The 69,859-nt window shown below is 42.4% G+C and overlaps 7 protein-coding genes across 8 annotated transcripts in view; 4 read left to right on the top strand and 3 right to left on the bottom strand.

Annotated features, from left to right (window-relative positions):
* Window positions 1-8,220, top strand: part of tbx20 (T-box transcription factor 20) — a 13,859-nt gene extending 5,639 nt beyond the window's left edge. Inside the window, exons 5-8 of one of the 2 annotated variants that reach the window (XM_020656214.3) lie at window positions 936-1,094; window positions 2,174-2,250; window positions 4,850-4,962; window positions 5,590-8,220. In XM_020656214.3, coding sequence (XP_020511870.1) covers window positions 936-1,094; window positions 2,174-2,250; window positions 4,850-4,962; window positions 5,590-5,918 — 678 coding nt within the window. In that variant the 3' untranslated portion in view covers window positions 5,919-8,220. Of the gene's footprint in view, window positions 1-935; window positions 1,095-2,173; window positions 2,251-4,846; window positions 4,963-5,589 lie in introns of both variants that reach the window. The other variant, XM_065958280.1, reaches the window with a different exon arrangement.
* Window positions 8,221-20,403: 12,183 nt separating this feature from the next.
* Window positions 20,404-29,105, bottom strand: herpud2 (HERPUD family member 2). Its single transcript, XM_065958012.1, has 9 exons — window positions 28,969-29,105; window positions 27,650-28,026; window positions 26,049-26,126; window positions 24,951-25,058; window positions 23,742-23,899; window positions 23,542-23,667; window positions 22,791-23,129; window positions 22,541-22,652; window positions 20,404-21,266 (listed from the first exon to the last, which is right to left on the bottom strand). Exons 2-9 carry the CDS (start codon window positions 27,794-27,796, stop codon window positions 21,081-21,083), a joined length of 1,254 nt encoding a protein of 417 aa, XP_065814084.1. The 5' UTR covers window positions 27,797-28,026; window positions 28,969-29,105; the 3' UTR covers window positions 20,404-21,080.
* A 743-nt stretch (window positions 29,106-29,848) lies between these two features.
* On the bottom strand, window positions 29,849-32,720 carry pkdc (protein kinase-like domain containing). Its single transcript, XM_020656213.3, has 3 exons — window positions 32,517-32,720; window positions 30,707-31,090; window positions 29,849-30,535 (listed from the first exon to the last, which is right to left on the bottom strand). The coding sequence occupies exons 2-3, from the start codon at window positions 31,075-31,077 to the stop codon at window positions 29,923-29,925; spliced, it is 984 nt and encodes a 327-aa protein (XP_020511869.2). The 5' UTR covers window positions 31,078-31,090; window positions 32,517-32,720; the 3' UTR covers window positions 29,849-29,922.
* Window positions 32,721-38,071: 5,351 nt separating this feature from the next.
* LOC114918197 (macrophage mannose receptor 1-like) lies at window positions 38,072-44,339 on the top strand. Its single transcript, XM_065957935.1, has 4 exons — window positions 38,072-38,152; window positions 39,731-40,084; window positions 40,485-41,256; window positions 42,153-44,339. The coding sequence occupies exons 1-3, from the start codon at window positions 38,119-38,121 to the stop codon at window positions 40,856-40,858; spliced, it is 762 nt and encodes a 253-aa protein (XP_065814007.1). The 5' UTR covers window positions 38,072-38,118; the 3' UTR covers window positions 40,859-41,256; window positions 42,153-44,339.
* Window positions 44,340-51,682: 7,343 nt separating this feature from the next.
* ankmy2a (ankyrin repeat and MYND domain containing 2a) lies at window positions 51,683-59,625 on the top strand. Its single transcript, XM_020657846.3, has 10 exons — window positions 51,683-51,884; window positions 52,288-52,352; window positions 54,110-54,248; window positions 54,339-54,437; window positions 55,240-55,400; window positions 55,730-55,944; window positions 57,151-57,286; window positions 57,406-57,534; window positions 57,697-57,826; window positions 58,711-59,625. The coding sequence occupies exons 1-10, from the start codon at window positions 51,809-51,811 to the stop codon at window positions 58,842-58,844; spliced, it is 1,284 nt and encodes a 427-aa protein (XP_020513502.1). The 5' UTR covers window positions 51,683-51,808; the 3' UTR covers window positions 58,845-59,625.
* Window positions 59,626-60,625: 1,000 nt separating this feature from the next.
* Window positions 60,626-63,126, bottom strand: LOC136179816 (leucine-rich repeat-containing protein 72-like). The gene is made up of 7 exons (XM_065957934.1): window positions 63,112-63,126; window positions 62,925-62,998; window positions 62,756-62,825; window positions 62,568-62,649; window positions 61,743-61,856; window positions 60,845-60,907; window positions 60,626-60,723 (listed from the first exon to the last, which is right to left on the bottom strand). The coding sequence occupies exons 1-7, from the start codon at window positions 63,124-63,126 to the stop codon at window positions 60,626-60,628; spliced, it is 516 nt and encodes a 171-aa protein (XP_065814006.1).
* Window positions 63,127-69,105: 5,979 nt separating this feature from the next.
* The window catches only part of sostdc1a (sclerostin domain containing 1a), a 5,074-nt gene continuing 4,320 nt past the window's right edge, over window positions 69,106-69,859 (top strand). The window contains exon 1 of the mRNA XM_020657848.3: window positions 69,106-69,409. Within this exon, the coding sequence (XP_020513504.1) occupies window positions 69,205-69,409 (205 nt within the window). The 5' untranslated portion in view covers window positions 69,106-69,204. The remainder of the gene's footprint in view (window positions 69,410-69,859) is intronic.

Below are 69,859 nucleotides of genomic sequence, written 5' to 3'. Positions count from 1 at the left end.
CCCTCCACTAAGAAGCACCGCCTTTTTTAATTATTACTTTGAGTTCTAAGAAGCCCTCGTCTTCTGGGGCTTTTCATTTGTGTCTTCATAAAAACGTCTTCTGTTAATTTAAAACCACAATCGGCTTTATTTGCCGGGTATGCTCACTCACATGGGGGACTGTGCTCTCTGTGTACAAAAAAGTACAACATTCAAAATCAACTATAAACACAAAGATGAATATGTCCAAGACTAACTGAGACAACCGTGCAGTGGTGAGTGGTGCAAAAGATGCTGAAATAAGCGTGATGATAGAAAATGTAATTATGTAACCGAGGGGATAATTTACACGAGGTAGAGAGTTTTTGCAGTGTGCATAGATTGATCATTAAGTATGCTGCAGCCTGTAAAAGACGATTTTAATCCTCATGAGGCTATCCTGGTTCAAAAAAACTGAAGAGAAAATTAAGAATCATACCAGTCATGAAATGTAGTGTGTTGCTGAGGGACGAATCAATTACTTTATTCAGTGATCTGCGCAGTTTAAACTGATTTAACCTGAAAGGATCATTGGAATTAATACCCACTGTGACTGAAATCTTCTATTCATCCTCCACCTTTCAAAAACAATCACCATGACAACCATATTTTTTTTAAAGCATTTTACACCCTCTAGGAGTTTGGTGTTAGATTTAAGTTGTAACTTCTGCCTTTGTTGGATCCATCTCTGCTGGTGCAACGCCTTAGATCATCAGCAGTTCGTAAACTCAGTCCTAAATTAGAAATCCTGTTCAAACTACGTTATTAATTTACTCATCGCTGGTGCCACCCGGTGCTGGACTGAAATATTTTGGTTATTGGGTTAAATTATGAAAACCGACACCAGGAGAATTCTGTAGCTTCACGGTCTGACTCTGAGAGCCGTACGTTTACCCGTGTCCTTTACCTGTCTGCAGATCATCCTGAACTCCATGCACAAGTACCAGCCGAGGGTCCACATCATCAAGAAGAAGGACCACACCGCCTCGCTGCTCAACCTCAAGTCTGAGGAGTTCCGCACCTTTGTCTTTGTGGAGACTGTCTTCACTGCCGTCACGGCCTATCAGAACCAGCTGGTGAGTGACCAACCAATGAGTGTGTACCATCATGAGCCTCTTGTACAGGTACATTTAGAGGTCAGCTAGAAAATACAAAATAAATGTTTTTTCACAACAATTATATTATTGTTTAAACAGATTTTATCTCTTTGATATTCTTTATTTCTTATTTATAATAGTTATTTTTTCCTATTTTTTTTTTTATATTCCTATTCTCCTAACTGCTATGTTGTGTATAAAACCAAAAGCAACAACCGAAAGTCCCTGAGGTTATAAATGAAGTTTCCTGATTCTAATCAGGATGAGCGTTCATTTCATCATGTCTTACATATCTTGATTATCCCGAGATGATGAGTCATGTAAGTGAAACTGGCCAATCACAATCTGTAATTTTATATTTTTGTAATTATTAATATATTTAAAAATAGTGAAAATGCACATTAATGAATATAAACATGTAAATACATTTCACCACAATGACTTCATAGTTCATTAGTTTACAGACATGTTCACACGAGCATGCGGGACGGGTTTGATACAGAGAAACGTCTTTCAATCATTTTTTAAAAAAACAACCAGGACGTCTGTGAGGTGGAGCGCTTTGTATCTGTGTTTGTGTCACCACTGATGTGGATCGTATCATTTTTCTGAATTAAAAACAAACATTAAAAGCTTTTGTTGGTAGGAAATATGTGTTTGGATTTGTTAAGACGTTCATTTACTAACGTGATGCTGTGTTTGGTAGTGGCTTCAAATCAGTTCATTCTTCTTTCTTAAATAAATAAATCAAATGAAACAGAGATTTACAGACAGATTTTTACTTGCATGCTAGATGTAAACATCGCTATAAATAAGTGTGAATCCCTTTAATGCCCGAGCTCTTTGTGTATGTGTTAACTGCAGAGAAAAGTGAGGAGCTGCCGCAAAGAGCATGTTGAGGCGAGATGACAGAGAAGAAAACAAACAGATTTAGATTATTATGAGACAGATTTAAAGTGAAACTTGAGAGACAGAAGAGGGATAAAAAGAGAGAGAGGGAAATTAGAAAAAAGAGAGGGAGAAACCCTAACCGTTTTTTTCTCTCCGTGTGTTTTCAGATCACCAAACTGAAGATCGACAGCAACCCGTTCGCTAAAGGTTTCCGGGACTCGTCGCGGCTCACAGACATGGAGAGGTACAGGGGATTCTGGGTCCTGCACTGTTTGTTTACAGCCCATAAGATGAACGACTGTGTGTGTGTGTGTGTGTGTGTGTGTGTGTGTGTGTGTGTGTGTGTGTGTGTGTGTGTGTGTGTGTGTGTGTGTGTGTGTGTGTGTGTGTGTGTGTGTGTGTGTGTGTGTGTTAGCCTGCTGCTCGCGACTAAACCACAGAAACTGCAGTGTTTGTTTCTCAGATTCATCGTGGTCGTTCTTTTTCTCTCTATCTCTACACTTCATCTTATTTCTCTTCCACATTCTCTCCTCGCTGGTTTTTTTCTTTCAGTCTTCTTCACGTCTTTTATTCTGTGCCTCTTTGTGCTCCTTCTTTGTTGTCTTTTATTTATTTTTCTTTCATTTCATTATTCTGATTTTTCATGTTCATTCACCTCTTATTTACTTGTCTTTCTTTCTTTCTCTTTGCCTTATTTTGTTCCATTTCACTTCCTCTTTCTCCAGTTTGTAATTGAAGTCTTTCCTTTTTTCTGCCCCTTTAATCCAGGCCTTTCACTATTTTTTACTTCTTTCTACCCTTCGTATATTTTAACTTCTGTCCTTCTTCTTTTTTCTCTCCCTTAATTTATTCCTTTTTAGACTCGTTCTCACAGCCTTTAATCTCTCTCCTTTTTGCGTCTTTTATATTCGATCCCTTCCTCTTAAATTCTTTCTTTTCATTTCTCTTCCTCCCTGTTTTCACTCTTGTGTTTCTAGCTCTTTATATTTTTTTAAACTCTTCTCTTTTGTTTTGTCTTCAACTCTTTTCTCTTTCGTCATTTTTTCTTCACCGCTCTTTTCTGTCATTCTTTCCTGTGTATGTTCTTCTGTTTTGATCCTTTCTTTTTCTCCTTTAACTTTTTTTTGTATCTTATTTTATCAGATAAATAACTGATATATTTATTTCTAACCTACCTTATCCTTCTCTCTGCTTTCTCTCTGCTCATTTGTTGTTTCATTTTTAGAACTTTTGTCTTTCCTTTCTGGTCTTTCTTTCCCTCATTCTCTTCTTTTCTATTTGTCTTTTTTTCTCTTTCTTTCCCTTTCCTTCCTCTCTTGCATTCATTTTGTTTTTATGATATACAGTACATCTGTTGGTGTATTTTACTCTTTGTGCACGAGGCTAATGCGTCACACAAACAAACAAACACACTTCCAGTTATAAATCCCAGTCTGAAGGATTTTTATGGACGCTGCCAAAACACACACTTCTCGTAATTCCTGATTCCGGCACTACGGCTAAAATCAGCTGACAACATCAAACCATCCGTCCATTTCCCTTCAATCAGACGTCCTAAAGCAGAGGCAGCCGAGACACAACGAGACACAGCGCCCTCCTCCTCCTCTTCTTCTCCTTCTCTATCTTTCTCTTTTTGAGGGCTGTGAATTAGACCTGATCAATTGATCTTCGGGGAGCTGCAGAAATCACATTAGTCTGGAGTCGGCCACTGCACTAAAACACACTGTAATTCAATTGGCTGCTGTGACTGATTGAAACCAGCATGTCCCGTCTCCCCTCGGCCCTGCTGTGCATTGTGGGAGTTTGCTGTGGCCTCTGTGCCGGAGGGGCCCGACGCTGATAAAAACACACACATTTGTACTCCTCCGCTGACAGATATTGCACTTTCCTAACCTAATTGGGGGGACGGGGGGCTGCAGAGGGGGGGCTGATAATGTGGACGCATGGCTCTCATGATGCAGACCACTCGCCTGTCTGACCACACACACACACACACACACACACACACACACACACACACACACACACACACACACACACACACACACACACACACACACACACACACACACACACACACACACACACACACACACAGGCGTGCACAGTACTTCCCCCAACAATTTGTGTCACTGTGTCTGAGAAGTGCGTTCTGACAAGACTCAAATGAGCTAATGCTCTTTGTGAGACAGGAAATACACACACACACACACACACACACACACACACACACACACACACACGCTAAAAATCACATGCACACTCTACACAAACATGACTCCACGTAAACTAAATTAATACATCCATGTAAAAGAATATGGAGAAAAAAAAAAGAACTTCTCAGCTCTTCAGCTTCACTGTTGTCGTGCCCAAACCAAACACTTAGTCCTTTTTTTATTTTGAGCATTCTTTAAAATTGTAAATGACTAAAAACATATTTGAGAAAAAGAAAGAAAAAGATTTCTCTGTTCAAAGACACGGGGATCACAATTTTTGTCAGCAGTTCCTAAAATATTTAACCAGAAAAGTTGATTTGTTTTTGATCTGAACTGGGTTTTTTTTTTTTTTTTTAATTTACGAGAAGTTGTGACTCGCTGTCCGTTTTTGTCTCTCAGAAATGATGTCAGTGAGGCTTCCTTTGATAAACACATAAAACTGACTGTTCACAGGCGGCGGGGTAACTCTGTTCTGTTAGAGAAAGTTATCCTGTTTAAAATGTTCGCTCGCTGCTTGTTGCAAACGCTCTTGTTTACATATTTTTGGTGTAATGTTTTTATTTGTTTGTAACTCTAACATGAAAAAAGAGATTTATTTCGGGGCTCTCTCTTCGACTTTTGCTGCAGGGAAAGTGTTGAGAATCTGATCCACAAGCACTCGTACGCCAGGTCGCCGATCCGGACCTACGCCGGCGACGAGGAAAACCTGAGCGAGGACGGACTCTCGGTACACGCCAGAGGTGAGTGAAGGTCACACCCAGAACTGAACCTGCCAGCACAAAATACAGGATATGAGAGGGATCCTACAAAATAAAATACAGGCTATGAGATGTATCCTACAAAACAAATTACAGGATATGAGAGGGATCCTACAAAATAAAATACAGGACATGAGAGGGATCCTACAAAATAAAATACAGAATATGAGAGGGATCCTACAAAACAAAATAGAGGATATCAGAGGTATCCTACAAAATAAAATACAGGATACGAGAGGGATCCTACAAAACAAAATACAGGATATGAGAGGGATCCTACAAAACAAAACAAAATATGGGCGATGAGAGGGATCCTACAAAATAAAATACAGGATCTGAGAGGGATCCTACAAAACAAAATACAGGATATGAAAGGGATCCTACAAAATAAAATACAGGATATGAGAGGGGTCCTACAAAACAAAATACAGGATCTGAGAGGGATCCTACAAAACAAAATACAGGATATGAAAGGGATCCTACAAAATAAAATACAGGATATGAGAGGTATCCTACAAAACAAAATACAGGCTATCAGAGGGATCCTATAAAACAAAATACAGGATATGAGATTACTTTAACATTGATCTCTGTTCTTGTCTTCTTCAGGCTCTGCGTTCACCGCCTCAGACAACCTTTCCTTGAGCTCCTGGGTCACCACCACCTCAGGCTTCTCGGGCTTCCAGCACCCACAGACCCTGTCGGCCATGGGCACGGGAGCCGGCTCCCTGCCCCACCCCATCCAAGGCTCCCTGCCCCCCTACAGCCGGCTGGGCATGCCGCTGACACCCACCGCTCTGGCTGGGACCATGCAGGGCAGCGGGCCCTCCTTCCCGTCCTTCCACATGCCCCGCTACCACCACTACTTCCAGCAGGGGCCCTACGCCGCCATCCAGGGACTCCGCCACTCCTCCACCGTCATGACGCCGTTTGTATGACTCAATCCATGGGGAGGAGATGGGAAATCCTCACTCTGATACTCAGACACAACCCAGTGCAACCAGTTATTCCTCCACTCTGCCTCATCACTCCTCATCCTGTTTGTGTCTTTCCCTCCGGACTTTGTAAATAGTTCATCTGCAGACAGTGACTTGAACACGATGTGGCACACTGATCCAGAAAATCCAGAAACAACGAAGAACGGTGACGCCTCAGCAGGACTTATGTACACTTTGGAGACATTGTACAAACACCTACAACCTCATTACAAACTCTAAAAACTATTATGAAACCATGAAAGGAGCATGTTTGGACTTGGCCCTTGAAGAACAGAAAGTGGATTTTCAAATCCTCTCAACATTAACAATATTTAGAAGAGCCTGTCTGCCTCTGAAGATTTAAACATCCCTACTGACTGAAAGGTCTCCACCGAGGTTTAAAAGACGGCAGGCTGCAGTGGGAATCCTCCATAAAGCAGACTAGAATAATGATTGTTGGAAAAGACTTGTTTGATGCTGCACTGTGTTGGATTTCAGCGCATAAGAAAAGCGGAGCGTCCTCTCAGCTTTGCTCTGTTTTCCATAAAGGCGGCCATATGTACAGTTCAAACATCAAAGAAATGTATAAACAGTGTACAAAAATGTAAAAGCAACATTAACTCATACGAAAATTCTCACTGTAGAGTTCAAAAACGCATGCTGACGGCAGTAGACGAACACGCTGGGTAAACTTTATATGGGATGAATAAGATGATCTGTGACTTCCTGCGTACCTGAAAGGCTCGGTCACACCAGAGTTTAAATCAGCTGCTGCTAAATATGTTAATAAGGAAGCAAATCACACGAGGAACTTGACCAAAAAAAAACGACCTGAAAGCTTCCTGAGGGCAAACAGCCGACTTCTTCACTTTTACTTTACCTGAAATCTCTCCTGTCAGCGCCTCAGCTGCTGTGAGAACGCATCAGGAAATATTCAGGTGAATTCCCTCGAGTGAGTGAGAGTGCAGTCGGCCCACAAGCATAGACTGGATGCACCACTGTCTCCAACTATGCCTGCCCCCCTCGCCTGATCAGTGTCAGCATGTCAGTCGATCACTTTCTAGCAGGAGCATGTTTTTAATCTGAGGATCCTACACTCTGCTCCAGCTACTAATCCATCTGCAATCACAAAAAAAACATCTCTTACGATGTCGAGGAAAGGGAACATAAGACCCTTTGTTCACCGCACTAGTTCTTCAAACAGCTCCTGGATCAGCGAGCTTCTAAAGCGTTCTAATTTGAGTCGACGTGCTGATGAATCTCTGTGTTACTCTCTGGTGTGACCGAGCTCTAGTTAAGAGTCATTCAACCACAACACGAGTTCAAATAATCTGTTTAGTCATATTTTAAATCATCGGGAGCCACAGGTCATAAACCTGCCTCCCACTGGTCTTTTTAGAAAGTACAACAGCAGGTTTGATTTCATGTGTTTCTTTGTAAACAGAGTTTGTCAAGTTTGTCTCTGTCGTGTTTCAGTGGCCGTCTGTTGGCTGCAGCCTTTAGCAGCAGGTGTTGGCGAGCTGATTCATGGCTGCGTCAGAGCGTGTCGACAGGCCGTCCTCACCTGGAAATAATGACTCTGTGCTGTCTCATTTAAAACGGGCAGGAAGGGAAGAAGAGGCAGGAAACTACTGCTGACTCTGAGCACCAGATACAGCAGCTCCCTGGTGGAGGAATCAGAGTAAATGATTGAAAAAGGTGAACAAATTTAAAATGACCTAATCCACCTCGATGGATATTTAAAGATTAGTTATTAATATTTACATTTTCAGTCCACTTACTCCACAGCAAAAACTCTCCATCTCAACAGGAATGCCAAAAAACACGTTCGAGCTGAAGAGAAACACGTTTGCATCGCTTAATTTATTTTTAAACGTTTTATTTAACCAAAAATAAAATCTTCTTGTTGAGATACGAGATCTCTTTCTGAGAGAGTCCTGGATAAAGACGGCAGCAGGAGAGTTTCACACGGAGAACGAAAGAATGACCATAAACAGAAACTACTGTAAAACTTCAAAAACCCCAGGCTTTTATTTCCTTCAGTCTGTGGAATGACCCGGACAGACGTCAATATGAGACCGACCTTTAACTTTATTTCAAACAAAACTTTGCACAGCATAGATGAAAGAATATTTACCTGTGCACAAAGTTAGTTTAGAATAAATCATTAAATCTCGACTTTTAAGACAGTAAGTCGATCTGCTGCAGCGTCATTTATCAAGTATTTTCTGTTTTGCAAATTTTCCTCCATATTTTAAATCCATGTGAAGATAAAAAAAAAAGAGAGAATAAAAAGGAACTGAAATAAATAAATTAAAAGGAAATAAACATTTTAGAAATAAGGGGGATTTCAGTCAGAAAACTCATGTTTGTATCCTTTAAATGATTTTTTTGTAGCAGAACTCAGTTTGTGTGTCAGTTCGGCTCCGTCCACTTCACTCCTCACAGTTTCAAATGACATGCCGAAATCTGAGGAGTGGTTATGATGCGACCCATGTAAGGAGGCAATAGTCCTCTGCGCAGTGCAAAAGGTTCAAATCCCACCTCGGCCCTTCGCTGCATGTCATACCTTACTCTCTCTGCTCCCAGCTTTTCCTGTCTCTCTTCAGCTGTCCTAAACATTAAAGGAAAAAGGCCCAAAAATGTTTTTTAAAAGAAAAAGAGCAAAGAGGGAGAGAGCGGAGATCTTAAATAGACGTAATATAGACGGCTAACTGGACGGAGGTGTTGTCAGGTGATTGTTGAGAATGATGAGTATCAGGTGTGAATTCACCGCAGCTCGCAGGCGTCGCATCTTTTTAATATAATAAAATCACTCTTGGAAAATTAGAACAAACACAGACGCATTTCCCCAAAAACGACGTTTCTGATGGACAGTTCTTTGCCGAGCGGCTGCAGCTGTTCATGCTCAGAGTTTAACTTTCAGGGTGCAGAAAAAAAAAAGTTTGATGTTCTGTTCATGGAGCTGTGAGCGACAGATGACGGCACTGTGTGAACAAAGTTCATGTATCAAAGTGATGCACGAGCAGGTCAATCAAACACTGAACGCCCCATTTTAGTGACATTTACACGACTCCTCCGTTTCAATAATGAGCAACAAGTTGATCTAATCTGTAAATGTGAGAAACCCTCTCTGAAGCGTACGCACAACTCTGACTCCCCTCTGACTCATTTTGGGTTTTTTTTTTGTCTGTATGCCGTGATCTGAATACGACACCGGACGAAATTGTGTTTTGATGATTTTTAAGTGCAATATATTTATTTTGCTCTCTGGAAATATTGTGTAATGTAACGATGCCGCATTTAAAAAAAAAAAAGTTATTTGTAAACCTTGAGAAATATATATATCACCACCCAAACCCTTCTGAGTTATTTGTTGTTTTTCACTCTGGTTGTCTGAACGTCTTCATGACATGATGGTTCAGCTTTCTGCATCACAGCAGACACTTTATTTGATTGACTGATTGATTGGTGATGATTGAACTTGAGCTTGTTTCTTTTCTCGTCTTCTGACTACTCAAAGAGCTTTTACCAGCAGGTCACACCTGCACATTCACACACTGATGGTAGAGGCTGCTGAGTAAAGAGTCCATCAGAATCAACTAATCTCATTCATACGCCGCTGAAAAAGCAGTGGGAGCAACTTAGGGGTTCAGTGTCCTGCCCAAGGACACATCGGACATGTGGCTGCAGGAGCTGGGGATCGAACCCCCGACCTTCTGTTTGAGAGACGACCGCACATATTAATCAACTGAACAGCAAATAGCATCAACCTAAACACGCCAGGATTAGCACACAAGCTAAATTTCACCTGTAGTCGTAAAGCAGGTGCTAAAACATGAAGGAGCCTGTGTCACGTTTTATTGAAAGTCAAAGTAAAGTAAGACTTTTAATTGAAAAAAAACATCTTTAATGTCTTTATTTCTGTGTGGTCATTTAAATAATAATATTTAAATTAAATAAATTAAAATATTTCTGTTGATGTCATTTCATCATAATTTAAAGTGCAGTTTAATCACAAACACATCCTACACTGCCACCTGGTGGTCAGCTGTTGTAATAGGATTTACCTCATCTGGCCAATCAAAGTGAGCAGATATTTATTGGATATACTTTAAGAACAAATCTACAAAGAGCTACAAATAAAAGATCATGAAGTATAAAGAGCAGTTATTATTTATTTATTTGCACACGTATGAGATTTAATAGAATCAGATCATATAAATATAAAAAGGTGTGTCGTGTCAGGAGAGGTCAAGATGCCAGCGGGTTCCTCACCTTTCTTAAGAGACAATAAAGATGAAGAACGTCCTTACCCACATGTCATTCCTCGCTCTCTTTCTCTCTCTCTCTCTCTCTCTCTCTCTCTCTCTCTCTCTCTCTCTGTCGTCTGTGATAAAACGAAGAGCGCTGTGATGTAAGGCATCTCAAGGCTTCAAAGACAGAAGCAGAATCTGGTTTGTACAGCGTGTCTCTATATTCCAAAACTGGGAGGATTGAAGCCAGGAAAATCTGTTTTTCTGTTTTGCACCGTTAGGCAGGACTTGTTCCAAAAAAAGAAAACCAAGTTTAGGCCTTATTTTTCTGGTTAAACATGAGATGTGCGACCTGTAAGACAAATACTGATCGAGCCAGACACCTTTGTATTTAAACTGTCGGACACACCCAATGTTTGCATTGTCTACCATGGACAATGCAGATTTAAAGGCTTCAATGTTCTGTCTTGAGAAAATCATACATTTAGTTTTTTTGGGGGTTCAGCATCAGTTTGAGATCAACAAGAGCTCGGTGGAAAGAGTTAAAATCAGCCTGTAGCAATGAAAGGGCTTGATGATTGGAGGGTGCAGAGACATATAATATTGCATCATCAGCATAAAGATCAATTTAAAATTTTCAATATTTATACAGCCACCACCATCAGACTGTGTCGTCCCCACAACCACAGCCTGATGCCCAGCATCAACTATCAACCAGGAGAAATCCTTCCTTCATATTATCCCATATGCTCTTTTGTAAAGCATCTCGAGATAACGCTTCTTGTGAATTAGCGCTTTACAAGTAATGATTGATTAACTGACAAAATGAACTGTGGATTAAATTACAACAATCAAACAAAAACATCCGTCAGAAAGCCTGAGGAGCTGTCATTGAATTATTAAAGCAAATCATAAATCATAAAGTTACTTCAAGGTTTAAAAGACTCAGAGCTCTCATACATAAACAGCATGTCCAAACGGGAGCTCGGAGATGTTTTAGGCATTTCAGGCATTTTGCCGACTCGTTCACTGCAGTGACAGAAGAGAACATAAAACACAACAGGCAGGAGGAGCACTTTGTTTCAATGTTTGAAGGGGTTGAAAAATCTCCATGAGATGCTAGAAATAAAATAAATCACTGTCAGGAATGAAATCATGTTTGAAGAATCCTCATGGCGGTCAGTGTGGCTGCTGGAAGTCTGTTGACGAGAGCAATAAAGGTACTGAGATCGTGTTAGCTACATTTCCTATCTGATAGAGCTGAAAGGCCCAAAAATTCATATAAAAAAAGAGAGGCCAAAAGCAGATAGCACCCTCTGCTGGTTAAAAAGTATTTATGTCTCATCGATTAAAATTGTCCCTTTGCAATATGTTATTACTGAAAATACAATAAAACAAGGATTTAAAGGCACGGTTGGTAATTTTCTAAAAACTAGCATGATTTTGAAAGTAGCATTCCCTCAGTGCTTTGTCTACACCCACCCCCTCCTCTCTGTGCTCCCTCTAAAGCCACGCCCCCTCACTTACATGCACAAGCGCCATTGCTCCAGAAGTGGACCTCAGCTCATCTCTTGCATTGTTAAGAAACTACGTCGTCTCATGTCTCATTCAGCGGTAAGTAAACTCTCAGTATAAACTCCGTCATCAGTGACACGCTTTGAGTTTGGACTAGAGCACGCAAGAGGTAGAGAGCGAGCAGGGAGACAGGGAGGCGTGTGATTGGTTCATCAGATTGGTACCTCGTGGCAGACATTGGTTGAAGTTTTTACAGGCTTACAACTGATACAGATGATGGATTTTCTTTGTTCTTTTTTCAGAGCACATGAGTTATTAATTTCTGTCAGGACCTAAAGACAACTTCAACCAGAAGTTTATCTTGAGGAAATTACCAACCCTGCCTTTAAATTCTGCCCTGTGACCTAGTGGCTGGTTCACATGCTCCATGTGCAGAGGATGTCGTCCTCCAAGCAGGCTTCAAGTCTGACCTGTGCCTCCTTTCCCGCATGTCATTCCCACTCTCTCACTCTCTCTCTCTCACTCCCTGATCTCTGACTCTATCTTCTGTCCTGTCTCTAAAAAAATAAATAAATAAATAAATCTTCAAATTGAAATCTGTCCTGAACATTCTGTATGATCTTGGCAAGTGTTTTTGTTGGACATGTTCACTCAAGATGGACTTAAAGAACACACCCATATCTGCACTATTGACTCTCCAGGGCACAAACTGCACACACACACACACACACACACACACACACACACACACACACACACACACACACACACACACCCGCTGTCGTCTATCACCAGAAACATCACCCGCCACCGCAGACGAACTGACGGATCGATTGGCTGGACGTTAGTCACCGTTTCACCAGGAAGAAGGCCCCTCTTCTGCCCTGATAAGAATCGCTTACATCCTTCGAAAATAAATAAATAAACAAATAAATAACATCCAGTGTGGCTGTGATTGGATTAAAGAGAGAGGGGAAGGACATGACGAGCCACCGTGAGGTATTGCCCAACAAATTGGAGCGAACAGTCGGGCCAGAGAGTCCATTTTGGGGCGTAATTTACACAGTGAGGAGCATGAGCTGAATCTAATGTCATTTCCATCAATTTTGCATTTTGGACGTTTTCTCCCCCCAGGCTTTTAGCGATCGGTTGAGTCGTCTGGCAGAGAACAGCCGGCGAGTATTACAATGTCAGAGACGACATTTAGCACAGCAGCAGAGTGAGAGGTGCTTCTTTATGGCGTGGTGATTGCGGTGTGTGTGTGCATGTTGCAGCTCCATCCTGCAAATGGCTAACAATATGCTAATAAGGGGGTAAGAGTACAGGATCGGCCCAGACAAACCGCTTTAATGGATGTTTTATCTGCAGGTCGAGAGTCTCGTCAGCCGCCAGCGCTCCTGACAAGACGTGCCAAGTCAAATTTAGCGATAAGGCTCTTTTAACAAACAGGCCACAAAGTGCTTCAGGGGGGGGGGACAAAGGACGCCGCAGAGTCAGTGGTGAAATGTGGAACCTGTTTGCAAACAATGAGAATCCGCTCAGATGAAATACGCAGTGAAAAGCGACGTTGCCAGAGGACAAACGGAGACGACAGCACTTCCTGATAGAGCTCCGACTGATTTCCTCTCCCTGCCCACAAACGCTCTGATTTCAACCCAAGATAGAAAGATTCTGAAAGTCTCAAAATGTGTACCGACACACAGATTACGTTTGATATTTGTGGGATATCTTTAAAAAGAAGAGCAAAAGTTCTCAGACATTTTGTCCATTTTCTATTCCATTTAATGCTTCCATTTTAAACCCATGATAAATTACAGCGAGCAGCTACAAACTTGCAGCTACGCTGCAGGTCTCGTCTAAAAGTCTAATGTGAACTTAAGGCTGATTTACAAATTATGATTAGTTTTAGTTTTAGTTCAGAAAGGCGACTTCTCTCCTGCAGAGCCCAGATCAGCCTCTCTTTGCAGAGTTTAGTCTTCTCCCCTCAGGCAGACGGTACAGCCTGCCTGTGGTGAAGACTAAAAGGCATCGGGTCTCATTTATACCTGCTGCTATTTGTCTGTTGAATAGCAGTTGAATTCTAATTCCTTGCTCACTTTATTTTTTATCTGGATGCTGGAGCATCTCTGCTGGGCTTCATGTTGTATGTACTTATGCACTTGATGTTTGGATGATTTATTAGTGTTGTTTTTGTATTTTTTATGTCTCCAGCTGCAAAAAAATTCCCTGTGGGGACAATAAAGAGACATTTGACCTTTGACCTTAGTTTAAATTTGAATGTGGTTCTGTTTGGAAATCAGTTGAAGTGATTACAACATATCTCATTTGTGTTTTTGTGAGTGGATGAATAACGTCGGCTAAAAGACTTGAGTAGAAGTTATATTCCTGAGATGAGATGATGAGATGAGATTCAACTTTATTGTCATTACACATATACAAGTATAGAGTAACGAAATGAGGTTTGGCATCTCACCAGAAGTGCAAATAAGCAGAAAGTGCAAGAGTCTGTGCTATGTACAGTAATTACAAAATTTACAGATGTAGACTAAAAAAAGTAAATTATTAGGTATATCTGGATGGCTGGATTAATGGGATGCTATAAATATAAATAAATACTATAAATATAAGTGTATTCTTAGGATTATAATATACAGATTAAGGTGCAGTGAGCATGCTATATTAGTTTACAGATAATATAAAGAATATGGACATAATATGAACATACTATAATACAATAATACAGATGGATGAGAGATGTGTGTGTGTGACCAGGAGGAGTGGTGGGGGGATGATGGGTGTGAGGTGATATGCAGGGGAAAGGGGGGTCAGCAGGGTGCGGAGAGAGAGAGGGAGAGAGAGAGAGAGACAGAGTTCAGAGTTCGGGGGGTAGAGTTCAGCAGAGAAACAGCTCTGGGGAAAAAGCTTTTCCTCAGTCTGCTGGTTCTGGTCCGGAGGCTTCTGAAGCGCCTGCCGGAGGGCAGGAGGGTAAACAGTCTGTGGGCAGGGTGGGAGGAGTCTTTAAGGATGCCGTGAGCTCGCCGCAGACAGCGTTTTCTTTGGACATCCTCAATGGCAGGAAGTGGACACCTTGTGATGCGCTGGGCGGTTTTTACCACCCGCTGTAGCGCCTTACGGTCTGCGACAGAGCAGTTTCCGTACCAGACTGAGACACTGCTGGTCAGGATGCTCTCGATCACACAGCGGTAGAAGTTCATCAGTACAGCTGAAGACAGGTGGTGTCTCTTCAGTGTCCTCAGGAAAAAGAGGCGTTGATGAGCCTTCTTAACCAGACTGGAGGTGTTAGTGGACCAGGAGAGGTCCTCTGTGATGTGGGTCCCCAGGAACTTGAAGCTGGAGACACGTTCAACAGCCATCCCGTTGATGTGAATGGGGTTGTGCGTGCTTCCTCTTTCTCTCCTGAAGTCCACGATGAGCTCCTTCGTCTTGCTGGTGTTGAGGAGCAGGTTGTTGTCAGCACACCAGGCGGCCAGATGCTGTACCTCCTCCCTGTAGGCCGTGTCATCGTTGTTGCTGATGAGGCCAATCACCGCTGCATCGTCCGCAAACTTGATGATGGTGTTGGATATATGTACAGGTCTGCAGTCGTGGGTGAAGAGGGAGTAGAGGAATGGGCTCAGCACACAGCCCTGTGGTACGCCTGTGTTGAGTGTGATGGTGGTGGAGCAGGTGTGTCCTGACCGACCATACTGGGGTCTGTTGGTCAGAAAGTCCATTATCCAGTGACTGAGGGAGGTGTTGAAGCCCAGGTCTCCGAGTTTAGTGTTTAACTTGGGGGGGATGACAGAGTTGAATGCTGAGCTAAAATCAACAAACAGCATTCGTGCGTATGTGTTGTTATTGTCCAGATGTGTGAGCACAGAGTGCAGCGCAGTGGAAACTGCATCCTCTGTACTCCTATTGCTGCGGTAGGCAAACTGGTATGGGTCCAGTGTGGGTGGGAGGCAGTTTTTCAGGTGTGCTAGGACCAGTCGCTCAAAGCACTTCATTATGATGGGTGTGAGTGCCACAGGGCGGTAGTCATGTGTTTCGGCACTGGGACAATGGAGGTGGCTTTGAAGCATGCTGGCACAGCTGCTTGGGCGAGGGACAGGTTGCAGATGTCCGTAAAAACCCCAGTGAGCTGCTCCGCACATGCTCTAAGCACGCGCCCGGGGGTGCCGTCTGGACCAGCAGCCTTTCGAGCGTTGATCCGGCTCAGTGCAGCGTGGACGTCTGTGGAGGTGAGTGAGAGGGGCTGGTTGTCTGCAGGAGGTCTGGTCGTGGTCTGCGTCTCCCTGTTGTCTCTATCGAAACGAGCATAAAGGTGATTTAGCTCGTTCAGGAAGGAGACATCTGTGGTTAACGGGGTGGAGTTTCTGGGTTTATAGTCACTGATGGCCTGGATGCCCTGCCACATGCGTCTGGGGTCGGAGTTGGAGAAGTGTTCCTCTACCTTCAGCTTGTAGCAGTGCTTGGCCTTGATGATGCCCCTCCTCAGGTTTGCCCTGGATACGCTGTAGGCCATTGCATCATCTGATCTGAAGGCGGTGTTGCGGGCCTTCAGCAGGAGACGCACCTCCTTGTTCATCCATGGCTTCTGATTTGGGTACGTGGTCATCTGCTTCCATGTTGTAACACTGTCGATGGTGGTGTTGATATAATCCAGCACAGAAGAAGTGTAGGTGTCAATGTCTGTGTGAGAGCCCAAGGTAGCCTGAGAAGCAAACATACTCCAGTCTGTGTGATGGAACTTGTCCTGAAGTACAGAGTCTGTCCCCACTGGCCACACTTTAATCGTTGTCACTGATGGCTTCACACGTTGGATGAGTGGGGAGTACTTGGGGATGAGGAACAAAGAAAGGTGGTCTGACTGTCCCAGGTGGGGGAGCGGGGTCGTGGTGTAGGCTCCTGCGATGTTTGTGTAAACATGGTCCAGAGTTTTGTTTCCTCTTGTATTGCAGGAAACATGCTGGTGAAATTTAGGGAGCACTGTCTTTAAGTTTGAGTGATTAAAATCACCTGCAACTATAAATGCAGCCTCCGGGTGAGCAGTCTGTTGTTTACTGATAGCGGTGTAAAGTTCCTTCATAGCAGCTTTTGCATCGGCATCAGGGGGAATGTAGGCTGCAGTTACAATAGTGGAGCTGAGCTCCCTTGGCTGATAGAAAGGTCTACATTTAACCATGAGAAACTCAATGTTAGCTGAGCAGTGTCTCCCAATAATGACAGAGTCTGTACACCAAGCTTTGTTAATATAGATGCACAGCCCTCCTCCTCTGGTCTTACCGGAGTCCTCTGCTGTTCTGTCTGCCCGGAGTGTGTGGCGACCGGCTAGCTTGATAGCATCGTCCGGTACTCCGTTGTTTAGCCATGTTTCCGTGAAGATCATGACATTACAGTCCATAAGTCTCTTGCTGTGGATGATGCAAAGTCGTAACTCGTCCATGCCACATGCCAGAGTCTGAACTGGAGTCAAACTGAATCACACTAAACTCCATTTTTCACTCCGCATATGGCACACTCAGTTATTCTTCTTCTTTGTATTTTGTCCATAAGTGTCCTCTGACTGTCCAAATACAAAAATAAAGAAAAGTTATGTGATATTCATTCAGGGTGGAAGAACCAAACCTTCAAGTTCATGTTGATGTAAACTCAAAACTCCTTTTCTGATAACCAACTTTCTGAGGATGTCTTTCACTTCATTGTTAGTTTTCAGTTTGGTGCAGCTTATGCTTCTGGATGAAGACTGTCTCTCTTCACAGCCTTCTCAGAAGTGACACACATTGACTAGTCTGCTCATCTCTCACACATTAAATACACCTGTCAGCAGACCTCTCCAGCCACTCACAGCGGAGCTCTGTAATCAGTGCCAGATTGACTGCAGGTGTAATCGATCTCTTCTCCCCCAGGAGAGAACGAGACTCGAGCGTGATTGAACAGAGGACAAAAAAAACACCAAACTTCCCTTCTCAAGTCCCAACAAATCAAAGAAATAGATCACGTAAACATTCAGTTTTCTTTAAACGTACAATATGTAGAAATTTATGAAAATGTTTACGGTTAAATATCTTAATTAATTACAAATGGACTAAAGCTTTATTATATTTTGTTGTTGAGTACTTACATTACCTCAAATATTTCCAAACGTTATTAAAGCCAGAGAAATCCGTAATTGAATAGTTGTAACGGGACGTGTCTTGAGTATGTTCTTCTTCTTCTTCTCTCTCGTCCTTGACTAAAACAGCTTTTATACACAAGGGGAGGAGCCGGCCGTCCCGTCCATGTAAACACGGCTCTGACAACAACACAGCCAGCGGGACTCGAGCTTCTCACTCATTGTAGACAGTCAGGACTCAGAGACACATTTACACAGGATAGACTGGATTTATGATTTATTTATGTGTAACATGTTGCACATTCTTCCTTAAATATGTATAATAAAAATGTGTTTTGTAATCTATGTCTACGCCTAACATCAAATCTTTTTTGGCCACGTGTCGGTGTCTCGCCCTCCTACCCTCTCCGTGGTGATCTACCTTTGTGGTAGTAAAAAAACCCAGAGTTAACCTTGAAGTGACCTCGATAACCTAGAATCCTGCTCCAAATACCGGCCCCTAATCTGGGAACACGATGGAGGAGAGACTGTGGAGATGAGTAGGTAGTTGCCCATGGGGCCCCCTTTGGGTGGGGAAAAACACTGATTTCCTGATCGAGTTTACATCAACATCAAACAATAATATCGTCCGGATGACGTCTGGTTTCATTTTAAATGTGAAGCTCTTCCTGCAGCTCTTCTGTCCGGGTGAGTTAACTGAAAGCAGGTGCTACAGCGCATCACCATCGGGTCCTTCTAAGGTGTCACACCCTCTATCTCTCCCCCCGTGTCTACCTAATAAACTCAGTGCGTCTGTGTGGCTCGTGTCCAGCCTCTCCAAAGACAACGAGGCCTTATAGCAGGGAAACGGGAGCGACCGGCTGCATAACAACGACTTATTATGATGATGAAATGTCCTACAAGACCCCAAACACCCTCTTAGAGAAATCTCTCTCCGATAAGGGGAGTCCAACCCGAGAGGGGGGGGAGGGGGGGGGTCCTAACCTGATTGGATCGGCGGCTCGGAGGGGGCGCGCGTAACGAAATCAAATGGCCGTCAAGCCGCTGTCATGCATAATTAATTGGGCCTTCTACGACCAACTACACAAAAATCCATGGTCATTTGATTAGGGGGTTTTGGAGGACTCTCTGAAGTGCATCGCTGTCTGAGCTGCCTCGCCGCTCACCTCTCGATCTGTGTGGAAGGTGGCTCAGTGACATCAGCCCGCCACATGCTCGACTCCAACAAACCGACGCAGACTCAATTCAAACTCTCGTTTCAGTCTCAAGGATAGTTTGGTGACTCCAGAATAACTGTTTAATCCAGTTGTGGAAAACGTGTGGCCCAAGTGTTCTGAAGGTATCCTCAACCTGCAGAAACAGAAACAGAGCAGATGCACGTACACGCCCATCCTCTAATGGAAGCTTCTTGTCAATTATGTAGCGAAACAATCAAAAAAGAAAGTCCTTCTGAACGACAACAAGATTGCTCATCAGTGTATTCAAAGTTTGGACATACCTCAGCAGACGTGGGATAAACCGGTCCCTCACAACAGGTCAAACATGACATAACACTATCCAGTAGCATAGTCAGACTTTCTTGACTCATGTGGCTGTACCGGGCCTTGGGAGTGTTTTCACTCTCTTTCAACCAACTCCCTCAGGGTCAGAGGTCACTAATTTATAGGTCTCTGAGATGTGATATTTCATGGAAACATGTTGAGCAAAATGAGAGAGCGTATCTCATCAGGATCCAATAAAAATGAAATAAATAAAACACAATTAAAATACACGCACACAAACACACACACCTACATCCCATTCAATTTCAATCAATCAATGATTTTTTTGTATAGCGTCAACTCATAACAAGTGTTAAAATACCTTAGTCATTGTCTGTTAACATTACAGAAGAGCAGGTAAAAAGACCTTACTCATTGTTATGTTACAAAAAGCAGGTAAAAGACCTTACTTAGTGCTATATTACAAAGACCCAGCCTATCCATCATGAGCACTTTAGCAAAGCAGTAAAAGTTACTATCATTGTACTCAAGTGTAAAATTGTCCATAGCAGCCTTATATTAGGTGCTAGTGACTATGATCCCTGAGATATAAATACATATCTCAACTACAACTATAACTAAGGACTTGGGTTGAGAATTGGAGGGTCACCGGTTCAAGTCCTGGTGCGGAACACAGTATGGAAGTTGGAGAGGTGCCAGGTCACTTCCTGAGTACTGCAGAAGTCCCCTTGAGAAAGGCAGCGGACCCCCAACTGCTCTGGTGCTCTTTCATGTGCAGCCCCTTCACTCTGACATCTCTCCATCACTGCATGTTGGTGCATGTGTACATGTCAGGCCAATGTGTGTGAGAATAACAGAGTGTAAACCAGAGTGTCCCCTCAGGGACTGATGCAGTATGTCAACAAAATATCACAAAAAAAAACCAATCAGTGTCTTTTTCTGAGTTTAAAACGAGCTCTTCATATCTACAGACGGAGCAGAGATAATCAGTGTGTGAATGCCGCCATCTGGAGGAGATAAGAGGAACTACAGCATAGAAATGACAACTCACAGACGAGTCAAATTCAGCAAGATTTTATTCCAAAAAAAGCGTATATTCAGGAATTAAAGATGCATATACTTACATGTGTAAATAGATAATGTTCAAATACACAAAGTGGGAAAACAATGTGCTTCAGTAGCTGCAATGTCTGTACGCACATCCTGTGCATACATGAGAATGTCTTTTGGGGGATGTGGCTTCTCACACAGCTCCTTTCATTTCAGGAGATTACTTTCTTTTTTTCTTTTAAACGATGAGCCCACATCCCCCTTAAAAAAAAAAAGTTTCAACATCCTTGTTTTTCTCTGCTTTATGGAAGACAGCTCCCTCCACTCTCTCATGATTCTTCACCACGTCAAATGAATTCACGACCAATGAGGACACAACAAAAAAAAAAAAAAAAAGTCCATCGCTGAAGCATTTAATCCGTTAACACAGCGCAATATTTACTTTCCTAATATTCTTTCTTCTCCTCTCCTGCAGAACTCACACTGCATCTTGCTCTCACGCGTCAGAGTAAAAAGGATCCGTCGGTTTGTTGGCAGCTTTTCAGAGGTTTTCAAACCTCCGGGGAGCACTATTTGTTTATCTGATGAAGTTTAATCGAGGTGTTGTAGACGGTTAAGATGAAGGTGGGAATATGTTGATACTTCTGTAGAGCGGTACCTGATGGCAGGACAGAGAGGGGCGGGCCTAGTTGGCTGCTTGGGGCCGTCCCTCGGGGATGAGCGAGGTGAAGAAGGTGCTGATGAAGGACCACGCGGTGGTAAGGAAGCTTGGTTCAGGTATAGCAGCAGCAGCAGCAGCTTGCTCCTCGTGTCCTCCCCCTCCCTCCTCCCCGCTGTCATCGTCCTCCAGACCCTCATCCATCAAACGTTCCTGTGACACAGAAGAGAGGACGGTGCATTCAACACAAGAAGTCAGAGAAAGGCCATCGTGCTTGGTTTGCTTTTTTAACTTGAAACCTTTAAATATCAATCAAACCGATATGCTGATACAGCCCACATCTTATTGGGTCATTTGTGTGTTCAAACAGCAGAAGAAGAAGAAGAAGAAGAAGCTCACTCACACAGTAACAAATCTTCAGATGCACGCCCGCAAAAAGACTCAAAAGAAAAACGAAAAGTCAGCACACTCCACGTCCTTTAGGGTTTTTTTTATTTGAGTAGAGCCGCAGCGTACAGATCAACAAATCAAGTGACGCTGATAAAAGGTTTTAAAGGACATTTAATGTTCTGACTTTTATGTTTTCTCAGGCCCCGTGTCCACCTGCCGCTTTTCACCGGGCAGGAAAGCGCTGGCTGTGCGCTCGGGAGCTCTTGCACGTGCGCTGAGAAGAAAAACGCTGCATGTCCGTCCTGTCTCTATGACAACAGTCTGTTGAAAACGGATGCTTGTTATTCGAGATCGTTTATTTCCCGATCAGACACGGAGCAAAGAGGGTGTGAGTACGAGACAAAACTACGGGGACTATCAAATATTTGGAAAAGAGCACCGGTGATGTCAACAGCGCCTTTCTGAAAAGTTGAAAGATTTTCAACTTGAGCGCTCGGAGCTACTTTTGCAAACGCTTTCTCCTCATTGAAAACAAATAGCAAAAAAAAACGCTATGTGGACACGGGGCCTTGTTTGTGTTTTCAGCTTTAAAAAAAACAGTTATCTGATTAAACTAATGTCCGCCCTCTGATGGAAAACGTGTTTGACAAGTCAGTGCAGTTAGAAGCTGAACTGAATCACCAGAGTCATGTCACCTTAATTATTTTGATCTTTGTGTGTGCTGCCAGGCTGGATTTGTCTTTAGCAACAACAACAGAGTTTGAGCGCTCATAGAAGCTCGAGCACCGCCAGGAGCGACGGATCATGGGACTATGTACACATTATCCTCTGCACAGCTCCTACATTGCACCTTTTGTACATTTATTTTATTTTATTTTTTTATATTTTACATTTTAAAATTCTATTTTATATATTGTAATAGCTTCTTCTACCGTATTATTTAAGTTGTTGCTAGTTCTGCTTTATTTCCCTGTTAATTGTTTAGCACCAATACACCAAGTCAAATTCCTTGTATGTGTAAATGTACTTGGCAATAAACCCTGATTCTGATTCTGATTCTGATTGTTGTGGAGCAAATGCTGTGAGGACAAACTGACCATTTCCTGTATGTCCTGGTGTCTCTCTGCCTCCTCCTGAGGAGCTCTGGCTCCATCTCCTCCTCTCAGGTTCTGCTGCTCCAGCCTGAAAGGAAACCAGCCAGCCTGATGTCTGGGGGAGAAAAAACACACAAACGTATTCTTAGAACGGAAATGACTTCATCTTAAAAATACGTTTCTTTCATTCTGATGTTTGATGAAAACGTTTGACGTTAAAAACACATTCAGAAAACTATTATATCTGACTCACAGGTAGACCAGCAGCATGGCGCCTACCACCATTACAAAGCGGCTAAAGGAAGAGTAGAAGTAAACGATGCTGAGCAGCACGCCGGCACGAGAAACCGTGTACAACCAGTCCAACCAATCGCGGTTCAGCTCGTCGTCGTTCAGCACCGCCCCACCCTGCGCGTTCATCTGGATGTTGGGGTTCGCCGGCTGGTTCTCTGGTAGAGGGTTGGGGTCCGGGTTGGGTCCCAGCGGCGGCTGCACGGCCTCGTTGGGCTGGGCGGGTTGAAGGGGCAAGGAGGGGGAGGGAGAGGAAGGAGGGGGGGAGGCGGGAGGCTGAGAGGCGGCTACTGCTGCTTGACTGAAGAGAGAAGAGAGAAGATACATTTAAAAATAAAACAGAACACAGCGACTGAGCTGAAGCAGAGAAGAAGTAACCGGTGGAACTAAACAATGAAACGTGAATAACTGTTCGACCTATAGGAGGAGACTTGACTGGAACAACGACGACCCTCTACATAAATATCTAATATCGATTAATATCTTGTGAACTAGTTACTATGACAACCACGTTTCCAAAGAAGCTCAGACATTAAAATCTGAATAAAAACAGGATGTGATTATTTGAAAAACTCTGAAACCATGTTTGTAAATTGAGATAATTTATTTCCCGATCAGACAAGGAGCGAGGAGGATGTGGGTACAAGACACGATCAGTAGTCGGCAAAACTACAGGATGTAGTTTTAAAATACAGACATGCATCCGTACTTACTATTGCATGTAGTAATGGCGTGCATACATCTGCTGCCACCACAGCATCTGCATGGGCATGTACATTGGGTGGGGGGGCATGTTGGCCGGGAGGCCGCCTTGAAGAGGGACCTGGGTTCCATCGGGCCTGCGGAGGAATTTCATGTGAGTTAATCCACTAAGCATAATAGAAAAACACAGCGGCGTCAGAAGAACTCTTACCACTGAGGGACAGCAGGGGGGCCGTGAGGGTTGTACTGGGGGAGGCCACCGCGATACCTCAGACCATCATAACTTCCTGGGACAGAAGAGGAAGAGGCCGGCTGGCTGTCCTGATTCGTAGTGTTGGCAGGCGAGGAAGAGCCAGTGTTGTCTGAACTCTGAATAAAAAGATGTGGACACAAATCAGAACTTGAATATTGCTAGAATAATAAAACTGCATGTTCATGAGTTTGTCTCGATGGAACCCAGAGAAAGTGACAGTAAGATAGTGTGTAAGGCGGACCATTCAACTGTATGCCCCAGGTAATCAGGGTATCAGGAAATGCACAGGACAGCAACACTGGGAGGGAGGGGGTTATTGAGTTGCGTTTCTGATTTTATATTGATTTTGTCCAAATTTTCTTCCTCTCCCTGTTTATTTGGGGCGGCAGTAGTTCAGTCTGTAGGGACTTGGGTTGGGAACCAGGAGGGTTGCCGGCCCAAGTTCCAGTTCGGACAAAGTCTGGAAGTTGGTGCGGTTGCTGGAGAGGTGCCAGTTCACCTCCTGAGCACTGCAGGCTGTCCTCACCCCGAGCTCAAGAGTGCTCGCCGTGGCAGCCTCCTCAACAAAAAGGTGTAAAATTAGATTTCCCTTCACTAGAACAATGGAGTTAATCTTCTTCTTCTTTCAGGCTGCTGAATTTTTTTTTTTTTTTTTTTTAAATCAGCAGTTCTGGAGACTACTCGCTGGGAAGCTCCCCCCCAAAAGACTGTTCATGTTTGTGTTCATATTGCCCGTATGAAACAAAAAGATGGAGAGAAGACAGCGGTGAAAACTGTTTGTTGTGTGTCCTGGGTCTCTTAATACACCTAAAACGTCTCCTTCTGAAAGGAACTGTTGTTTAAACTTGACTGTTAGTCGATTTGTCTGTCGCTACGTTTACATGCACAGTTAACAACAACAACAATCAAACAACATCCTGACTCTACAGAATGTCAACATTAAGATGTAATCTGAGTACATTTGCTTTTAGCACAAACTATACAGTAGAGCTTGAAGTGGGAGTCCACATGGTTCGGCAGCTCTCTCATGAATGTCTGACTGAGCATAATTTGACTGAGTTTTTTCCACCCTGTGTTTCCTGGAATGAGCCTGAATAAAGCTATCGTTCACACAACGTTTGAGCTGTACAGGAGGAGGTCGTCAGAGCGGTAACTCTGTGTACTCACGCTGGAGTCAGAGGCAGAAGAGCTGGCCGTGGAGGGGCTCCGAGGCATGGGCGAGGCTGGCGGGCTGTGAGAGGCACACACTAGATGCATCATGTGGTATTCATCCTGCTGCGGGTCGACGAGGTCATGAGGAAGAGGAGGAGGAGGAGGAGGTGAAGGCAGCGGAGAGATGAAACAAAAAAAAAGAGAGAGAGAGTGAAAGAGAGAGAGAGAGAAAGAGAAAGGATTAATGTGGAAACGTCCAGAAGACAAACACAAAGCTCAGCCTTTGTTGCTCAATCACGTCACATCAGCTTTTGTTCCCCGCACAGCCCGTTTCAGTTCCCCGACAGAGAAAAGTAAACAAACTGTGTGGGCTCAAACAGACAACGACTGAACAACTTCAACAATGTCCACACAGAATGCAGAACCGACTTCCAACCAAATGTTTCTTAAAAAAAGGATTTGACACTTGTGGCTGAAGACTTTGTCCTGAAATGTTCTTACTGCGGTCCAACAGATAGTCAGCTGAGAGGAAGTTAATTTGCAACTTTTTTTAGTCTTTAAGAACTAAAGTACCAAAAAGCTTCCTAATGGTAGCTCCTCAGACTGGACAGGTGCGACAGGTGCTATCTCTGTGCACATAATTAAATGTTTACATTATCTTTTCCATCAACCATTACCTTCTTCTCTGCTCTTTTGTTGTTATGGTGAATATGTCAATTTTACTGAAACATGAAAATGTTTTTATCTACAAGATCTTCACCAGGCCCTAAGATCTAACTGTGTGGACCTTTTATCCTTTCTTCTGCAGTTTGTACATTTCTTGTCCTGCACCTGTATGCATTTTGCCTGGACGTGCGCACACAAGTTTTCTCAAAAAGGCTTTTGTTTCAGATTTGATAAAGTTGAGGGACAGCGCTGAGAGCTGACTGCAGAAAAAGTCTACCCATTAACTGCACAAACATGTCTCCACAAAAAGAAGAAAAATAGGAGAATATATGAATTTGGAGTCTTATTGGAAGAGAAGAATCTGCTTGGGTAGGTCTCCAATCTCAATTATACCCATGCAAAACATTAACCTGCATACACACACAGATAAAACTCGACTCCTCTTACCTTTCTGAGCACATCTCCGAGCTGCAGGTGATCCTGAAGGAGTCTCCCAGAGTACACCAGCCGCTGGTCTTTAGACAGCTACAACACAAACAGGGTACAGACAGCATGAAATCTAACAGGTTATAGACAGCACATTTGTTGATGCTTCAGTTACCAACTGCCAGAAAGGTGACAAGGACCTAATATATAGACTGTACGTGGATTTAGGTTATATGTTTGGGTTAAACCTCAGGATTTTTTGTGACTTTTTGAGGGGGAACTATTGACACCTACACACCTGGGAGACTTTTTTCTGTCTGCATTCGCACTGCCACGTTTTCTTTCAAATGATTTTAAGAGCTTTTACCAACTGGTGTTTGCTGAAGTTTACCGTGGAATTCAAAAATGGTGGTTGGTGGTACTGGATTGGCTCCTGTGTTCAACCAGTCTTTGTGCACTTAAAGTCCCTGGTGTGCTGGGAGAGTACCTACTCTGAACCAGGAGCTAAAAGGGTTCTAGGAACTAAAGTAGTTCATACTTCCTGCAGTGTGGAATCAATAAAAGAGGGGACGGGTTCAAAAAGTTCCTAGGACTATGAAGAAGTTCCTGCGGTCCGAAAACACATCTTGTTGTAATGGGAAGTTTCACAACATAGGATGTGGAATCCTCGATGTGTGTAGTGACTAGGCTTTTTATTTCATTCTAATGAAATTTGTTTTCTGGGTTTAACAAGAGTACAAATCTTACACAAAGCAAAACCAGTTAGATAAATCTTATTCTCTGTGCGTCACATGGCTTTGAATTCTTCTCAGTAAAGCTCTTCATTTTTTTTTTTAAAGACACTGGACCCTGAAAGAGGAGGCAGGTTAAGAACAAACATTCCCCACCAGACAAGTTCAAACTTGCAACAGTTTGCAATGCACTGGTCCACAACGTTTTGAAACACATGAATGTTCTGCTGTCTGCCTGTGTCAACTGAAGGTCTATGCGTCTGTTTGAAGAAGCTACACAAACACAGTTTAGCTAATTAAATGTCATTCCTGCTAAGATTTCTTCAGACTGTGTTTCCGCAAAAGCACCATAACTAGGCTCAGCCGTCATTACTTCTTTGTACATTACTTTCCATTCCACAACCAATGCGACCTCCAACTCCTCCAAGAGAAAGGCACAAAATACTGTATTGATGGAATATACAGTACGTAATTTATGTGCACTTGTTTTATCTCACCAGAGCTTGAACGTCTTTTACGCGTTTTACTCTGAACTTCGCTAACCGTTCCCTCACTTGGTAGGCAGGTGTGAGCCGGATGGCAATAGCCGTGTTGACTATTTAATAGCAAGACACCATGGCACTACGCTAATGAATATGTTATCACTGTCGCACAGGAAGTGACAATTCTTTTGACCAGTCAACGGACCATAGTGTGTCTAGATCCAGCCTTTTGGTTCGGATCGGTACTCTTGACACCACAACAGAAGGGTAGTAAAAACATTGGACGGTACGGATCGGTAAATTTGGTACCATTACCAACTTTTGACGGTGGAAACGCCCGTACAGAACTGAACCGGACTGCTTGGTGGAAACCGAGCTAAAGACAGCCATCAACTTGTGAGATACTCACCGGTTTGCTTGGGTACACTTTGGAGATGTGACTCTTCAGCCTCTCCACAGTCCAGTTGAGGAAGCAGTTGATGGTCTGGTCTTCATACTTTTGGTTGGGGGCCTTAATAACCAGCGTTACAGGATTATCAAGTTCTCCAGGATCCATGGCTCATATCATTCACAGGGTGGGCTCTGATGAATCTGAGCTCAGCTGAGCTTCGCGTCACAACTCAGGACTCTCCTGAGGACTAAGTTCCCTCAAATTCTCTCCATCCTGCACTCAGAGACCCACCTCAAACAGTCCCTGCTGTGGGTGGGGGGCTGCGGTTCCCCCTCTACAAAATATGTTTCATCTGTGGGGTCAGTCAGTGGATACCCACTATATCAATGGAGTTACTGTAGAAAAGAGCGGAGAAGAGTGAGTGTTTTTACCTGGAAAGAAGATTTTAAAACAACGCGATCAAATTTTCAAACACATAATACGTTTTTACATTTTGTCTTAAGATGAATCAATTTTTGGACCCTAGTTTTAGAAAAAAAATCAGACCTTATTTTTAGTTGAATATTTTGGCTGAATGTTTATTTTTTAGTTGCCAGTTAATTTATTATTTTTTTAATTACATGAATGAAAACGTACCAAAAAAACAACTATATTTTTTGCCAATCACTCAATAATACTTAAGTTTATTAGTTTAGTTTATTTGCACATTTTTTTTGAAAGAAGAATCAAACAGAAAATAAAAAAATAAATAAAAAAACTTAAACACATGTGCAGGTGAGGTAGAAACCCAAACCCTCACCTGAAGAGATTAAACAAAGTTAAAATAAAATACACTTATAACACCTTCTTTGACAGAAAACATAGTGGCGTTATTCCTGTTTTATAGTCATATACACATATAAATATATATTTAACATTCCAGCGTCGAAACATAAAGTTAATCTAAAGCGTGGTGGTCGTGAGTTTCAGGTGACACTTCCTGACACCTGCTGTGTTGCGTCATCTTTACGTGAAACTGTCACAACAACTAACAAGCTATAAATCAGCTACAAGTCAGTGGGCTCGTCGTTAATGGTTGGCTCATTGCGCTGTTACAAGTGTTATTATTTAACTCACTAATACACACAGATCATAGTGCAGGTCACCCCGAGCAGCTCTGCTTGTTTATTTTGACCCTGATAATGAAGTCAGCAAACAGGGTTAGCTTCTTAGCTAACGGTAGCTAGCGTCGCTAACCCTCGCTTGGCAAACCGTCCCCGCTGTGACAACACGTTAAACCATCCACCTAGGTTTAACCTGAAGGCGGGTTATCTCTACAGAGAGTTGTGTTTTTCTACCTTTTTTTTTTTTTCCTCCCTTGGTGCTGTCGTCCCCCTCGTCCAAGCTCGGCTCGGCTCGGCTAGCCTGCTCTGTTGTTGTAATGTCGGGTGTGAGACCGGAAACACGTCATCATCCAAACCACAGCTGATCGGAAAAAAAAAAATCAGCCAAGAAAGTGTAAAATAATTATAAAAAAAAAAAGATCACACGGAAGATACGAATAAATAACTATATATTTACAGTGTTTTATTTCACACATGTCTGATTTGTTTTTTTTCTATGTTAATCTGAATTTTTTTGTATTTTATTTTAAATCAGCCGAGAGGACGTACAAATACTTTGAGCAGCCACAGAGAAGTATTAGTTTATAAAAGACAACATAAAAACTTGTTTACCCCTTTAAAATTAAATGAGCTGCGCCGCTGGTTTTCTTCCTAGTTAGTAATTTAGCAGATTGTCATTTTTTACAGTCTATGGTTAGTAACTGTTGCTAGCGCCGTGGTTGCTAGGAGACGGCTCAAAGCTATTTAGTGAGTGTGATGATTCCCTGACACTTAATAATGATCAAAATTGGTCTCACCTGTCTGTAATTCAATTATTTTTCTTAATATCAATGAACATTTTTAAGTTCTTCTGTATTTATCATTTTGTTGTTCAGTAATAACAACTTCTGATTCCTTCAGTATGTTAAATACTCACATATAACTTTACTGTTATTGAATTTTGTCCCACTTTTTGTATTAAATGGTCATGCTATGTTTTTGTAGTATTTACTAGTGGGCTGAAAAAAGGGTTTAGGGTCCAGAAATCCTCCTTGATCATGTATATTAGACAAATTCCTTCAGTTTTAGTTTATTGATATGCTTCAAGGCACACAGATGAAGAAAAGGACTTGAGTTAGGGTTTTTGAGTGATTTATTCTTCAGTATACAGGTCACCAGGTTCACATTAAACACGTTCCTGTCTAACATTTAGTGTTCTGATGTTTTCTGATCATGTTTCAGTTTGTGCAGAACCTCCTTGGTCAACTGTTTGCTGTAGCGGTTGATCTTCCAGTGTCCGGGCATCCATCCGAGCAGGAAACGATGAAAATCTGTCCAGGCGAACGCAAACATGTCCCTCCACTCTTTCTCCAAAGCAGAAAAGTCCACGTCTGTTTTTACACATTTTTTTAATTCCGCAAAATAGTAGTCCAGTAACCCCGGTACCCTCTTTTCACACTCCCTCTCCTCCATGCAGCTTCCTAAAAAGTACACGACGTCTTTCATCCCACAGCCCCCTCCCACATACTGAAAGTCCACTGCTGCTACATCACCTGCACTCCGGGAAAAACAGAAGTTTGCTAATTTGGCGTCTCCATGGACGATGGTTTTAAAGCTACATTTGTTCAGTATCATGTCAATTTCACCGGCTGCTGCTTTGAGCTGAGCGTCGTCCATGGCCTCCAACTCGTCCGGCCGCGTCTGCAGGTGCCAGTAGGTCCCGACAGGCCAGAGACCCTCGGGTTCCACGCCCAGGAAGAGAGCGTGGAAGTTGGCTAGCCAGCTGAGACAAGACTTTATTTCTCTGTCCTTCACACTGGTCCTATAACGAGAAAAAAACAAACCATAGTCATGTGGCATAAAATGTAAATACCTTCTCATAATGAGATGTAACGATAGCGGAGATTGTAGGATAATCGTAGACTGTGAGGTCGAAATAAAGTGCAATAGAATAATGCACTGCAGAGAGACACAATATGTTCTGAAGTCACACCTTCTCTGATCATATCCAGCCACATCCAGATCCTCCAGCACGATCAGCATCTCGTCTCCATGGGAACAGGCAGCCAGGCAGGCGGGGATCCGAGAGCTCTGACTGGTGGAATAGTTCTGGTACCAGTGCGTCTCCACCTGGTACGACCTCACTTTACGTGCGTGTGAGCGATCTGTGCTCCAACCTCTCGGGTGCTCGGCCTCCTCCGGAAACTTGACGTGCTTGACGACCACAGAAGGCCGGTCGCAGCCCTCAAGGTGAAGGCGAACGATCTGCCCGTAGCCGCTCCACAGAGTCTGGATGTTTGCACCGACTCGTAGGGATGACGCTCCAGTCGCCTGCAGGATGAGATCCTGGTACTCCTGTTTCATCTCTGAGAGAGAGCTGCAGAATAAAACATACAGAGCACAAAGTCTGTTTCAGTATCTTTAGATCACTCGCTCATCGCTGTTTGATGGACGAGCGCGTTGGACTGACTTCTTTGTCCACACGCCGACTTAAACACTGGCGTAGTCTTTATCTACAAGTCTATCTTCCGTCTGTTTCCTTCATATCTTCTGACCTACATCAGTCAGACGAGTACATTTTTAATAATAAACCGTATTTACATAGTACGACGGAGGATTAGGGCCACGTAAAAAAAAAAAAAAAGAAGAAATGTGAGATTAAACTCGAACATTTCCGAGTTTAATCTTGTAAATTAACGAGTTCGAGACCAGCCTGCGCGAAACTGATGAAAGTAAAACTCTTAAAAGAAAGAAGTAAGACTTAGTAGAAAGTCTTTAAAGAATGAAAGAATAAAGTTGTTATTTTAGTCTATATCAGAAGAGCAGCAACATCCTGTTCTCAAATGACAAACATGGAGCATCTTGTCCTAAAGGTTTCACCAATAAGGAAATAGGTTACTTCCTTGTGTAGTCGGTAAAAACAGTTCAAGAGAAGTTTTCACTTCAACTTGCAAGAACTTGTTTATCTGTAAAATGATGAACAGGACACAAACTGTCTCTGCACATGAGACTCTTTAACAAGGCAGACCGATAACAGACACAAACAGTTGTGTTGGGGCTTTACTTATGCAGATATAAAACTACACATGCTTTTGGCACATCATCAGCTTCACAGCTTCATATCAGCACCCTGAAAAGATACTGCAAGAAACTGAAGAAAGAACCACACTGACTGGGAGGAAGTCTGCAGAGGAAAATACTTTTAAGAGTTCTACTTTCATCATTTTGCGCAGGCTGGTCTCGAACTCGTAAATTTACGACTTTATTCTCGTAATAGTTCCTGATTTTAATTTTGGGTAGCATCACACACACCGAAAGATTTTTAAAATCTTAAAAGAATATGAAAATGTGAGAAAACCTCACACATGACGACAAATCATGACGGATTATCCAAAGATGGTTTGTTAATTCAAAGACACATTTGATTTATTCAAGTACCGCATGTCGACTATTTGCTGCAATATAACTTGTAAAAGAGACATTCACACGTCCTCTTCTGGTTGTTGCTATGGTTACAACATTCAGACTCTCTGAACTGACATCACGTGAACGGAACGCACTGAAGACGGAAGAACGACTTCCTAACTCGGAAACTGGAACATCCGAGGAGCCTCTGAACGCAGCATCTTACTGTGAATTACCTGTAGGCTACTTGTTTTTTATTTTTAATAGCTGATGATAATTTTTTTTCTACTTTTCATTTTTGAGCAGCAGTCACACGATTCTTCCAAACACACATCAGCCACAAACAGCATGTTTACCATCCTGTGATCATCATGTTTACAGTATAAAGCGTCACTTACCTTTTCGATCCAGACTAAATCAGACTTCACTTCTCCCTGTTTCTCTCACATAGATCATCGTACCAGGACATGTACAAGTTAAACTAAAACTAGTAAGAGGCATATGTGATTATATCTGTCTTAAAACATTCAGCTTCATGTCAAATCCGTCTCAATGTACACAGGAAGTTTTTCTCCGCAGCCTTCTGTGTCCCGTTTAAAGCTACAGGCATGACATAATGCAAGACAAATGAACTCCGCTGCCCCCTGCTGGACTGGAGAGCAACAACATGTTAGGTCTGTGAGATGTATTTGGTAGGCTACATAATGCACTACTCAAACCTAAAGGCAGGGTTGGTAATTTTCTCCAGATCCACTTTTTAAGATTTTGGTTATCAGGCTACGGAATAAACAAATAGAAAAGAAGACACAGAGACAGAGAGAGAGAGAGAAAGCACAGGCCAGGCGACTAATTAGAGACAATAAGGTGAGTATGTTTCTTGCTCTTATATCTTACAACAAAAACATAATTTAAAGGCTTTATATGTGATTTTTCACACTTAAATGTAATAGAAATCAAGTATATCCTCTGAAAATAACTCTGTGAGTCATGACTGTGTACAATGAGTGTAACACCCGAGTCCCACTGTCTGTGATGCTTTCCGAGTTTTCCGAGTCCTATCTTCAGTTTGTTTACATCGCCCGGACGGCCGGCCGGCTCCTCCCCTCGTGTATAAAACATGTTTAATTGAGGGACTAGAGAAAAGAAGAATAACATACTGTACTCACTGCTTAACTGTGTTTCAAGATCACGATCATTTCGGGTAAATTTACATGCAGTGTGAAGATACGAGCATAATAAAGATCGCTAGCATTAGCATGCTAACACAACAATGCAGCGCAAGTTGTTTTGGTTTCATGCTGGTGCTCAAGGGCGACATCTGCTGGATCAAAAAATCACATAAAGTCTTTAATGTTGGGTTTTCTGAAAAGTTGGAACAGTTTATGGAGTGGGGGGGGGGGCACTGATCCTGTTGTTTGGTTAATGGTTTACTCGTTTAGTTTATTCCTTGTGTTGTTGCTAGTTGTCTTATTTAGTAATCGTCCATCCTGGCGTTGCTTGTTTCCTTTGTGTGTTTCTCTATCTGAATGTTTCCTAGTTTATTTTGTCATTTCTTATCCTTGTGTGTGTCTATGTTCTAGTATGTATTGTTACATCCTTGAGTTCTCTGTGTGTCTTCAGTGTTTCCTGTTTTATTTTGTAGTTCTCTTGTCTTTATTCCTGCCTCTGTGGCTGAATCTCCATGTCCTCTCTAAACTCTGAGCCAGGGAAGTTTTTGAGTGCACTCGGCTGCAAGGGCTCCAAAAGGTTAAATACGAATGTGACAGCACTTTGTGACTTCTCTGTAACCATGACAGCATGATGTCATGTAGCATTATGTGTTTTAATTTTTACGTTTTTTACTTAAATCACTCACAGCCATGGCGCTTATAAAAAGTTTTTACTTAATATATAGGCTATAAATGTCTTGGATAAATAAAGGTTTATCTAATCTTAAATAACGGGACTAATATTCTCTCTGTCTCTCTTGTTTTTGTTTAAAAACTTGAAGCAGAGTTCTGAATTAGCTGTAGTTGTCATGATTTGGTTTCTTATTTTCAGAGTTTAGGTTTTCTTGTTGTTTTCAGTTCTCATTCTTGTCTGATGGTGTTGTTTCCTTTGTGCGTTTTCTAGGTTAGTGTTTCACGTGTTATTTTTGTAACTTCATATTCTAGTGTTTCTTTACGTTCTAGTGTGTTTTGTTTCATTCTTGAGTTCTGTGTGTCTTCAGTGTTTCATGTATATTATTTTGTAGTTGTGTCCATTCCTTCCTCTGTGTGTTTCCCTTCAGTGTGATTGCCCTGATTGTCCTCACCTGTGTCATTAGTCTCACCTGCGTCTGATTACCCCTGTGTCTATTTAGTCTCTGTGTTTCTTTCCTACTGTGTCAGTTCGTTGTGTGTTGTATGTATGTCAGTTTTGCTCGTGCTGCTCTGTGGCTCCCTGTTTTTGATCCCTGTGTTTTTTGTTGAACTTTTGAAATAAAGTTTTGTTGCCTTTGGCCTTTTTGTTTAATTAAATATTTCTGGTTTCTACACTTGGGTCCACCTCCCTTGTTTTCCAACCGTACGTAACATTAGTTTCCAAATAAACTTTTTTGGTTGACTGTAAATAGTGTGGTTTCACCTTCCTGCTTATCTATAGTCTCCCAACAAATATAATGTATAACACATATTTATTGGTAGATGGTACAGACTTGACAGCAGATATTAACTCTGTTTTTCTCATTGACTGTTCCTTCATGTATTCTTTGTTATTCTTGAAAATGTCTTTAAACTGTCCCAGTGTTTGACATGTTTTTATTTCATCACTGCAGCTGTTCCATATATTAACACCATTAGTTGTGATACAGTGCAGTTTCAGGTGGGTCCTTATTGCTGTTTTTTTTTTTTAACATAAATGTTCCACTGAGGTTGTGTTTACTTTCCCTATCTAAAGAAAAAATCTTTGGATACTGTTCGGTAGCTGATGGTTTTTAAGTTTTTACATGATTCGAATGCTTTTAAAGTCAACCAGGTCCTCGAATTTCAGTGTTTTTAATTTGATGAAGAGTGGGTCTGCTGATTCTCTGTAGTTGGAGTTTGTAGTAATTATTATATTTCGAGCTCCACAGATAACGGTGAGAAGAAATGTTGCAGTAAGAACATCTTTTCTTCTTTTTCATTTCAAACAGCGATGGAAAAGACTCACCTGCTTCTACTTCTGTCAGGTAAGAGTTCTTTTTCATCAACGTTCCAAATTCAATAAACTTCATCGTCCAAAAACATTGGACTTCTCCGAGCAATCCCAGGCTTGACTTTTCCTTCAGTGAACTCGGGGTCTGCCTCTACGTCTCCTCCCAGTTGGGTGTGCCCTGAAAACCTCCAAAGGGAGGCGTCTAGAAGGCCTCCTAATCACCTGCCCAAACCACCTCAACTTGCTCATTTTGATTGGAAGGAGTAGCGGCTCTACTCCGAGCTCCCCCAGACATTAATGTCTCGAAACTGAAAATCTACTGTATACCAGCCGCCACTGCCCGTCAACATGTTGCCAACCTCATAACATAGCTAACATAACATGTGTGGCTAATGGTTGTTACACATTTCAGTTTCATAACATGTAAAGCTGAACAGATATCACTTTCAAATATATGCTGGAGGTTCACTACATACTAAGCCATGCAAGCGAAGTTCGCCGTCATGATGTAGTGGTTTGCTCGATTGACCATGACCCAAACCTTGTTCATGGCTGTTCTCTCTACTCGCAGCTGGCCGGGGAGAACTTTGGGCCAAACGCCAAAAAACTCTTTAGTTAAATTGTGTTAGGAGAGCGTAAATGTCGGCCAACCCGCTCCCGTTTGTCAGTGTTGACTGATTCCATTAAGACTCCAAGAGACTTCAAAAAATCAGAGAGACTCATATTTGCCTTTTGTAAATGTCGAGAGCAAGCCAACAAACAACTCGCTTGCTAGTGTTGGCTAACTTGTCTGGAGGAATGTTTTGCCTCCCTCTAAGCCCCGCCCACCAAAATCAACCACTAGCCAAGCGTTATATATATACCATCATGCAATGCAGTTCAAAGCTTTTTGTGAGCGGATAGTGTTGTTTGACTGCTTTTAGATGGACGAGAGTAGCGACCAGCATAAATGCAGTAAACAAAAAAAATATTTATGTTATTAATGATCCGCTGCACATTTTTCGTCATTAAGAATTAGCACATCAACTTTTTGCTTGTAACAGAGACATTCCACAAATCTTCCTCGTAGATTTTTTGCTGTTGTTGTACAATTCGACTTTCCAAATTGAAATTAAGGCTACGTGAACACACTGAAGTCGGAAGAAAGACTTCCCAACTGTGACACGGATCTTCTCCCAAAGAAATGAAGCTCTTCACAATTTGCCTGAGAGTCACATAAAGAGCAACTAATGATTATTGCAAAACACTATGAATGGTGCTTATGTAACTTCCTCCTGCTGACATTTTTATTTCCATTTAACATTACTAACACGTGACTGAAAATCTTTAAGTTATAGGCTGTGTTATTATTGTTAATTATCAAAAATGTTTAATATAAGTTTTAAAAAAGAGTTGAGTTTGGAGAGGTCTCGGGACACTGGAGGAGAGATGATCATGGTTTAAGCAAACGTCCTCGATGAAGAACTTGGGTGTCTGTGCTGTGATGCCCAGACAAATCAGTTGAAGGAATAAACAGACATGATCTTCTACCTTCACCTTTGTCTGATTACCCCTGTGTGTTAAGGCTGCATTCAAGTGCTGCTCGGGGGTTCCAAGTTTCCAAGTTGGGAAGTCGTTCCTCCGACTGGTTTAGTAAAAGAAACAGGTTCTGAACAGTACGTTTTCATCACCCAAAATATGACTATATGACTATGTCTATTTGGCTGAGAGCCAGATGGAGAGCATAACAAATTGCATTTTCAGTGGACCAGTTAGCTAAGTATGCAAACTGTAATGGGTCTAGGGCTGTGGGTAGGATGGATTTTATGTGGGACATGAATTCCAAAGCGCTTCATTAGGATAGGGGTTAGAGCGACAGGGCGATATTCAATGAAGCAGGATGTTAATGGACTTCTTTGGCATGATGGCGTTGGCTTTAAAACATGCAGGAACAACAGCCTGTAGGTATACCTTTTTTGTGTACCTTTGTTTGGCCAACATAATGCCACAGGACAGGTTGGCCCTTACTGTTCTCAATGTCACTCAGTTAGCTTAAGGGCAGGAGTGACGATTGTGCATCCGTCATCATCATCTAATAGTCTAGAGCTCTTGCTGCCTGGTTGAAAGAAGCATTCAACGATCTTCTCGAGAATTGGAAGAAATGAAGCTCCTCACAATTTGCCTAATCGGACACTGGAGATGATCATGGTTTAAGCAAACCTCCAAGATGAAGAACTTCCTGTGAGTCTGTCTGTGCTGTCATGTCCAGACAAATCAGTCGAAGAGACAAACAAATATGTATCTTATTATTATGAAAAGTTTGAATACATTTAAATAAAAAAAAAAGCATATAAGCGACAGAGAGAGAGAGAGCGCGCACGCCACGACGCTGACAGACGAGCGTCTGAAGACAGACGAGCGTCTGAAGACAGACACTAAGGTGAGTCTGTTTCTTGCTCTCATCTATGTTCTCTCTTTGGGATTACTTTAAACAGCAATCAAATAATTGTTGTTTCATGTACTGATATATTTCCCCCTGTCAGCAGGAGCACTGTTGTTTTAAAGCTTCTTACTATTTCAAATTGTCAAATTGATTCTGATTTTATTTCAAAGCCAGATGATTTTACGACTTTTCTGTTTTATTTTCTGCCTTTGTGTTGTTATTTTAACTACGTATTTAAATAGGACTGTCAAACAATACAGAAAATGTATCACAATTAATCGCAATTTAGGTTGGTTGTTTTAAAAAAAGTATCTTTGTTCTGTCTTTGGCTAAAGGTTCAATTGTTTTTGACAATATTCCCAGCACCACAGATTATGGTGAGAAGAATTATTGCAGTGAGTGCACTTCCTCTTCTTTAAACAGCGATGGAAAAGATTCACCTGCTTCTACTCCTGTCAGGTAAGTGTACATTCATATACTGATGCTAAAAATTCTATAAACTTTTCTGCCCCAAACTTCGGACCTTTCCAGGGATTTTTTTGTATTTTATACACTTAAATTTAGTTTTGACGAGGAGTCTGTGGCAGAATCCAGACTCCTCTTCTGGCCCTGAACTGAGCTGTGTCCGAAATCATAAACTACTCGCTATATGAACACGCCATTTTGTACTGGTGTCCCAATTCTGAGAGAGCGTTATTAAACCCTGTACAGTGCATTATTGTATCTCACAATGCATTGTGAAAAGTGGTGTTGGGACCAGCTATGTGTTAGACAGACTCCGGCCTGTAGCCCCAAAAAGGGACAATGGACCTGCAAAAACCTCCCAGAATCCTCTGCAGCACCTGGACTCACTTCCCACATTGGAGTAGATCTGGGGGATATCAGCAGGGACCCCCAGGCTATAAATGCTGTGATCTTCCATTTTCTTTTCTCTCATGTATCATAGGACATCTGTCTGATTTCCGTTTTTCCCGGCACTTTTTAAGAGTTTTGGCGTGCAATGAGCTTCAAACACTGACCTTTGCATTTCACCAGATGCGTGTTCGGTCGGTCTCGCTTCGTTACAGCAGCGGAGCTCATTTTTTTTACTTTAGTCAATGTGTATGCTTCCACTAGCTTTTAATAATTTTGCACTATCTGCTTTTTAAACATTGCTGTACATATATAAACAACTCAACTTCAGAAGGTCAGCACTTTTTATTTTTATTTTTTATATTCAGGTCTAATTACAGATTTTTTCCTCAACTGTTTATAGGTTCTTGTTTAAATCGCACATATATTTTTATCCCTGCACGGGTTATGTACATTTCTTGTATACGTCTAATTTTAATTGCACAGTTTAAGTTTGATTCATCTAGGGGGATCCTTTAAATCTTTTTTTCAGGTCAATATATATGTATGGGAGGGGGGCATCGGTTTTGTGGTTTAATTTGTAACAAATGTTTCATGTCATGTACGTCTTTGTAACCTGCTACTGGATGCTTTGAATTTCCCTCGGGATCAATAAAGTATCTATCTAGCTCCGGTGCGCTGGTATACATAGTTAGGCATGTAGCTGACATGATTGACAGGTGGGCGCGATGTAACAGTGTGTCAAGAGGCTTAAAACCCACCCCAGCTCCAGCTCTCAGCCTGTCGTTAGGTTGACTGAAAGTTAGACTGAGACAGCATTTCCAGCATGGCGGCTGCTGCTGATGAGCCTCCAGACCTCCCTGCAGCAACAGATGGCTGACCTCACTCAGCTTCTTGTTATTGATGATGATGGTTTTGTTTCATGTTGACGATAATGATATTTTAGGATGCTTTTGATGCTGATCAGAACTCTTAAGAACAGCTGTTGATGTTGTGCTCTGCCTCTGGTCACTTCCTGTCAGTACCTGTGTCTGATCGGACTTAAAGCTGTTCGTTTGCACTTGCTGACGTTGTTTCCTCCTCTCTAGATCCTGATACATGAATTGTAGAAAGTTGCATGTAACCTTTTCTTTTACTCCATCTTTAAAAAGGACATCACTAAGTTGTTCCATTTCTCTCTCTCAGGTCTGTTTGCTCTGTCCGGTGCAATCCGGTATCTAAAGTTGTTCCAAATAAATAAGACCTGGATTCAGGCAAGAGCCTACTGCAGAGAGAATTGCATTGACCTGGCCACTGTAGAAGACATGGAAAAGATGCAAACTCTACTTAACGAATACAAGTTTTCATTTGTGTGGATTGGGCTTAGGTCAGGCAAGAGTCTGAACTGGCACTGGTCTTTAGCGCAGAAAGATTCCTTTAAGGGGGAAATGGACGACCTGATTCAGAGGGATGAAACCGGTGGAGACTGTGGTACTTATAAAAATGGGAAATTCACTGCATCTGAATGTACAAACAAGTTCCACGCAGTTTGCTTTGACGGTGAGTGTTAATTGGCAATATGAAATTCCTCTAAAAGCTGAGAATTTTTGTACGCTTACCTAACCCTTTGAGAAAGCAGCCAATTGCACAACAACCAAAATGGTTAATGTTGGGAGCTTTGGACTCGCATGACCTCTAGTTTTTCTCTTTGTAGTTTAGGGTTACTGTGAGAAACAACCCCACCTCATGGTCCGTTAACAATAGGGTTTCAACCCGTTCCTTAAAACACAGAATTGTCCGATGTTGGATCAATTTGGTGCCGCTAATTACTGGTCTGGCTTATATGCTACAGTGTTTAAAGTTGTTTATGCAGATCCATATACAAATCGGGTGTATGAATGCAGAACTTGTTTTCGTGTAAACATGGACTTGAAGTAATTAAAAAACATAAACAAGTGATTGATTTGCTTATTCTCTTGTTTAGAAAAAGGTCCTCAACAGTACATCCTTACCCCCCAAAAAATGAATTGGAGGGTTGCTCAAGAGCACTGCAGGCGTCAACACACAGACTTGGCCAGTGTGAGGAACAAGGAAGAGAATCATGCACTTCAGGAAGTAGTTGGTGACCAGAAGGTGTGGACTGGCCTCTTCAGAGACCCTTGGGAGTGGTCTGATGGGAGTGACTCCTCGTTTCGATATTGGAAAACTGACATGCAGATATACAATGACCCATCTAACAAATGCACTGCTTTGAATGATGATAGATTTTACATACGTGCATGTGGTTTCAAGCTCAAATTCCTCTGCACCTGTGAGAAAGGTACGACATCTTAATTCTCTCTACAATCCATTATTCATTATCCATGCCCCTTATCCTTTTCAGGTTTGCAGCGGTGGCTAGAGCAGAGGTTCAGGGTGTAACTCTGATTCTCTTGGGTGAGAAGCAGCTTACACCATAGACTGAGGTTGCCAACTTTTTCAGTGTCAAATAGGGGACAAAATATTTTGTGGATTGTCAAAAAAACAAATCCTTGTGTTAAATTGTAGATCGTCATCTTAGTTTACACCCATGACTTGTTAAGTCATAAAGACTTAAATATGCGTGTGTGTCTCTCTCTTTGATATCAGGTTTGGGAAGGTCTGTGAAGAAGATTGTGAAAGTGAGGATCAGCTCAAAGGACTCAGGCTTGGATCTCAACGATCCTGCAATAAAAGAAGACATCCTGAAACAGGTGAGTCGAATACAAATAGCGTGTTTTGTGTTATACGCAGAGTGAATAATGAGAATTAAATATAATGCAAGCAGAAATATAACCAGCATGCTGTCACACTCCTCTAATAGTAAACTAAACCTGGCTAAACAGTAGACTATTTTCAATCTTAACTGAGTTTGAAAACGTAACAGATCACAGACCGCGCAAACTAGACCATTCATTGTCAAACTGTGTTACAAGTATCTTGCACACTTGAAGTCTCTTATATGGGAGTCTCTGATTGTTTTATTTTTGAATAAAGATGTACAAATCAAATGTTTGACAAGCAAAGCTGTGATGGCATGCAAAGGAAGCAAATATGAGGGTTACCATATTTCCAAACGGGGAAATATAAGTGCGGCAGTTACGTCTAGCAGCAGAGCAGGAACTGAAGACAACGACAGTGAACCCAGCACAGGTGCAAGAGGCGACGTAAGCAGTGCCGGTGACGCTTCAGCACCCGCTAGCACCAAACGATACAAAACAGTAAGAAAATATGACTCGAGTCACATCCAGTTTTGATTCTTTTGGAGCCGCACAGAGAATGAGCCCAGGCTGCAGTGCATGTGTGTAAACTGTAATGTAGTTAAATAGCCTTACGCTACTGTATTTCAATGTTGGTCATAATGGTGGTACCAAATATTTTCTGTGGTGGTACTCATTGTGAAAAGTTTGAGAATCACTGTGATAGATGATTCAGTCAGACTGTGAGACCACACACCACCATGTAGTAATGATTCCACAGACACAAGATCTCACAGAAACTCGCATGATCAAACACGACTTCAGAAGAGATGTATGGATGATCGACGTAGTCAGGTGGCTTTCGTTCTTTGTATTCAAATTTTTAATCGCGTTTTTGTTTTGTTTTTTAGATCAAGCAGCAGATGAGGGGGACCAATGTGACCAGCATACAATGGAGAACAAACCCTGATGGAAGAGTTTTTGTCAAGGAACCAGAGAAGAAACAGAGAAGCGAACTATGAAGTGGCTAATACAGAAACACTGCAATTCCAACGGCTGAAACGTGCTGCAAATGAAACAAATGTACACATATTAGGGTCGCTCTGTGGAAGGGAGGGGGGGATTAAGCAAGACTGGGCACTGAAAGTTTTGTTTAGATGGGAAGGTTGCACTGTTTAACGACAGAGAACAAGGAGATTTAAATTTAGTCCGGCCTGGATTTGGAGACAGCCAAGCAGGGGCAGCCTGGGATGCCTGGAGCTAGTGCTAAAGGCTGATAAACATCAAACTGACTACGGCATACAAGTTTCGACCAAAACTAAATGCAACGTTGTGTTTCTGCTGCTGTTGGGCCAAAAAGTGACACTGTACGCACCATACTTATAGCAGCTTACCGCCATTTAGTTTGTGCATTCTGCGCATGCCCGAGAGGCAATAACTCTCTAAACCAGCTGGTGTTGGCAGCCTGATATATGTCACACAAAACAGGAAACCGAGGATATACAAATGGCAACGTTTATACACTTGTTTAGCTTAACAATAAGCTTAGTTCTTATTAACTCGCCCTGAGAAAATGTCAGAAGATATGGAGACGGAAGAGAAGAGAATTCTTTGCATGCCCTCTTGACTTAAAGTTTATTCACCCCGCCTTAAGTTGCCGACGACTCTATATGTTGAATTGGACAAAAAGCCCCTGACAAGCCGCAAGCAGTGTCAACTCTGCTGTTATCACTACACCAATTAGAACTGCTGAATCTCTGACGGACCTGACAAGCCCTGACCCCAGATGGTCGCCCAGGTTTTGCCCTATATTCCCCGTACTCTCCCTTTGTTTAAAGCTAGCGAGTGATAAAGTTGTTAAACCTGCTTCAAACTATTTAAACATTTAATTGTAGTCTTTTGTTAAGATGTATAGGACTATTGCATTTGGTTTTAGATGTTAAATGCATTTTCTCTAATTTGCATACTGTTTGACTTGCTTCAGGAATGAGACACTACACCATTCATTGTCTGTGTGTAACTTACATGTCCTCTTGTTCCAGAAAAAATTGCAGATCCTGATCCCTGTGTGAATGACTTCCTTCATGCCTATGAGTCTGCTGGAGATACAGGCTGTGTTTAAAACAATGTTATGTTTAGTTAAAGGAAGAATGTGCGACGTTTTGATCCTGTAGAAGTCGCCCTTGAGCATCAGCATTAAACCAAAACAAACTGCTGTTTGGTGACAACTCCGTTATATTGAAGACTCCGTCTTCTCCAGCGACATAACTCCAACCTCTCTCCACTCGTATTCACACAAAGGAGTTATCTATGAGAACGCATCATTAAGCGCAAGTGGTGGACAAAGTTGTACTTTGCTCATGCGGCAATTGCCTGTGGCCTGCATTGTTCTGCTAGCAGGCTAATGTTAGCGCTCTTTAGCTTCATATTGTACATAAATGGACAAAGGATGAGCGTGATCTAAAAACGCTTACATGACATCCAAATAAGTAGTGAGAATGTTCTTCTTTTCTATAGTAATTGACTAAAACAGCTTCTATAAACAAGGGGAGGAGCCGGCCATCCTGTCCATGTAAACACGACTCTGACAACAACACAGCCAGTGAGACTCGAGCTGCTCACTCATTGTAGACAGTCATGACTCGGTGACACATTTACACAGGATATATTTGATTTCTTCTAAATTTATGTGTAACATGTCGCACATTCTTCTTTCAACATACATGATGTTAAAATTTACCCAACAGGTTGAATTATAGACTGTGTTCAAAACTATGTTAATCCAAATAGCCTACTATTGTGTGCAAGAAATCATATGCAAACCTCAGGTTTTCAGAAAAAATCTCTGTGCAGGAGGCTGTTGAGACAGAGTAAGCTTTTACAGCACTCTTTAGATTCAAGTGGACCCGGCTGGAACTGGATAAAGCCAGGAGGAGACAATTGTCGCTAGTAGGCTTGGAGCATACTTCAGCTTACCGAAAGGTGGAGGGAAAGTATCCAGAAGATGAAGACAATCTATAGGGTTGTTCTGTAATTGTTGCATTTTCTGGAAAAGTCAGGTTTATTGACTTCTTAGCTTTGATTTACTCAATAAACTGTTCTGCTACAAACTTGAAACTTCTCCAGAGTTTTTCTTGTGACCACAATTATTTTCTACTAGGGTATAAGACAATCTGTTGATGAAGAAATCCAGACTCATCTTCCGGCCCTTAATAATAAAAATTTGAGATGCTGGACTAGTTAGAAGTATATTAACCCTAACCCTAACCCTTTACTCCCTTCTTAAATCAAGCAGTGGTACAATCCAAACAACAGCTCAATGAGCTAGTCCAAGCATTAGCAGACTGCTGGAACGACTGAACATATCATATAGGGGATCAGCATAAACATATTGGGGGCGGCTGTATCTCAGTTGGTCCAGTCATCTTTTCTCAACCGGAAGGTCGAGGGTTCGATCCCCAGCTCCTGCAGCAACATGTCCGATGTTTCCTTGGGCAAGACACTTAACCCCAGATGAACTTGAAAGTTTGGTCCCCTTCCAAACCTGGAGCATTATGTCCCTGGAAATATTCTGATTTTAGGCGCCAGCAATAATCTCTGGGGGCCTCTTGGTTCTGGTGGAAGACACTGAAAGCTCCAAGAACGGCAGATGCAGGGGCGATGTAGGTAGAGTATTCCTGACGCAAAGCATTGCAGAGCGCAGAGTTCTGGTCTCTGACTTCAGGCTGGAGGGTATTCATGAAGACATGAACTCTCCTGAAAGTTGTCTTCTAGATCAGCCTGAGTTTTTCTCATGTGGATGCATCAGGTAAATCACAGAGGCACAGGTTGACCTCTCTAAGGTAAAAATCAATGCTGAAGTGTGGGTTAGCTGGAATAAACCACTCTACATCCTTCGCAAGAGCTTCAATGAGCCTTGTGCGCATTCTTTGATCTCTGGGTGAACAGGAGACATCTGAGTTATCTGATGTGTCGTTACTTCTCAGCTGTGAACCATGCAGTGGGAACTTACAGGTGGCAGAAGAGGGCCTGATATTATCTCTACCTCTGGGGGCTGAAGAATCACCCCCTTCCCCTGTGGTGATTCAAACCTGTGAAGGTGTGAAAAGGTGTCACAGCTGTCAGGGGACTGGAGCACTTTTCGTAATGGAGGGGCTCCACAGTCAAAGCCATTGTTTTCAGGAAAGGCAGAGAAAACTAGACTTCTTCTCTCAGTTATCCTGGCTGCTTGGTTCTTTACTGAGCTTTTTCAGCTGGGTTGTTTCATCTCTTAAGGAGCTTGGTTCAAGATCAGAGCCATATCCTGACGACATGTCTTCTCGATGCAACTCTGTGCTCCTTGAATAAAATCAAACACATCCAGCACTTTCTGCTTGGCAGTTTTGAAGTGCTGACGAATAAATTGATTGTCTGCCTGCAAGGAATGGACCTCATCCTGCAGGGTTTGAATGTGGTTCTGCAGGCTTTGGTTATTTTCCTGCAGAGCTCCTTTTTCTACTTGCAGTTGATATATTGTGTAATAAATCTCAGAGCTAACCCTGCCTACGATACAACCAATATCAAAACATTTTCCAAAACTTAGATGACCAAAATGGTTGGAAAGTCATTTCTAAGATCATAAATACCATGGTAGGAAGTTTGATGTAGATTTGGGTTTCCAGAGACTTTGAGTTTCCTCTCTTGCTGCCTGGTTGGTGTCCATCACGAAGAAACTGTCATCGATCCTCTCATAAATCCTAAGAAATGGAGCGTCTCACACTTTGCCTGAGAATCACATAAAGAGTACTTTGCAAACAGGATGAGCTAATGACTATTCCATTTAAACAAATGAAAAAAAGGAATCGATTTGTGATGTCCAGACACATCAGACAAAGGATTAAGCAAATACTATCTTCTTATTATTTCCTGAGTTTGTACACTCTCAAGGGGATGTGAATATAAGTGACAGGGAGAGAACATGCCATGCGACTCAGAGACGGACGAGCATCCAAAGAACAAGGTCAGTCTGCAGATGATACTTTTCTGATGGCTTGTTTGTCTAATATGTATTAAAAGGTGTTAGAATTATAGAGGTACAGGTGATTAAATCAGTGAGGGGAGGCATGCACATGTAACCACTAATGATGTGAGATGAAATGAGATAATGGACTATAGAATATTGATTTTTTTTTTCTTTCTCTCAGACAGCAATGGAAAAAATACATCTGCTTCTACTTCTTTCAGGTCAGTGTTGTTTTCTTTATTACAGCTTTATAAAATACTTTTCCCACATTTAGTTGATTGTTAGGCCCCTTTGGTAGATGGAAGGTTAGGATATCAGCTTACATCAAAAAGGTAACAACGGTAAATGTCATAAGGTGGAAATTACTTTGGACTCGTCAGCTGAGCTGTCTGAGAGTTTGTTAAAGTGGAATGAGACATTCAAAGACGCAGCAGTGTCCTTTTACATCACTGTGTCTACAGGTAGACACTGAGGACGACTGTCTACAGTGAGCCTAAAGGGACAAAATAGCATGAGATTAATCACAATTAAAAAATGTGATGCATTAATTTCAGACCTAAAATAATTGCGATCAACTACTTACTACTTAATGTTCACAGGCCAACTAGATAGATAGATAGAAATCCAAAAACACAACTCTACATGAGAATTTTATTCATAGAAAGTTGCATAAAAAGGATTTCACTCATTCATTCCTCTTCCACCTGTCAGACTTGTGCTCTCTGTTCTCTTGTGAGAGTCGGTATCTACAGCTGTTCCACGACAAACAAACCTGGTCTTCAGCACAAAAGTACTGCAGAAAAAACTGCGTTGACCTGGCCACGATATACGACATGGACGAGATGCAAACCGCTCTTAGAGATATGGAGGGATCGTACCATGACGCTTGGATAGGACTTCAGACAGGGACTCGTCAGAGATGGCACTGGTCTCTGTCACAGAAAGATTTCTACAAGGAGGGCGAAAGGAACTACCGGGTTTGGGGAGTTAAAAGAGGCGACTACAGTTGTGGTGCTTATGCAAACGGGAAATTTGAGAAGACTGTATGTTCAGCTCAGTTTTATGCCGTTTGCTTTGCTGGTGAGATTCAGTTAAAAAATTACAAACTTCAGCTAATGTAGAAAACAATTAAAACTTTGATTGATTGGCTCACTTTCTCTTTTAGGAAAAAAACGAGATCGTGAACAGTACGTTGTCACCTCCAAAAAAATGAATTGGACGTCTGCTCAAGAGCACTGCCGGACTCAGCACACAGACCTGGCCAGCGTGAGGAACGAGAAAGAAAGCCAGACAATTAGGGAAGTGGTCGGTAACGAGCATGTGTGGGTCGGCCTCTTCAGAGACCCTTGGGAGTGGTCTGATGGGAGTGACTCCTCCTTTAGATTTTGGAAAGCTGGAGATGGAATATACGCAAGGTTAAAGAACAAAAAGTGCATTTCTTTGAAAGAAAGTGAATCTGGTCGATGGAGACGGGCGCCATGTGATGAAAAATACAAGTTCATCTGTACCTGTGAGAAAAGTACGGCACTTCCATTCTTTCTTCTTACAATTCATAACCAGATTTGTACCGTGGTGTGCCGTTTAGGTCATATCGATGCTCTCCAAACACTATTTAGATTAGTGAATCATTATTTGTTGACGTGTGGGGTCTCTCACATTTTTCAACATCTGTCAAGATTTTTTAAATGAATGTTGTGTTTAAATTATGGATAGGAGATTGTTCGCTCTAAATAACTTCAAAGGCAGGGTTGGTAATTTTCGAAAAACTAGCATGATTTTGAAAGTAGCATTCCTTCAGTTCTCCTTCTACACCCACCCCCTCCCCTCTGTGCTCCCTCTAAAGCCACGCCCCCTTACTTACATGCACGAGCGCCGTTGGTCCAGAAGTGGACCTCAGCTCATCTCTTGCATTGTGTAGAAACTACGTCGTCTTATGTCTCATTCAGCGGTAAGTAAACTCACAGTATAAACTTCGTCATCGGTGACGCTTTGAGTGTGGACTAGTGAACACAAGGAGTAGAGAGCGAGCAGGGAGACAGGGAGGCGTGTGATTGGTTCATCAGATTGGTACCTCGTGGCAGACATTGGTCGAAGTTTTTACAGGCTTAAAACTGCTACAGATGACGGATTTTATTTGTTCCTTTTTTCAGGGCACAAGTTATTAATGTCCGTCAGTACCTAAAGACAATTTCAACCAAAACTGTCTGGAGAAAATTCCCAACCCTGCCTTTAATTGACTGTTCATGTGTATGTTTCTCTCTTTGGTATCAGATTCTGTGAGGCAGACTATTAAAGTGAGGATCAGCACCAAAGACTCAGGCTTGGATCTCAATGACCCTGCAATAAAAGAAAACCTCCTGAAACAGGTGATTTTTAACACAAATTCATACAAGAGGGGGGCCGGGGGGGTCTCCTGAGGTAAGACGGGCCTAAAAAAAAACAAAGCAGAAGTGGCGGAAGAAGCAACAGACGCTATGATGAGAATATTTGCCTTTATATCAATGTGTAGTCTAACAGAATGACAACATCAACAAATGAGCGGAGAACAACATACTGGCGAACAGAAAACAATGCAGCCATTTAATTGCGTGCACAGAGATCGTAGTGCACAGAGATCTATGCACCGTGCAGCAGTAACAGTATAACATCACTCCCCCTCCCATTAGCTCGAGGTGAATTCTCCGGAGAATTTCCTGCCGCGTTCTCACATCAGCTCACTCAGACTTGCTGCGTTGAAAATACTAGGGGTCTGGCAGGAGAATCTCCAGATGAAGTCCAAGTGAAAAATTCTTACCTTAAGGAGTAACTAAGTTTGCGTTCACTAATACAGCCTCTCCGGGAAACATCCTGAGTTTATCAGGAGATTTCTGCGAGTGTGAAGGCCATATACTGTATGACTGGCAGGCTCTCCCAAACTTGTGACTTGATTGTCATTTCTTTTGTTCTGTTTTTGCAGATTGAGCAGCAGATGAGGGGGACCAATGTGACCAGGATACAATGGAGAACCAACCCTGATGGAAGAGTTTTTGTCAAGGAACCAGAGAAGAAACAGAGAAGCGGTGTAAATGATGAACTCTGAGATTGAAAAAATGAAAATACTCAACTGAGTGTCAAGTCAGCAAAGTTCACACTGGCAAACCCACAAAATCAATTTACAGCTAGGCTACTAAGATTTTGTGAATTAACTTTATTTTTACATACGACATACAGTACTGCTTCCTACATACTCAAAATATCTATACTGCATACCCTAACCCTAACCCGACCAGTAGTATGCCGTTAGCAACATACTAAAATACAGGTCACGCAGCGTACTTCTGTTCCGAACTCTGTTGGATAAGCTAGCATCAAGCTAGTACAACCATCAGTCTGTAAATATAATTGAACAACAATATACATCCATTGATTACAAAAGCTACTACATAGTCATTTTATTATTCTTTCACAACATATAAAACGTAGAACCCCACGATGCACCAGTGCCATTCCTGCCTGTGGCCATCAGACTTTATAACGCCTCCTTTTGAGAGTCAGACACTTAGACACTGGACTAATTGGAATTGTTTATTTAACCTTGAAACTGTGCAATCTGTCAGCAAAACGGTCAACTTTTTTCCATATTATCAATACACCATGCAATATCTGTTTAACACAACTCATTGTGTATATTCATAATGTTGAATATTGTTTTCATCTTTAAGTCACTGCGCTTTGTAAATGGCTTGTTATCTTGTCTTACTTGGTATTTATTCCTTATTTTATGATCTTATTCTATTTTATTTTTTACATCTTAAATTATTTCTAAACTTCCTACTTCTGTATTGTGTTAAAAAGCAACGGTAACAACCGAATTTCCCCCGGGATTAATAAAGCAATTCTGATTCTGATGAAAATGTGCGTATTTGGACAAAGTCAGAGGCGTTGCTTGTCGACAGGCAACTGATTGGGGCCACAGGCAAGTAGGGGCCCCCAAGGGCTGATCGATTTAATACCACAGCTGTGGCTCAAAATGTGCAACATTTTCATGACAGTAGGAAACCTCCCTAAAGGGGCCCCATCTTACAGTACTCACTCATTATAAATGTAAATCACTTAATGATGCTGGTCAAGCCCTCAATATGGACAAGAGACACTTTAATGCACAACTTCCGCCAAAAAAAACTGTTGGTGGCAGATTTTTAATATAATGCTGTTTGGAGGGGCCCCCCTTTTTCCTGCCTTGGGCCCCAAAAGACTCCAAAATATCGATACTGGACGTCCTCCATAATCCTGGTTGGCCTGGTTTCAAATCCGACCTGTGGCTCCTCTTGCACTGATTTTTGAGTCTATCCACTCTACTATCTTTAAAGTAAAGGCATAAAAAGCTAAAAAAAAACAAGGAGCTTATAAAACCGTCAAACGATGTTACAAGTGTCTGTTTACTGACCATTTCTATTTTTAAGACTTGTAATTTGCTTCTTTTTTTTTTTTTTAAAGAAAAAATGGCTCTTTGGTACGATGGAGGATTAGGGCCATGTTAAAATGTTTTTGTTTTTTTTAATTTCGAGATTAAACTCGTAAATTTACGAGTTCGAGACCAGCCTGCGCGAAACTGATGAAAGTAGAACTCTTAAATTCTTTAAAGAATAAAGTTGTTATTTTAGTCTATATCAGAAGAGCAGCAGCATCCTATTCTCAAATGACAAACATGGAGCATCTTGTTCTAAAGGTTTCAACAATAAGGAAATAGGTTACTTCCTTGTGTAGTCGGTAAAAACAGTTCAAGAGAAGTTTTCACTTCAACTTGCAAGAACTTGTTTATCTGTAAAATGATGAACAGGACACAAACTGTCTCTGCACATGAGACTCTTTAACAAGGCAGACCGATAACAGACACAAATAGTTGTGTTGGGGCTTTACTCATGCAGATATGAAACTACACATGCTTTTGGCACATCATCAGCTTCACATTGTCATAAAATATCAGCACCCTGAAAAGATACTGAAAGAAACTGAAGACAGAACCACACTGACTGGGAGGAAGTCTGCAGAGGAAAATACTTTAAGAGTTCTACTTTCATCATTTAGCGCAGGCTGGTCTCGAACTCGTAAATTTACGACTTTATTCTCGTAAATTAAAAAAATAATAATAATAATTTACATGTCCCGAATCCTCCGTTTTTAAATCTCGATTTAAATACGTAAGGAGTGAACTTTCTAGACTAGAGTGGAACTGTTTATTCGAGAGAAATAATAGGGGTGGTTTCTTTTGTTGAATAAGTTTATTTTAAGGTTTTTTGTCAGTTATGTGATGGTACATGAACAATGTTTTAAAAACTATACATGTCATTTTTCTGACGAATAAATAAAACATTGCTGCAGTCAAATATGACTCATACTTTCTTTTGCCTGTTACCTTCCTCCCCCCGCCGCTCCGCGCGCAGTGGTACAGTCCACATGACAGCTCGATGCTCGCTAGCCTTCATGCCCAAGCAGCAGCAGACCGCTACAGCTACTGAAAGCCCGGATTAACTCACGAACTTCACGTTTTTCCAAGTGTCTTTATCACCTCATCTCAAGCTCTCGATGTCCAGCATGTCTGCTCCAAAGAAGGGAGACTTGTCTTCCAGCGAAAAAGAATTGTTTGAGGTTATTACTGCAGGTAAGCCTCTTCGGCTAACGCTAATCCGTCCTGAAATCATACGAGGGTTAGCATCAGTTAGCATTCATGGGCTACATGACCAAATAAAAGCACAACAACACCTTTTCTAACACCTGATTTACTTTATTTATCATATCAATTAATTTGAATATCAGTTTGCATTCTTTGCTTTGTGGTAGCTAATCTATCTGAGTTAATAATGTGCACATTTGTATCTTACTGTGTCAACACCAGTAAGCTCAACATGATGGAAAACACCCTGAAAGCATGTGTCTGTGTCATTGCCTGCACTGTAACTGTGTGTCACACTGACATTATAGCAGGTAGATTAAACACTGCATGCACTGCTGGTGAATCTTGGTGATGTATTCATGTGATAAACATTTGATTTTTCTGCTCTTAGGAAATGTCCAAGAGGCTTCTAGGCTGCTGGGCTGTAAGGATGTTCGAGTTAACTGTCTGGATGAGGTAACAGGGGCTCCATGTTTATGTCATGTTTACCTATGAGGAGTAACTTAACCCCCAGACCCGTTTTGTTCCAGCTGTAAAAAAAACAAAAAACATCTGTATGTGTGTTTAAAGTTAAATAAAAGGATGACACTTAAGAGTCTAGGGTTGTCACGATATCACATTTGAAGGATAATCCTTTATTGATTACAAGAGGGGAAATTCAAGTGTTGCAGCAGTAAACAGAACATGCATTTGAGTGCAAATAAAATAAGAATAAATACAAAAATACAATGCATTAACAACTATTAACCAGGAAGTTTAAAAGAAACTATACACGGGGCGCTGGTGGCGCAGTGGTTAGTGTGTGCGCCCCATGTGTGGAAGCTGTAGTCTTCCAAGCGGGCGGTTCAAATCCGACCTGTGGCTCCTTTCCTGCATGTCATTCCCCTCTCTCTCTCTCTCTCTCTCTCTCTCTCTGATTTCAAACTCTATCCACCGTCCTGTCACTCAAATAAATGCACTAAAAAGCCCAAAAATACTAAACTATAAACCAGTGTTGCAGTTCTTGAAATCTTTCTTTTGTTTTAAAGGTCTCCCCTCAGAATCAAAAGCATTTTCACTCAGTCTGGTCTTGCTCTCAGACTGGACAGCGGACTCCGGTTTTAAATGAAGACCAGTCAAGCCCACCACGGATAGATTATGTTTTCCACGTCATCACTGAGATTAGAAGGGAAACATCACTTTCTAAAATAATAAATAACTTCGATTCATTCATAATTTGATTTTTATCCACCGGTTACGGCCGCAAACTTCCCTGTGTTACGGTCTGAGTGAGTGACCCGCCCCCTGCACACAAGATGATGATTTTTCGGAGACATTTATGGTCTTGGACTTGTCCCGGTCTTGAAGCACTCTGGTCTCGGTTAGTGTGGTCTTGACTACAACACTGCTATACGCTCATTAATTGCTAAACAAACCAAAAAAAAAAGATAGACAGGACATTTCGGACATGCTGTGCATTAAGTGTCATGTTAAAGTTGAAGTGACCAGTTGTGCGATAAAGTCACAAAGTTAGAGATAAGGTGATGCGGAAGTTTTTTGTACCTAGCATGTAAAGTTTAAATTTTTTGTAGGACAAATTGTGCCGAGACTATTAAGCGAAGCCACTACTTCCTTTGTTTGGTGGCATATGTGTTGGACAAGAGGACTCAGGAGTCCCTCTAGAGAAGGACTTTGATGTCTTTGTTTTCATCTGTCGCTGTTTATTGTCTGCCTGTCAGAATCAGCTGTTTGGAACGGATGTCACGTCCAGAACTTCCACCTGATAAGTGTGGTGTACAACAGAATAAAACCCTTTAAAACACAACAACAAACAAACATAAGTACATTGTTATGAACCGTCAAAACAGAGTGTTTTATTCTGAAAAGAAACCGGATGTTTTAATGTTGTTTCGGTTTCTGACTTCCCGTCCCGCTCAATCTTCTCTGTGGTAAATTGACGCGCCGTGTGCCGTGAAAAATAGAAGCCTTGCGTATCTGCTGCAGAGGACTCCAGCAGCACAGTGCAGCGGAGCCAGTGGCAGCACACACACACACACACACACACACACACACACACACACACACACACACACACACACACACACACACACACTGATCTGGGGGAATTTAGTCTTCGGAGCGGTGTGAACTTTTTGAACGTATGTAATAGTGAAGCTGTCGATGTTAGTATCGCAGTATTAGTGAGCTTTTTTTTTTTCTCGTCTCGTCCACAGTACGGGATGACCCCTCTCATGCACGCTGCTTACAAAGGAAAAGCCGACATGTGCAAGCTGCTGCTGCAACACGGAGCCGACGTGAACTGCAACCAACACGAGCATGGATACACAGCGCTGATGTTTGCCGGCCTGTCAGGTATGCAGCTAAAAATATTTTTTTTAAATGTGAGTGTTTATCTCCACAGCAGTGCGACTACAAACTCCTTTTTTGCTGTTGTGCTTGTAGGTAAGACTGATATCACGTGGATGATGTTGGACGCCGGCGCTGAAACGGACGTGGTCAACTCTGTCGGAAGGACGGCAGCACAGATGGCCGCCTTTGTTGGTACGTCTGGATGTGACGTCCAGTGTGCTTGAGTCTTATATATATCATCTTAAACGCAGAGACAAGGAATCTCACACACACAACCCCCCCCCCCCCCACCCCACCCCCTCCTTTGTCAGTCGAGAATGTTTACCCTCTGTTTTTGTTCCTTAACAAAATACACACTTTTACTGTGACTTATATCACGATATGGAGGTTACAATTTGCAACTTTGAAGAAAACATTGTAAAGATAAATCTACACAGAGCAGGATAAGTGTATTGTAAAGTATTTAGGAGGAAAGAGAGAAAGAAGGAAGACATAAATCAAAGGTAGAGTTCAGTGTGTAAACACAACATTTAAATTAGGCTCCTCCTCACAGCAGTAACGAGAACACACCCACCAGGAGCATCGCGTTTCTATGCACGACCTGAAACATGAAGTTATTTTCATTGGTTGATAGCAGGACGTAGAACACTGCTAGCTACCTGAGAATATTACATCTGCTGTAATGGAAAAGCCGATGATTCAGCAAACTAGCACAAGCTAACCGCTGCTGTTTGGCAAACAGGAAGACTGTTTAGACTTTTTTTTTTTTCAGACTTTAGACTTGATTGTCCCCGAGGGGAAATTCTTTTCCACAGCACCGTTACTGTCCAAACAGCAGGTCCCACCAAAGAACATTCATACACAGAAAACAGAATATAACACAAACAGAGATATTTTTTTTTATTATTATTATTTTTTGCATCCAAACTTTCTCACATAATGAAGGTTTCTCTTCATGTTCAAAAGTTATCCGCCTCCTCTCCTGCCTCCTCAGGGCAGCACGACTGTGTCACCGTGATCAACAACTTCTTCTCCCGAGCCCGACTCGATTACTACACCAGGCCTCAGGGTTTGGAGAAGGAGCCAAAAATGCCAGCTAAACTGGCCGGTCCTCTACACAAGGTCATCATGAGCACCAACCTGAACCCGGTCAAGGTAAGTCACAGCTCGACGCGGTGGATCGCCGTCTAAAAGAGACCACAGGAGAGTTTTTTGTTTTGGAAACATGTGATACGAATTCATCTCAAGAGCGCTCCAGCTCCCTCCAACGATTGGCTGACGTTTCCTCGTACATTTCCAGAGGTCATACTCGTCGCTCCAAACACAGCAGCAGCAAATGTGACTATTCGTTCATGTAACGAGGGGACAAGCGGTCAGAGAGCTAATCAGCCGCTGGAGTGGACACCAACAGAAGGGCACATGATGAGGGATTCTTTTGTGCTAAAAATAAACCCGATTTGTGTCTATTCTTTTTTGTTTTTTAGATGGTGATGCTGGTGAAGGAGAACCCGCTGCTGGCGGAGCCCGAGGCTCTGGAGAAATGCCGCCGGGTGATGGAGCTCATCTGTGAGAAGTGCATCAAGCAGCAGGACATGAACGAGGTGCTGGCCATGAAGATGCATTACATCAGCTGCGTGCTGGGAAAGTGTGCGTCCTTCCTCAAAGACCGCGAGGACAAGCTGGACGGCCTCATCAAGAGGTGAGAACATGGAGAATATTGGGTAAAGATTGGAGACACACTACGAGTTGCTCTACAGCCAAAGAGCACCACATAAGAAGGCTTATTGAGATTTAATGTAGGTGAAAAAGAAGGACGGGGGGGGGGGGGGGGGTGATGCCTTTAAAAACAGATGCTGCACAGAAGGAATCCCACGGCATCAAAATGTTTTTGGGTAATTCAAAGAATGCAGGAAGGAGCGCTTAATGGACTCAAAAAAACTATTTGGATTTGAATTCAGGAAGTCAAAGAAAAACAAGAAAACCTTCATAGCACTCAACATTTAGAATGTCTTTATTATCATGGCATCGTCATGTGGACCCTACAAAGACACTTCCACATGTTTGAGCATCAGTCGTCCATCCTGACGAATCCTGCTGTGAAAAGGGATTCGGGGCGCCGGTAGTCTAGCGGTTAGTGCGCTTGCCCTTTGTACAGAGGCACAACTCAAGAGTGGGTGGCGAGGATTTGAATCTGACCTATGGTTCCTTTTTTCTGCATGTCTTTCCCCTCCCTCTCACTCTGCCAGGATTCTCTATCCTCCTCCTCAAAAATACATCTTTAAAAAACAAAACAATGTATACAATTCTTCAAAAGTTGGTGCCTTGGAGTTTTTGTTTTTTAGGTTAACCTGTAAAGTCAGGTGTAACATCTGCCACACTCTCATATTAATCAGAGAGAGAAACACCGACTGAAGGACGACTCAGGAAGGAGCATGACCTTGAACTTTTCTGTGTGTTGTTTACCTTCCTCCTCTCCTTCTGCTGCTCACACTTGCAAATTTGTCTCTTTAACCAAAAAAAAAAAATGCAAAATCACCTTTCATAAACTCCTCTGCTGTCCAGACAGACATCCTGACGCGATCTTAATTTATGGTCCTTTTTGCAAATGAGATGGAAGTGCAGCTTGGCTCATTTCCATCTTCCATACGAGCAGTCGTCATGCTTTATGAAACCATGCAGGAAGGGGTGTCAGTTGAATCTGATTGGTCAGATTTTGCCTTCTGGCAACTCATTGCCCAATTTATCTAAACACATACCATCCATAAAGATCCACGGGACTGGACTGGATGTGTGAAAGTTACACAGGCTGACCTGGAGTCTGAACATTTGTTTGATCAAGATAACAAGTTGTGAATCGTTTTGCATTCCCTTAGAAAAGCGCGTTTTCTTTTCTTGATCTCTCTAGTTTACTGAAGGGTCGGGAGAGCGACGGCTTCCCCGTGTATCAGGAGAAGTTCATCAGAGAGTGCGTCCGCAAGTTTCCGTACTGCGACGCCACCCTGCTGCAGCAGCTGGTGCGGAGTATCGCTCCTGTGGAGATCGTGAGTCCGAAGAAATCAATGTTATATCAATTTTGATTTTAAGATAATCTCAGTTTAGATTTGAGTGTTTTCTTGTCTTATCTGTTTTTCTCGTCTTTGTTGCCTGTCGGTCGTTGCAGGGTAACGACCCCACGGCTCTGTCGGTGCTCACGCAGGCCATCACAGGTCAGGTCGGCTTCATGGACGCAGAGTTTTGTACGTCCTGCGGAGAGAAGGGAGCCGAGAAGAGGTGCTCCATCTGTAAAATGGTGAGTTCACTCGTTCAAAATGGTCAGAGATTTTTTTCTGACTACAAATTTACTACATCTTTGCCTTTTTTTAAAACAGTGATATCGGGGAGATAACAGATTCTATACACAGATAAGAATGATACAAGCTACAGCTCCATTATTGTGTTTTTCTGCCACTAGGTGATCTACTGTGGCCAAGCGTGTCAGAAGATGCACTGGTTCACCCACAAGAAGGTTTGCAAGATGCTGCAGGAGCAGAGAGAGGCGCAGGAGGCCGAGTCCGCCAAACTGAGGATGCAGCAGAGCCAGGGTACGTCATCTATCTGAGAGATAAAAAAATGTCTCATGGAAGGCTTTCACACTCCTGAAAAACAGGAGCTGTATGTGTGAATTTCAACAGCCAGAACCCCGGAGTTTCTCCTCCAGCCTCCTCATATTTATTCTAGAGAAAGTCAGATTGAGCTGATATGAGAATGTAATAATAATAATCAGGAGAATTCACCTGGAGCGAGTTGGAGGGGACGTTTATTCCCTGTGATCGCTGCATGGTGCATAGTGTCTGCACACGACCGCTGCGATCTCATGGCAAGTAATGAAACGGCTGCATTATGTTTTCTGTTCTCCAGTATGTTCTTCTCCACTCATTATGATCCAAAACCCCACAACGCGACTGGTCTTCAACAGAAAGCAGCATGTCACTCTGCTGGCTCCCAGTTACAAATATCAAATTTAAAACTGCTGCTCGCTCACAAAACAGCCACAAAGACGTCTCCTCCTTACATATACTTTATAATCCAGGTCTACACTCCCTCCCGCCCACTACGCTCTGCCAATGAAAGGCGTCTGATCCAACCTTTACAACATGGCTTTAAGTCTGTGGTGGAACAAACTACCTAACTCCATTTGATCTGCAGAGTCCCTTTGCACCTTTAAGACCCAGCTCTTTATGAACACCTACACACTTAATGACGATGCTTTGCTGATTAGAGATCTCAAGAACAGCGGCTGATTTTGGGCTCTGCCTCTGGTCACTTCCTGTCAGCACCTGTGTGTCTGATCAGACTTCAAGCTGTTTTTTGCACTTTTTTTTTTGGAACCTGATGTTTCCTCCTCTCTAGATCCTTGCTTGTGTTGTACTTAGACTCTGATGTTCATCACTTTGGTAGCCCTAACTGTGTCGTCTTTGCGTTTCAGAGGAGAGTAAAGCGGTGCAGGAGGTCTCAGACTCGATGGTGGAGCTCTCAGTCGACTCCAACAGCGAGGTCGCTCCCTCAGACTCTGCAGCAGAAACCCTGAATCCCTCTCCAATCACAGCCGCTGACATCTGAGGATCATCAGAACCGCCTGCTCCAGAAAAAAAACATCCCAAAAACTGTCAGTGAGACCGAAAGCCAGACCAGGACTGGTCCACCGGAGACAAAGACATAATATTTATTACGGACCTGAGACTGTCACACTGGCAGGTTTGTGCCACAGTGATCATCTTTCTCTCGTTTTTTTATATGTCAAATTTTTTCACATGTTGCCGTGTGTGAATGTAAAAATAGGCGGATGTGTCGGTGGTAGAGGTCACGTGGAGGATCTGCTGTGTGTAACGTGAAGAGCTAATGGTTCACATCAATGATGGGACGTAATTCTGCCTTAACAAACTGTAGCAACCTTTACGGGGGGGCAGGGGGTGACTGTGCAGCCAATCAAAGGCGTTGTTTGTCTGCATTATAAATTTTATTTGGTCTGGAGGCACGGTGGATGATTGAGATTGGATTGTAAAGGCTGCACAATATTGACCAAAAATGTATATTTTTAAAAATATAAGCAACAGAAACTGAGGTTATTTTTAGCGTGTTGTGTAGTCGGATGTTTATGCTCAGGATTCTTCAAACTGTAACAAAAATCATGTGTCAAACGTTGTTGTTCAGAGCGAAATCAGAGCATCATGCCACTGAGGAAGAGAGCGAGAAACGTCTGTGTTCACTTTTATTTTGTATTTATTGTGCGGCCTCAGTGGACAGAGGATCGAGTCGAACACGTCCAGTGAGGCTTCGGTTGTCCAACATGTCAAACTACTTGAGCTCAAAAACTTTAAATAAAGACAGAATCTATCCAAGAGCCCATCATCAGATTGATTTCTTTTGCATTTACTAACACACTTCAAATCGTTAGCATCTGCTCGTCACAGTGATGATGTGAAATGGTTCCAAAGCATCTCAGAAACTTCTCACCCGCGCTTATTGTTGCTATGGAACAAAATTGAACTTCCACTTCTCTCGGTAGTGACCTTTATGTCCGTTTTTAAAAGGTCTGTATGCTTAATATTTGCTTTTTTTGAAAGGTGGCGTCTGTAAAAAATGTTTTATTTGCAGTTTGTAAACACAGCATTCAAACATGGCCCCTCCTCCTGGGCTCATCGCCCGCAGAAGCTCACAGTCACTGCAGGATGTAGTGTGTCCTGCTTGTAGCTACATTTCAAGCTACCACACGCTAGCACAAGCTAACCGCCGGTGTTTGTCACCTGCCTGTCCAACAGGAAGCAGACCAACTCCACGTCCACGGGTAAAAGACAACACAAGGTTCACCCTCGTTTTAGAACGAGCTTTATCCGCTTGGCGTTTCTCCTCACTGTGATTATATTTTCTCTCTGATAGGTCTGCGTAGTCTCTGCAGACACAGTCACCACCACACATGTATGGAGGCCCAGAAGGGAAGCCGGGGAGTCAGGTTCTAGCATTAGCAGCACATTAGCACTGTTGTTGTCAAAGCTGAAGTCCCGCCCCTTCTTCATTTTGATTGGTTGGTGAGGGAGACGTGAAAATGATGAGCGCAGCCCTGTCCAAAAAGTTGCACTGTTTTCAACTGAGAGTGCAGCGACAACAAACAGCTGAAGCCGCTGTGTGCGTTTTTGCCGGGCGAGGAGCAGACTGGAGAGGTCTGGTAAGCTCAACTCGGTCTAACTAACATTCAGATTTGATCATCTTTAAGCTTCTAGACTTCAGCGTTTAATTTTTTTTTGTATCATTTTATGGAGAGGCCCTTCCCTCAGACATGTAAACAGACATGCATGAAATTAAGTTATGTTTTTTTTTCTCTTTATGGGTGACAGTTTGCAGGATTACTTAGTCTTTCTGCAGCAGGCCACAGACCGGAGGACACTGTGACGCTGCGGCATGTGAATCTGGAACAACCTCCTCCTCTCCTCTGACCTCACCGCTGACAACACAACAGAGAAACATTTTTTTTTGAAGTGAAGAAGCTGTACTAGACTGTGCACAGAGTTTACAGTGTGCAGCGTGGTGAATAAAAAATTAAAAAAAAAGATTTGTGCTTTCACCTTTCTTGTCTAAAACCTTCACGGAGGGAAGGCAGTGGATCACATGGAGACGATACCCGGGTTCATGAGACATGGGGTTCAAGAAGAAAGCTGCAAAGAGACCATCATCTTTTAACAAAATTCATCAAATCAGACATGCTCTTAGTCTGTTGTGCAATCTCATATCGATTTGGTACAGAAGCCCTCAGCAATTTTTCAAGATCTTGACTTTTTTTTTTAAAGGTCACATATTCTCCTCCTCTTCAGCAACTTTAAATAAGTCTCAGAGCTCCTCAAAACCTGTCTGTGAAGTTTCTTGTTCTAAATCCACTCTGATCCTGTATTTGAGCATGCCTATAAACCCCTCTATTTCAGCCCTGCTCAGAACAGGCTGTTTCTGTGTCTGTACCTTTAAATATGCAAATGAGCTGTGTCTGACCACGCCCCCTCTCTGGAAGGGCTTGGGTGTACTCGGGCTTTCTCGCTCCATGTCCTATTGTTTACAGTGAGAAGGCAGACTCAGAGGGCAGAACAAACACCTAGCTGTGGGAGTGTCACCCACCTGGGGGGAGGGGTTACTGCCCTTTGTGATGTCATAAAGGGAACATCTCCAAACGGCCTGTTTGCCCACACAGACTGGGGACACATTAGTATTAGAGAAACATGGGGAAGTGTATTTTAAAGAATATGTGACCTTTAATCTGGGGATAACAACGCTGGTTTTTAAGTGATAATTACCAAATTTCAGTCATTTTCTCGAGATCTTGAGAAATTGAGACGTTAGAACAGGAAAACAACCAAAACGTAATCATGGGAGCGCTGCGTAAAAATCTAATTAATGGATGTATTTCTGCTTAGGTCTTCTGTATTTTTTGTTTGTTTCTGGTTCCAGGTTTAAGGCTGGTTCCTCGTCGCTCACTCGCAGTCTGGAGGTTCTGCATCCTCCTGAGCTCGTGCATTGTGTCCTCCAGACCTCTCATCTGGTTGTTGTGGAGAAAAAGAAGTCGCAGGCAGGTCAGATGATTGAGAGCTCCTGTGTGAGACACGGGGAAGGGTCAAATCAAGCTGGATGTCAAAGGCGATTCAAATTCCTTCACGAGAACTAAAAGTAATCATCCCTGAGCGCACACAAGAATCTGGTGCTCTGAAGTCGCTGACAACAGAGGACATCTATCCTCAGATTTAAGACCATCTCTGACCGCTTCAGGTCAGAAAAAAACATTTTACAACCATTTGATAGTTTTAGGGCGTCTAAGAATGGAGGTTAGAGGAGCTATTGTCCAGAAAAAAACTGATGTGTTTCTGTCCATGCAAGAATCTAACCCTGACACAGACACAAAACCATTATCTATCAACACCGCTTTTCCCACTCGGGTTCACGGGGGGGAGGGGGAGCTGCAGTTGATCCCAGCTGTCATTGTACCAGAGGCGGGGTAACACCCTGGACTGTTTGCCTGTCAATCACAGGGCTGACATACAGAGACAGACAACCAGCCACACTCATATTCACACCTATTCAGAGTCAGCAGTTAACCTAACGTGCATGTCTTTGGACTGTGGGAGGAAGCCGGAGTACCCGGAGAGAGAACCCACACATGCACGGGGAGAACATGCAAACTCCATACAGAGAGGCTCCTGTCAGACGGGGATTCAAACCAGGAACCTCCTCACTGTGAGGAAACAGCGTGCTCCAACGTGCAGCTCCAAAACCATTATTATTATGATGGGAAATGTAATGATTCACCTGATATCGACTTGATGTTGTTGTTGTGTAGATAAAGTTCAGTCAAGCAGCAGTTAACAGATCGACAGCTGAGCTCCCTGATCTGAAAGATTACCACCAAAATAAAAATATATACCAATCTGGAGGTCGTTCACTCCATTTATAATCACTCTGTTGCTGAAGTTTGCAAAGTAGAACCGAAGCTTTACCTTGTTGTTATTCAGCCACAGCTCGCGCAGGAAGGGAAACCGTGACAAGTCGGGGACGCTGGTGAGTTTTCTGTTTGGAGTAACGGTACAAAATATTTGTCTGTGTAACATTGTAGCTCCATGAACTTAAACTTTTCTCAGGGAGCTGCAGTGTTTGCCGGCGTCTTACTTCTTAGCAAGGATGAATCGGCAAACATCAACATCTCTTCTTACTCCACACCTCTGCAGAGAGTCCTGGATGTCCTGGAGTTAGGAAGAGAAGAGAAGAAAAGATTCAGTAGCTGAAGTGTAAAAACAGTTGTATTTGTTTTTTCAGGGGGTTTAAAAGTGTCAGTGATTTTGGTTAAGCTGTGTACCTTGTCCGTATCCATTGTCTGATACTTTCAGGTCAGTCAGGCCTGTTGCCGGGAAACTGCTGCTTGAAATCACAACAAACAAATAATTCTGTGTTTCAGTTTTAAGTGATTTAAAAAAAAAATATTGTGAATTCATTGATGGTGATAGATTTGGATTACTTCTCAGTTTAATTTGATGGAGATGAGTTAAATATCTCCTGTGAGGATGAGAGCAGTCCGCCAGCAGAGGGCAGTGTTTCACATGTTTTGAAAAGCCAACACAGTCAGTTTAGTTCTCAGCTTTTTGCACATTATGGCTCCTGGTATTCTGCAATTCAAACTTATCTTCTGTGGTCTAACAGCTGACTTCACTGATACATATCTGTAAATAGGAGAGGTTTCTGTTTCTGTTGAGAAGACAGGACCGTGCGCTGGGACTGACTGGCAAAACAGTTCAGGGTGTGTCGCCCTCGCCCAATGGCAGCTGGGATCGGCTCCAGCCCCCCATGACAGTATAGAGAATGGATGAGTGGAGGCAGGATTTGTGGATAGAGTCAGAAACAGGGATGAGAGGGGGGATGACATGCTGTGGATGTGGCTCAGTGTCACAGTCGGTCATCTCTTAACCGGAAGGTCTCAGGTCGGGGGTTCGATCCCCCAGCTCCTGTGGCCACACGTCCAAAGTGACCTTGGGCAAGACACTTAAGTTAACTAAGTCGCAGCTTCATCGGCAGCATGTGAATATGCATGAATGGATTAGTTATTACTGGGTCACTTTACATGGCAGCCTCTGCATTTTGATCTCTGTCTTGGCGCTTTGCATTGTGGGAAACAGGACGCAAAGAGACTGGTCTCATGCATACTGTACATTTTTCCAGAATCGGCATGACATCCAGGTAATTTTGGCATGCTGCACGTCTCGCATTTGTGTGCATACTTCAAACTGCACCTTGGAGAAATAAGTACGTACTGCTTGTGTTGATGCCACCGCAGTTATGGCGGCCACGGCAAGATGGCAGCGACCACAAACCGCTCTGCAGAGTCGTCTATAGAATCTTTACATGGAACCACAAGCCGCCAGAATTTTGATCAAGATTTGATTGTCACTGTGATGTTTCTGTAGTTATGTTTAAATATGCACAAGCATCATGGCCGTCTGGAAAGCGTTGTTTTAAAACTATTCAAGTAGTAAACGTAGCGGTGATAATTATAAAAGGATCTTTCTCAGGGAAGTACACAAGGCTAAAACCTCCATCCATCCATCCATCGTCTTCTGGGATCTTTTCCAAACTCTGCCGCCTCGTTGACCTCTCTTCCTCTGCTTTGTTTCAGGTGTTGTGCATTCCTTTTGTCCCCCCCCTCCGGTCGCCCTCGCCACACCTCCCATTACTTGCATGTGGGCGCTTCCTGATCACGCACACACTCCCTCCATGCGGCTTGTCAATACGCCATTAACCCGGCCACCTTTCACTTCCCATGAGGGTTATGAGCGAGTGACATCCTGCCGAGTTTCACCGCCGCTCTCTGTGAGAGCACAATGCCGCGGGCCTATCATTTTCACTGTTCTGCATTCATTCCCATGAGGAGCTCACAGGGGCGTTGAAGTGTAAACAGTCCTCTGAATAGATCGACTCATGTTGTCCTTCAGTTCCTCTCGGAAGTGGTGGGAATGATGCTTTGGTGGGAAACGACAAAAGAGCGAGGAAACAACAGATTTGAGTATTAATGTTATGATAGACTGGGTTCACTGAAGAGAGTAACTCTGAGTGAAGACGTTACATTTTTAACAAATTTAGTTTTTAAGGTTGTGGTACTGGAATATTTCTGCACTTATTAAAGGTTTATAATTTGTATTTTTTTTTGTGTTTACATTTTTTTTTTAATGTCCCTCAATCAAACAACAATTCCAAAGTCACAACAAGGCAGGTTAATATGACACGATACATCCATCCTTGGTGTAGCACCATTACCACAGCTCTTATTGAACTACGTCTTTTGTTTGTTTATTATGGTATTTTGGGGTATTTAACCTTACAACCTTTGAATAAAAATGTATGTTTCACGTAATTTTGTCAGGCCTTAAGAGTCTTGACAGTACTAAGCGATATGTTATGACAGAATTTAAACCAAACCTGTCCTTTTTTTGGGAGGTTCAAATCTAACTTTACCTCCAAATGGGACGCTGTGCTTCATCGGCAGCGTATGAATGTGATTAGTTAACACTGATGGTCACTTTACTCAGCAGCCTCTACCATCAGTGTGTGAATGTGAAGGTGTGACCTGCGGGGTAAAAGTGCTTTGAGTCAGAAGACGAGAAAAGAACTATACAAGCTCAAGTCTCACATCTTTGTTGCATTACTTTATGTTTTTATTGAGCATCCGAAACCACAAATACAGTAGCTCCAAATAAAGTCAATAAATGTGAGATGACAGCTGTGACCTTGAAGTTTTGGGACGTAGTGCATCTAAAAATTATCTTAATTTCCTCCATGTTTCTTCTCCTCCTTCCTCCTTTCTCTTTCAAATTTTATGAGGTTTCTACTTCCTGCTTCTCCCTTCTTTCTGTCTTCTTTTTCTAATCCATCCTTTTCCTCTTCTTGTTTTTCTTTCTGGTTTTCCTTCTGGTTTTCCATTTCTGCTCTCGATGCCTTAATTGTTTTTTTCCTTCTTTTTGACCCGAAATTAACCAAAATTTGAGGAAGGACATTTTTAACTGACTGCAAAACTAAACATCTTCTCTGCGCAACAAATCAATCTTGCAAAATATTTACATTTTGTTCTTTTTCCTAAACTTTCACTGCGGTTTAGAATATTTTCTCCACAGTAACCTTTCTCTCAGGAAAAGAGAGAAAACGAGAGAGAGACAGAGAGAGAGAGAAAGAGAGACATCCTCAGGCCTGAAAAGGGACCATGTGATAATAAAAGCAAACAGGTAAGTGATCTGTGTATCACCTGACATTCACATGAGCAACAATTAGTGTCTCTGCACGGCGCCTCTTTTCAAATCAGAAAGACGAGCCCGGATTGAACGTTCTCCTCTGAAGAAGTAATTATATCTCCTCTTGTTTAGTGCAGAGGAAGCACAAAGACTCCAGTTAGTCTGGGCTCTCCAATCATCGGACGTGTGACTGACAGGGACTGAGAGGTGGGACAACACACACACAACACACACACACGCACACACACACACACACAATATCAGCTTTCATGGTGGAATTAAATGTGCGGCTGAGAGCGGCATGTTGCAGCGTGGAGAGAATCTAACGTTTGAAACCTCAAGACACATGAAGGTTCAACATGATTTGGTGTTTTTAAAGATCAGCTGTGAGAGTGATGCTCCATTAAAGGTGAAAATAACAGTGAGTTATGATCCGCAGATGAAGCAATTCGGGGGTTAAGTTAAGGACACATCGGACATGTTGCTGCAGGAGCTGGGGATTGAACCTTCTACCTTCCGGGTTGAGAGACGATGACTCGACCAACTGAGCCACAGCCACTCCTCATTCATAGATTAATCTGACCCACAGGACAACAGGAAGAAAGTCAGAGGGCTCAGATTTCTGGAAGAATTCAGGATTTCCTCATCAGAGTTTGTATGCGTCTGTTTTTCTTTGGCGGGCTGATTTGGTCAAATGAAACACATCAGGCTTCAGCATGGATAGAAACGTCCTGTGGGTGTTTATATTGCTGTCCCTACAGCCTCACTCATCAAAATGGAGACGGACATTCAAAACACATTTTACACGATGGATATTAACTGCAAAATTAAGTCATGAAAACAGTCATGCACACACACAGCGCTGTTCTCACCTGCTGGCTCGGCCAATCCCGTCTCTCCGCTGAAATTTTATTCATCCTTTATTTTAGCAGGGAGGACCCACTGAGAGCGAGGTCTCTTTTCCAGGAGTGCCCTGCAGGAATACCAAAACAAATAGAACAAATGTGATGACAGTTAAAAAAAATTGGCACTGAAACACTTGTTCATACTTACAAACCAAGACCATTTAAATGATTTCACATTTTAATACAGTTGCATTTCCTCACCGTTTGAAACATGAGAGGGCAGCTTAGCCAGCATTTGAAAGTTATTCCACTTAACGGGTGCAGCAACACTGAAAGCAGTCTTTCCCCACTGGGCAACTGACTCTGTTATTACCTCTGAAGGTGCCACAGAGTGGGGAACCCTTCATCCCCACATTACACCTCTGTGATATTCATATCAACGGCGGATCATCACAGGGACGTAAATATTGTCAGCAAATAGTAAGTCAGCCACTGGTTCGTGTAGAAGTGTTGATGATCGCCATATTGGAAATGTTGTCTAAAGCCGTCTTCACATCTGCACTCTGGAAACTATCTAGATCATTTCAAGAGGACTGCTCCAGAGATTCTCTTGTCCTGGCTGTTCACACCTGTCCTCACAGCATAGGACTATCCCTGTCATGAGGGTCTCCATGACGTAATAAAAACTACCCAGAAGTAGCAGAGGAAGCAACAGAGTCCACTGTATGATGCTATAATGAGAAACTGTATGAGTTTTCTGCAAGTGTGAAAGCCCTTAGATTTGGACTTTCATACCTGCAAAAAACGTCCTGAAATCCAAAGCGAGCTGCATGTGTGAACACAGACAGACACATTTTGTTTAGACGTTATCTGGAATTTCCTAGCTTCCTGACTTGCCTCTCTTTTTTTTTATTCCTGAAGGGGAGTGATCTCATCTGTACCTGGGGCCTTAGGGTAGCAGGTTGTATAGATTGTAAAGTGTGTTTGTGTTGTCTGAGGCTGTGCGTGTGTATTTTGTCCCTTTCGTTTTGTCCTCCTGTTGTAAATGCTGATTCGAGGTTCCTGCTGCTGTCCGATGATTCTAACGACTCATGATTCAAAAATTCAAAAGTAATGAAAAACCTAAAATTCACACTCGGCATCACAACAGTAATGAGCTCAGTAAACAACAGATTCCCGGAAACATTATCCCGACAAATTCAAGCCGACACAAACTATAAGCCTCAAACGCAGGTCTGTGTTCGAGAGCCAAATCTGGATTAATGTAGAATCAGATTTACTTTTTGTTTTTGTTTTTGGACAAAGAGGGTTCAAATTCCTCAATGAAACGTCTTTATGTAACCACAAAAGTTCAAAGTAGATGGTAGTTCGGTCGTTTATTTCCTCAGCCTGAAGTTAGAAAAACACTTTTTCTATCTCATTATTGTTAAGAACCTGTTTTCACTTCAATAAATATAAAGTTAATAAAGTTATAAAAGGATCTAGTTTGGACCACAGACTGTATGAAACATGGACGTACTCTCAACTATCTCACAAATTGGTGTCTGGCTGTTGCACAGTGGTAGAGTTGGTCGTTTCTCAACTGGAAGGTTGGGGGTTCGATCCCCTGCTCCTGCAGCCACATGTCTGATGTGACTTTGTGTGAGACACTTAACCTCAAGTTGCCCTCTACTGCATCATTGTTGACGAATGTATCTGATGGTCACTTTACACAGCAGCTTCTGCCTTCAGTGTGTGAATGTGTAAAAGCAATTTAGAGCGCACTCACACATTAATGAAGTTTTAGAATCAAATCTAATTCTCATGTTCACCAAAAATGGCAAAAATAACCTGTATGTTCAGGTATTGTGACCTTAAAAATAATGAGTCCATTGCAAACGTTTGTTAGTTTTTATATTCTAACTTATTATAGCGACACAGGTTTATTTTTATTTTTCTTATTTGCAAAACATTCTTCTTTTATAAACCTTAGGTCCAACATGTTATCCCTTTATCCCAACATCTCTAAACGCACGAGACCATGTGTTACTTGCTCATCATCATCATCATCTTCATCGTGGGTCCTCTGATCTGCAGCATCCAATACAAACTTCAAACTCTCCGAAATAAAAACGGAGGGAGTGGTTATCTCACGAGCGCACATTCGCGGCGACCAATCAGAGCCTCGCAATAGAAATGCACCTGAGTAGCTGCCAGAGCGAGAGGCGGGTCTGCTGTATAAAACCAGGGGTCCCGTCATGTTATTGACCCAGCATCAGCCTGCTCCCGGTCGGACCTACACCAGCGTCGCACCATCCTTCTTTTTTTTTTTTAAAAACCCAGAACACCGTCATGCACCTGAGCGCGTACGAGTCGTGCCATTCCCTGGTGGTCCTCTTCATCCTCCTGAGGAGCTGCCAGGCGCTGAAAAACGACGCCACGGAGCTGCTGTTCTCTCACGTGAGCGCGCCGGCACCGGAGGTTCAGAGCAACGCGACGCTGAACCGCGCGAGGAACGGCGGGAGAGGAGCGAGCAGCGGGGCGCACGAGAGAGAAGGTGAGTTTATCACATGCTCCTTTACATGAATGTTGAACTTGTGTGAGTTACTCTAGGAATTCAATGAAGTAAATTAGGTAAAGTATTTTCCCTGTCACAACCGGAAAGTTTATTTTTTTATACCAATGCATAAATCTACTCCGTTTATTCTCAGGTGTTTTATTCTAATCTGGGTTTATTCTCATGTTTACTGTTACCCTTCAGTGTAGAGTAAACATGTCAAAGTCGTCCTATCCAAGAGTTTGAATCCCGATTATTTTTCATCATGCTTCTGACTATATATCATTTCAAATGTGCTAAATTGTCTCTGCTTAGAAATATAAATGTTGCATAAAATACTTAGAGTTCTATCCTCTCTGATGGGCTCGTGGTGCAAACATACAGTTCAGTCTACAACTCTCCTATGAAGAATGCATACAAACTATATCAGTGGTTAAGCCTTTGCATTAT

Source organism: Labrus bergylta, chromosome 8 (genome assembly GCF_963930695.1).
Source record: "Labrus bergylta chromosome 8, fLabBer1.1, whole genome shotgun sequence".
NCBI classification, from domain to species: Eukaryota; Metazoa; Chordata; class Actinopteri; order Labriformes; family Labridae; genus Labrus; species Labrus bergylta.
Note: the sequence above shows the minus strand (reverse complement) of the source record. Positions and strands in the feature narration are given on the sequence as shown.

Bases quoted from the DNA above. Each gene is read 5' to 3' on its own strand.
- herpud2 (XM_065958012.1), bottom strand. From the start codon at position 27,796: ATGGATCCTGGAGAACTTGATAATCCTGTAACGCTGGTTATTAAGGCC. The intron at 22,653-22,790 runs GTGAGTCAGATA...TTTCTCCCCCAG, and splicing joins GCCATGCTGCTGGTCTACCT to ACATCAGGCTGGCTGGTTTC. The intron at 21,267-22,540 runs GTCAGTTTGTCC...TCTGTGTCACAG, and splicing joins ACCAGGACATACAGGAAATG to GAACGTTTGATGGATGAGGG.
- pkdc (XM_020656213.3), bottom strand. From the start codon at position 31,077: ATGAAACAGGAGTACCAGGATCTCATCCTGCAGGCGACTGGAGCGTCA. The intron at 30,536-30,706 runs GTGTGACTTCAG...TTCTCGTTATAG, and splicing joins GCTGGATATGATCAGAGAAG to GACCAGTGTGAAGGACAGAG.
- LOC114918197 (XM_065957935.1), top strand. From the start codon at position 38,119: ATGGAAAAGATTCACCTGCTTCTACTCCTGTCAG. The intron at 38,153-39,730 runs GTAAGTGTACAT...TCTCTCTCTCAG, and splicing joins CCTGCTTCTACTCCTGTCAG to GTCTGTTTGCTCTGTCCGGT. The intron at 40,085-40,484 runs GTGAGTGTTAAT...TAAACAAGTGAT, and splicing joins CCACGCAGTTTGCTTTGACG to TGATTTGCTTATTCTCTTGT.
- ankmy2a (XM_020657846.3), top strand. From the start codon at position 51,809: ATGTCCAGCATGTCTGCTCCAAAGAAGGGAGACTTGTCTTCCAGCGAA. The intron at 54,438-55,239 runs GTACGTCTGGAT...CTGCCTCCTCAG, and splicing joins ACAGATGGCCGCCTTTGTTG to GGCAGCACGACTGTGTCACC. The intron at 57,535-57,696 runs GTGAGTTCACTC...TTCTGCCACTAG, and splicing joins GGTGCTCCATCTGTAAAATG to GTGATCTACTGTGGCCAAGC.
- LOC136179816 (XM_065957934.1), bottom strand. The intron at 61,857-62,567 runs GTGAATCATTAC...TGTCTCACACAG, and splicing joins CAACATCAAGTCGATATCAG to GAGCTCTCAATCATCTGACC. The intron at 60,908-61,742 runs GTGAGCGACGAG...CCATGTCTCATG, and splicing joins GCAGAACCTCCAGACTGCGA to AACCCGGGTATCGTCTCCAT.